Below are 72,089 nucleotides of genomic sequence, written 5' to 3' on the forward strand. Positions count from 1 at the left end.
TAATAACTATCATAGTATAATAAAAACTAAGACAATTCCTACTTTTAAATAATAAACACCGGTTTCGGTTGATTTGTTTGAGTTTTATTTACTAAATAAACACTTAAGAGATTGTCTTGAATAAATTAAGGAAATAACTTATGAGTTATGACACGTTCATAACATAATTCCATTTTATTTCTATAAGATCTTCAATATAACTTATAAAATAGTTTATAGTTACGTAAAACAATTCGACTTTATTTGTTCTTTTTTTATTACATGAATAGCTTATACACAAGCACTCCAATGATAAATGTTTATGTTATAAGCGCTTAATTTAGTTTTTATTCAAACCTGAAGTATCTTCATCATGACAGCGTCTTCAGAAACCGGATCCGTTTTCTCAAGCCTACAACTAGTAATCCCCGCTACAATCGATTCCATAGCTTCTTTTGCACCCGGAGTCTTTTCATCAAACACTTGAAACTTAAGAATCTTGAGTATCGATGAAAGTGCAACGCCTGTAGCGGACGCTGGAACATCATCGCTTTGAATAACATCAAGGAAAGGAGAAAGGTAAATGGAAGGATCGATAGTACGCCATTCTTGTTGTGGATTGAATATGAGAGATCTAAGGGACCTTAATGAACTAATAATGGAAGAATCATAGGTTTCTTCAGGTGAAGATATGTTGTAGAGAGGACCGAATTCGGGATAACGACGAATCACTGCTAGAACTGCACCAACTTCAGTGTTTAACATGCATGAGAGTCCTAATTGTCTTCTTTTTGATTTTGATGTGGTTTTTTTCTTATGGTTATGATGATCATCTTCTAGTTCTTCGTTTGTGAAATCATCTATGCTATCCATTGCATGAATGAAGATGTAAAATATTGTTAATTAATTTCCCTTTGAAAAATATGGTTAATTAATCAACCATGCAGATACGTGTGTCTAAAGGTTTTAAATTGTAGTTGCAGTAACAATCGTGATTTTTTTACTATGGCAAAATGTGACTAATATGATCGAACTCAATTACAAACATGTTGTGATCGCGTAGACATTGAAAATATAATGTTGTGTCATGTTTTTTGGTTTATGATTTTCATATACATGCATCTTGATGTGTAACAAAAAAAAAGTGTAGTTCATAGAGTGGGAGAGGGGAGAATAGGAAGCATAAAGGAGAGGGAGTTTTGGAGAGAGTTTTGTGGAGAGTATAGAAGACCAAGTAGTTTTGGAGAGAGTTTCGTTTCTTTATGAGGACACAAAAGAATCATGGGAAAAAATGTTGCCTGATAATTTGGTAAAGAAGTGGTATTGTGGTCAATGCAATTTTTCAATGGTTTCAAATCATTAAAGCAGAATTTTGTTATGTGTCACACTAGTGTCAAAACCAAATTTATTATAATTTCCGTATAAAGTGAATTTATTTAATTCATTTATTCATTAATAATATTGAAACAAAAAAAAAATATGTATAAAGTGGATTTATTTATTTTAATTATTCACTAATAATATATAAACACAAGTAAATTATCATTCCATCCCTATTGTTATCAGGGGCGTCGCCACGTTGTAGCGAGGGGGTTCAACTGAACCCCCTGAACTTAAGAAAATTGTACGTAAATTCTATGTATTTTTGCACTTTGAACCCCTAAAATTTTACTTTTGCACCACTAAAGAGAAGAAAAGAACTCATGAGAAGGGAAATAAAGAAGATACACATTTAATAAGAAGATGTGAGGAAGAAAAAAGAAGAACCAATGTTCTGTAAAGCTGATGGAATGAAAAAGAAATGAAAACGGCGGTGATGGCAGTTAGAAGAAGAAGATGATACTATTATTTAGGGTTTTATCTGACCCATTGGGCTTCTTACTATGTGGGATGTGGGCCAATTGTTATGTTTGTGGGATGTGGGCCAATTGCAATGGAAAATAAACAAAAAATGCATCTAGTAGAAAAATTGATGGTTTCTCTCCCAACCCCCCTCAATTCTTTTCTACCCCCCAAAAATCCAAGTTTGCCCCTTGCGGTTTGAAACATTTTTGCCAAAAAACTTCGGTTCGCATTCACCGAAGCCAAATATTAGACCATTTCGGTAACTGCAAACCGAACATTAGCGTTTTCGGTACACAAAAAACGAACGTCAGCTTGTTCGGTATCTGCGAATCGAAATGTCCTAGATTTCGGTATGTTGGTCGCTGGAATTAGGCCATTTTCGGTAGAAATTTACCGAAATAATGGTTTCGGTACCTGCGAACCGAAATGTCCCAGATTTCGGTAAGTGGTTACCGAAATTTATCAGAATGTCAGCTTATTTCGGTTCGTATAAACCGCAGTACCCCCCAGGGGCAAAAACGGAAATTCAGGGGGTAGAAAAGAATTGAGGGGGGTTGGGAGAGAAAACGTCAGAAAAATTATTAGTAGTACTGTGCTAAGTAAGTATTGACGGCATATGTATATAATTTTTTTTAATATTCACATATATGGTATTTTCTAATCCAAATCAAAGAATATATCTGTACAATATGCACAAGTAAATAACTTTTACACTTATGTTAAAAAAAACTTTTACATTTTTTATATATAAAAAATTTTGTTTTATACCGTGCATAAGTTTTTATTTATTTTTATAATTGGTTCAATATGTTTCATCACGTATCATTTGATTTAATGATAAAAACGACTATACAGTTGATTAATCCCGTAAAAAAATTATAAAGTTAACCAACTGGTTTTTTCTTTTGCAAGGTACTAGCACAAACTATTAATTTTGGTAGAACATTTTTCTAGATGGATTTACCTCAAGAATTTATTTTGCGTGTAAATTTTTCCTATTTTTATTCTTTAAATTTGTGTTAAGTTTAAGTGCTTTTAAATAAAATTTGCTTGTTAAAAAAAATGCCAACTAGATAAAAGTTTTTTTAAAAGTTAAAGCAAAATATTTTTAAAGGTACAATGGTCTGCACCCCCTGCTTGAGGTTCCTAGATACGCCACTGATTGTTATAAGTTGTACTTCTATGTCCCCTGCCTAGAAATGCATGAATTTGTATGTTTATAACAAAGTTTAACTTGATTTGAAATTTGAAAAATCGAATATGTAATTTAACCTTTTGAATGGTTAAATATAACTTTCAATAACATACATAGAAAATAGAAATGAAGTTTAGTTATGCATTGTTGACATTTTTAAACATAAAAGATTAAAATCTATTTGAAATTTTAAATTAAGTTAAAAGAGCTCTAATGTTGCCTAAATAGTATCATGATCTTACTTGATCCTATTGTAGTATAACCACAATTTAATATTGTTCAACTTTCTTCCAAACAAAAGAATAAACAAGAAACTGCTACCCAAAATGAAAGCAAGTGTTGTTTAATCACTAAGGAAATAACTATAAATTTACAAGAAGTGTTGTAAAAGTAAGATAAGTAGCACTACCTGCTTCACTCTACATCTCTATTTGCCCGATTTAAACGAAGTTTTCAGTTCATACTGCAAACAGACTAATGTATCCATAACATCATCATCGAGAGATTCACAATCCTCGATTTGTGCCATAGACATCAATGTCTTCAACCATTCTTCATGAAGAGTTGAAAACTCTGATCTCTGTTCACTTGACCTGAAGTTTTTTCCAATTGATTTTTTCATTTGTTGGCTTGCCTTTGAAGCAATGTTTACAGTTTTTTCTGGGATTCCAGCCATGAGCGCAACCTGTAATCCGTAGCTTTCGGGACATGCTCCAGAGGCAAGACGATATAGGAAGACTAGCTCCTGATCTTGTTTGGAAAAGGTATCAGATTTTGACTTGAAAGCACAGGCCATGTGTTGCATTGTAACACGCGGATGAGAGGCAAATTCTTTTGTTAGCGGATGGTAATGTGTTGCGAATAGCAAGCGACAGTTAACCTTTTCAATCAGATGCCGGAATACCTGTGCACATCCATAGAATTATTAAGATCCTAACTAACATTGCTTTACCATGAATGGGGAAAAGTTACAGGATAACGAACAATACTAAATATAATCCTATGATGCAAGAGTGCTTAAATTGAGTATGTCCACCTCATAGTAAGCATAGAACCATTGTACTCAAGAATAGAACAAAAAATATCGTTTAAGAGAAAGACAAAGAAGAATAGTAAAGAGTAGAGTCTCACAGCATATGCAATGGCATAGCCATCAAAAGTGCTTGTTCCCCGACCCAATTCATCAAGGATAACAAGAGAATCTTGAGTAGCATTCTGAAGCACCGATGCAGTTTCTGTACACTCAATAAAGAAGGTACCTAAAAACAAACCAAAGTTTGTTGGAATTAGTAATCCATAAATTCATGACATAAACTGCATTAGTATACGTGGATATTTTTTAGGACAACAATCCTGAATTTCCAAGAGCTTAAAACTCTATTGGAAGCATAGTCGGTAGGTAACACCCCTCTAATGTACATACATGCCATGCAACCATAAAGCACATTTGCTGTTGTTAGAGTACTTACTCTCGCCTGCCATGATTCTATCTGTGGCTCCAAGCCGTGTGAAGATGATATCCACAACTGAGAGAACACAATTTTCGCACGGCACATAGCAGCCTAACTGCAATTACATCACAGGCATTATATCAAGGCATCAGAACAATCTAAGAAAGATGTGTTGAAGCTTTTTTTTCATTGTATCCAAAGCTTGGATTAATTGACATCATATAGTTTAAGAAAATTAGCTGCTCATCGGAGATATCAAAGTTAAAATATCTGGTAGAATGAAGAAGAATGAGAACCTGGGCCATGATAACAGCTAGACAGGTAGCACGTAAAAGTGTTGATTTTCCACCCATGTTTGGGCCTGTCAGAAGCAAAGTACGAGGATGGTTCCCGTCTTCATTCTCACCAAGGATCATATCATTTGGAACGGGCTCACGGCCAGTCTCTCCAAGGGCAAATGGATGCCATAGCCCCTTCATTTTGAGCACAGGCACTCCACTATCTTTATTGGTACTTTGTGATGTTGGCACTATGACAGGCCTAGACATAGTTCCACTTGAAAAGCTAGAAGTAACAGCAAAAGATCTTAGTACGTCAATGCAATTGATGGCATGAACAACTTCAAACCATTGAGCAGCTTTCTCCAAAAATAATTCAGCAAGTATTGTGAGTGTTTCAGCATCTGTATCTGTAACATCATGATTCTGGCACCAAATATAAGGTCAGTCAGACATATACACAAGTGAAACATTATATTCTATCTGTCACCCTTATAACAAAACAATTCTAAAAGAGAATACATTTGACAAACTAGAAATACATCTTTAACTAGAAGTGACTGTTGTGACGAATAAAATACTTCAGTGTTAGGTATTTATTAAACTGTTAAATAAATTGTTAAGAATTCCAATTTCCAGATATGACAGTAAGCTGTGACCAACATCTAATGGTTTATATCCTAATTTACAAATGGCATAAGAGCACATCCAGTGATATAAATTCCACATTCACAATTTTAATAAAATGAAATATAGAGGCATAAACAAGGAAGAAAAATACTAATAAAATGAAATATGCGGAAGTAGTTTCAGTTCTGATGATTTGAAATTGTAACAAGGAAGAAAAATACTTGGTAATTTGGGAAGTCACTATCTACAGCTGCTTCAAACTGAGTAAGAAATTGATCGAGCCCTTCGCTGCCATTCAGAACTGGAAGTTTAAAAACTTTGGTCAAGGATGATATTAGAGGCTGCTCTTTCTGTAGTAGAAGCAACAAACTCAAAGTAGTCCGAAGGCCTTTCACAAGTGACCCAAAAACTTTCACCTGTATGTATTTACATTCAAAATTATTTATATGCACCAAATAACAAAAAAGCCATTCAATGATCATTCTACAGCCTTCAGAACATTTTTCCTAAACATATTGATAGATTACTCAACCTGGAAAACTAAGTTTGCACAATCAATAAGAACAGATTATTTTAAATTATAGCTTAGGTAAATTTCTCCAGTACCAATTTCAGTGTTAATATAGATTGCCATATGAATTTCCTTCATAACACTACAGTCTCCAAATTTCATTCTCCATAACATGAAATATGCAACTAAACCATGTAATGACATGCATTACAGTCAATATGTTTTCTTTGCCATTCAAATAAGTTGATTTCATTCAAAACAAGAATGTGAGATATTGTTCAGAAATTATAGAAAGAACAAATTAGCAATCCTCTACAATTTTCGCATAAGAAATAGTAGAACCCACCCTCTGTTTCAATATTTTCTTCACCAACAAGGGCAGTAAGACAGGGCTTGATACTTTTAGGCTGGACTTTGTTCGGCCAATTAATAGTTCCAAATCTGGAAGCTTGCGAAGATGTTGTGCAATATGAGACACAATTTCAGGGGAAGCTATTAGATGATCTACCACATCAAGCCTATTATTAATTCCTTCAGCATCTTTCAGTGGACAGCAGATCCAGTTCCTAAGAAGCCTCTTTCCAGATGAAGTAACGCAGTTATCAAGATACTTGTACAAGGTACCTGAAACTCAAGCAGAACAGACTTTTTCATACTGAAACTTGCAATGAAAATAAGATAGAAGGTTAAGACTGCTCAAATAGAACAAGCACTTGCCTGATTTTCCACCATCGTCGCTATTGCCAAAGATTTCTAGATTTATATAAGTTGGACCATCCATTTTGAGGCAACCCTTATAAACCTGGTACGGATATATGTCCCCATTCTGTAGGATCTCATCTAGCTGTATGAAAAGTAGAACAGATTATTCATCATAAAAAACATAGTTGCACGCTGCTCAAGAAGGGCACCATACTAAACACAAAATTATACCATCAATCTATTTAGATGACCTATTAGTCCACCAAGAGCAGACAAAGTGATTTCACGATGAATCACTTTGGTCAGCACATGATCCAGTGAATTAGCTGAACCCTTGAAGTATCCCTTTGAGTGAATTAAATCACTAATTTCCGAGTTCACCAAGTCGGTGATCGACCGCATAGGAGTCAATTGTAGTGTTGTGGAGCCTGCAAGTGGAGCAGAAACCAACAGTGAGGTCAAAGTATGTTTTTTTTATAAAAAAAAAACTTTTAAAATGACACGCTACAATAACTTGGTATTAAGTAAAAATATGATTGCAACATAGTGGAAAAATTTGGCAACTCTTCTAAATCATTCCCCATGCAACTTGTTTTAAACTATTCACATGATTAATGCAAAAGACATGCACAATCTATTTAATCTGTTTTCACTAGAAGAACGTATCATCAGTAATTCAACAGATAAAACAGAATATGAAAAATGTGCAGATGTTTACAGTTAGCAGGTTCATTACAAAAAGGAATATAATACCATATCAACTTAATTTCAAAAGGGAACAGGTAGCCTGAATTCCTATTAAAGTAAGAAACCACTTTGTTGTATAGGTATTTCCAGATATCATAGAGATGCAGGACAGGTATTAGTTGACTAGGTCCTTCATAGAGCACATTCTGTATTTTAAGTCAAAGCAGAACTAAAAGCACCAATGAAAAGCATACAATAACTGGGCAGCCCAAAATGTGTTCTTAATTGTTATACAAAACTGTGCAAAACTATTACTTTCCTAACCTTGATATTTGCATACCACTTCCAAAACAAAGCATAATAAAGTAGAAACACATTTAAAATTCTATAATACTTTCAAAACCATGCTAGTGTATTCCTAAACTGCAAGGAAGCATAACAACTCACCATTTAAAGAGAATTTTCTAAATGCTTTCTGAGCTTCTTTGGACACCCCTGTAAAAATTGTTATTACTATTAAGAAATAATCCTATACAATATACAGAATTGAAGTGTATTAAAGCAATAAGATTGTTCACCTCTGCTTTCATATATAATTTCCTTCGGTGACACCTAAAAATTGCATCCACACAAGCAAATTAGCTAACATTTTGACAAATTAAATGATTAACCATAGAAACTAAATACAAAAACAGGAACCAGTAAAGGAATGCTATTTTGAGCATACTTGCATCAATAAAGCCCCCAAAGCAGAACAGGACGCATCATCATCAATAGAACCAACCCATAACCTAAGACGGGCACAATCAACAAAAGCAAATCCATATGATACTGAACCATTATCCGAGCCATTGTTTTCCTGAAGGAAATATACAGTTCATTGTCACCTTAACAATCCAAAATATTAACATTTATAATCATTATACATTGCAAATACTTACAATAGCACATGAAAAATAAACAATTCAATAACAGTCAGAAGTGAGAACCTCTTTTATTGCAAGAAGATGGTTTGCATCAGGGCCAATATTACCATCCACATTGGTAGATGGGGTGACTACCTGAACTAATTTTCTTAGAATAACCTGCGATCAAGCAGCAAGAGTCAGACCGTGCAAAAAATGCATCAGATAAAAAGAATTAAGGACACCAGCTAAAATAGTATACTGATTGGAACCATCTAGTATAGAAGAAGAAAGAAGCAAGTATGAATGATGCACTCTGACTGAGGCTATTCGAGAGAACTTGATCTCTCCCTTGTCCCAATCTGATTCACCAATTGAATTCCCTTCTCCTATTGGCAACATGCCTTGTTTATTTCTTCTAACTAACACAACCTGAGCAACTAACTAATCTTCATAAGTAACAGTAACATAACAGACCTAACATTTACAGGGAGTTGTAATAATTTAGCCAACCAGAAAAGGCCCAATTTCAAATGACAACTCCATGTCCTATCATGTTCACTGTTTGCAAGATCAATTAGAATCTTCCTAAAAAGCTGTCTATCATATACGGTTAAAAGAATTATAACCAAAAATGAAAGACAACTTCGGAAAGTTAACTGATGAAATAGAGACCTGGAATAATCTCTCCCATAAAAATATAGGAAGATGAAAACTCGCCAAGCACAGTCAAATAAGACCGTAAAAGCAGAAAACTTACAGAATTAGCTCCTCTTGCTTTTGCTTCTTCAGATGTCTCCAATTGCTCCACTCGCCCAACCTTATATCTTCACAGTTAAAAAATTCATACTGAGTATCCAACAATTTACTAGGAAACCACGAACACTGCGTAAATTTATAAGTGAGATTCAAAGTATACACAAAATCATCTAAATTTATTAGTGCGATAATCAATTATTAGCAAAGATCATTTATATGATACACGAAATCTGCACTTAGTATAAAAAAGTAATTCTATCAACTACAAAACTAAATCCATTCTATCCTTACCCACGAGCAACCAGATTTTTAACAGCATCATCAATCCCGCTTTCAGATATACCAACCTGAGCCAACAAATACAAACAATTCACATTAAGAAACAAACACAAAAAATGGGTCAAGAACCACAAAAGTATAAATTTGAATAACCACAACTATAAATAAGAAATCACCTGCCGACATTTTCCCACACCACTCATTGTTATTTTCCAATCAAGCTCCTTATGGCCAATTTCAGCATCCATTTCATAAAGCTCATAAAATTTTCCCTGTGTTGAGGATTTTTATTTTAGGCACATTAACTAAAGGTTATGTATAAAAAATACTAGTAATAAATAAATATACACAGGTATGTAAAGGAATAAAATATCAATGTTCAAAGTGCTTGATTCACTAACCACTTTAAAGAATAACACAACATCCATATATTTGCATTTAACACTCCAATACTGTTTCTGTGATGCTGTCATTTTCTTCATAACCTCTGGAGGTATATAAAGTGTTGTCCTGTCATATAAAGAATCATTGGGCCTTCTTCCATTTGCATCCCTTATTCGAGAAGGATCAAGCCACTCAAACTTGCTAGCAACTTCTAACTCCTTCTTAGTCATGTCTAGTGTCAATGAATCATCAAGAAATCTGACTCGTTTGCCAGAATCCCGCAAGGAAGAAAGTTTGGTCCCATCCTCTCGACTTCGCTTTACATTAGAAGTAAGAGGCTGCACCCCTGGGGTTTCTGGTCCAGTAATATCATCGTCATTTTCAACCAGGAACATATTTTCACGGTTAACCTTTTCCTTAAAATTTACAGCATTGTCTTTCGCTTTCACCACAGGTTTATAAGCTGCTGCTTCTTCTTTCTGCAGTCTTTTCAGGTTAGTATCAGTAAATATAGTTGATGATGGAGATGGTTTGGAGAAGCTATCATGATTTGATGACTGGCTCCTGCAAAAAATTGCACGTAAGAACATTCTAGCATCTAATAAATACCACATTTCATTATGATTCAGTGACAGTGGCAGCTTCAGTTTCAACTCTGCATTTGAACTATATCATTTTAATCAGAACTTCCTATCTTTCTAAACAATCATTCTGATAAGATAATTTGAAATTTCAAAATGTCTAGGCCTGTTTGGATTGACTTATTTGAGTTTAGCTACTGGCATAAGTACCTATGAGATTGTTTGGACGAGCTTAAGGATGAGATGTCCTTAAACTGTTTTCAGCTTATTTTCATAAGCTCTTCAAGATAACTTGTATAAAAACAATTTGACTTTATTTTATCTTTTGTAATAAAAATACCTTATACAAAAGAACTTATATGATAAATGTTTACGCTGTAAGCTTTTAATCAAGTTGTTTATCCAAACAGGTAGCTAATTGTGCTTCTATACTGTTTCAAATCGACCTAGAACGTTGTAACAATTTCATTGAACTCTCAACTCTGTATAGTTTCTAATCAAAGATCATTTAAACATCAAGCTTAGTGAAATTTTCTTGGCATTATTTTCAAATAAATCATCAAAACAAATTGCATTGGTGCTTATTCTTCGGCATGAATGAAACCGAAAGCAATAACAGAAAATATTGAAATCTCATGAACTAAGAATTCCATTTTTCAACCAACTTGGGTTGGTGCATCGGTATTGGCTTGGGACCTGGGAGTGTGCTCCTCTTGAGGTTTGAGGTTCGATTCTCTCTTGTGCCAATTTGGGTGGGTTAAATTAGCTTCTTCAAAAAAAAAAAGAATTCCATTTTTCCGCATTTCATGAACATAAACCCTAGCATACTGATTCGCATAATAAGAGAAAACAAATAAAAATTAGAAAGAACAAACTAAAACGATGTGAACCTCTGGTTAACATTGTCTTTCGCTTTCACCACAGGTTTAAAAGCTGCTGCTTCTTCTTTCTGCAGTCCTTTCCGGGTAGTATCAGTAAATATAGCTGATGATGGAGATGGTTTGGAGAAGCTATCATGATTTGATGACTGGCTCCTGCAAAAATTTGCACGTGAGAACATTCTACTAGCATCTAATAAACAGCACATTTCATTATGATTCAGTGGCAGCTTCAGTTTCAACTCAACATTTCAACTATATCATTTTAATCAAGAACTTCCTAACTTGCTAAACAATCATATTCTGATACGATAATTTCAAATTTCAAAATGTCTATGCCTGTTTGGGTTTAGTTACTACTGGCATAAGTACCTATGAAATTTATTGGGCGAGCTTAAGGAAACAACTTATGACATGTCCTTAAACTGTTTTCAGCTTATTTTCATAAGCTCTTCGCGATAACTTATGATAAAAGCTTATAGCTTATATAAAAACAATTTGACTTCATTTTATCTTTTGTAATGAAATTAGCTTATACATAAGCACTTATATGATAAACTTTTAGGCTTATAAGCATTTAATCAAGTTGCTTATCCAAACAGATACATAATTGTCATATAGTTTCAAATCAACCTAGAACGTTGTAACAATTTCACCGAACTCTAAACTCTGTATAGTTTCTAATCAAAGATCATTTTAAACATCAAGCTTCAGTGAAATTTTCTTCACATTATTTTCCAATAAATCATCTAAACAAATTTCATCGGTGCTTATTCTTAGGCATAAATGAAAACAAAATCAATAACAGAAAAAATTGAAATCTCAAGACCTAAGAAGTAATCACATTCCGTTCTTCCACATTTCATGAACAAAAACCCTAGCATATGGATTCGCATAATAAGAGAAATCAAAACAAAAATTACAAAATTAGAACGATACGAACCTCTGGTTAACTTTATCGCCATCATCGACCTTGATAAATTTATGCATGATACTCTCAAACAAACCGCCGGTGTTCGTGTTTGACGCGAAGTTCGCCGGTAAAACCTTACGAGGCACTTTCTCCGGCGGTGTGTCTGTTCCTCTGACGTCATCTGCCGGCGGTGGTGGATTGACGACTGTCTTGATATTACAGTCGGTTTGCTGAAACGACGGAACGGAGGATTGTGCGCCGCCGGAAGTGCGATTTTCCGGCGAGGTTTTGTGGAAGAATGAGAGAATCGATTTTTGGCGATTCATGTTTACTTGGTGTTCGGAAAAGAGAGAGAAAGAGAAAGGGATTTTGTGATGTAATAAACGGCTACGATTTCAGAATACGAGTTTCGAAGCGATGAGGAAGTTTTTAGCGCCAAGAACCAAAAATATTTTAGCGCTGAAAAAAGCTATTGAATTGAATTGAAGATTGAGAATAGTAGCCAATGTGTTTTGAAAGTTGGACATGCAATTTGCAACATCTCTCGTCTTGGCTTATTAATTGGTTCGATAATTTTTTATTTTTTAGCAAAATTGGTTCAATAGGTCAGGTTTAATCTAGATTAAATCACAATTAAATTTGATGACAGATAGAAAAGGTAAATAGATATTAATAAAAAATGGTCATGCTAACTAGTGTCTCGGAGCACTAGTTAAGGAACTAAAAAGGGAAAGAAAAAAAAATCGCATTGAAAAAATAAAAATGTAAATTTTTAAGATGTTAACTTCACAAATTTCAAGATAATAGTTACCTTAACCAATGTCCCGGGAACATCGGTTAGCATTTTCCATAAAAAAATTGAAGAAAATTATCAAATAATTAAACCTGGTTCATTTCAATATTACAATTTTTATCTCTATATGTATTTCAATTTTGCAATTTAGAATATCAATATAACATTTACTTATTTATTTATTCATTTATTCATTGATGATAATGAAGGTCAGAGCCTAAAAATTTTAAAATTTTAAATATAAATCATTCTAGAGGTAATTATCCCCAATTTGTTGGCTAACAATAATTTTTTTTTTTTCAAGTAGCCTAATGGCTAGAAAAATCACCTTAAAGGTGAATAAGTGTGGAGTGCTCCAGATTCGAACCCGAGCTCTTGCACATATAGTGCGATATCCCTACCAACTGAGTTAAGCTCACAGGACGGCTAACAATAAATCTTTAATGGCTTAATTAGTCTATTGGTCCCTTAAAACATTTTAGGTTTTACAATGGTCCCTTAAAGAAAAAAAGGTCCGGATTGGTCCCTTAAAGAAAAAAAAGCCCGGATTGGTCCCTTAAAGACATATATTTTTGTCATAATGGTCCTTTCCGTTAAATTTTAACTCCAAATATAACAAAAAATTCCAATGGTTAAAATTACACTTAATGACATCCACAATCCAGTCTACTAAAATTAACGTTTTTTGTAAAAAATTGACGGAAAAGACCAATTGAGAAACAAATGTGTCTTTAAGGGACCAATCCTGACATTTTTTTCTTTAAGGGACCATTGTGAAACCTAAAATATCTTTGAGGGACCAAAAGACTAATTAAGCCATCTATAATCTAAAAGACTAAGATGAGATTGACAATGTAATTATAAAAGTAAATTCATGATATACATATACAGTGCACTCAATACTCACCAAGGCATCTGCACACCTTGTGGAGTCTCTATAATAAGCATGAATCTCTTAATTACCTCCAATCTCCACATCCAGCTGTATTGTGATCCTTACAAGTTACAACCACCCTTCGTATTGAGTTTCACAAATCTACCACCCAGTGAATACCATCCTATATATGTAAGAACACACTTCGAATTTCTCATCATCCCATTCGCTCGCCTAGCTTGGTAATAATTCTCCACTCTTATTGCACATGTTGCACCGGATGTAAAGGTCGCATAAAACTACTCTCATGCATTTTTTTAATGTGATTAAGTGAAGAATCTCAAGTTTGAACCCACCTACTACATATTACAATGTTCTTACCAACTGAATTATGCTTATGAGGACAAATTTATTTTATTTTTTTTCTTACTAATATACATTTATTTATTGACCTTCAGCCCACTTAACTAATTCATTAACCGCAATTAATAAGTTTTAGTAAATGATATTAATTTTATCATCAAAATTAACCTAACTAATCATTTTTTTACGAACTGCGCACAATCCCCAAAGAAGACGTTTTTTATGAGTAAAGATCCTCGCCATTTTTTATAATTTCCATTTCCTCCATTACCATTTTCTTTTTAATATTTTGGGGTATAAAAGATGCTCTCTATTTTATATAATTTTCATTTCCTCCATTACAAAAGTTTTTTAACATTCTACTCTTCTGTTATAGTCTCATAGTTGTAAAACTTTAAGGAAAAAAAAACTCTTTTGTTATAGTCTCATAGTAAAACTTTGAAGAAAAAAAAAAGGAAATAAGAAATATGTTTGTATTTTGGATCGTTTCAACAATGCCGTGAATGAGTAGCACAAATGGTGATGAGACAGGAACCAAATGGGCTTTCTTAATTGCTGCTTCGAGATGATTTTCAAATTATAGGCATCAAGCTTATGTATGCCATTTTTATCATGTGTTAAAAGATGATAGTCTAAGTAGGAGGGTTTCACAGGTATTCGAGAGTAGCGATTGCATAGGACACCACAATTTTAGGGGCAACAATTTTTTTCACTTCGTGTGTGTTTATGTGCGTGCGTGCAATCGCGTTTGCGTGCGTCGGTGTGTTTAATATAAATTAAAAAAAAAAAGAAAGTAAAAAAAAAAAAAAGAACAAAAAAAAAAAAAATTAAATTTTAAAATAAACTTAGACTCTTATGATCTTGATATATAATGAAATCTATTTGAAAAATTAAAAGTTATCAGAGGGATTTTAACAACTGAAAGTATAACCTTTAACTTTTCTTTCACGTTATATATTTTTATATGACTTATAAAATAAATGGGGCACCAAAATTATAACTTTCATAAGGCACCTAAAATTTCAGGGACATGCACAGCTCTAGGTCTAAGGGGTGAGAACATAATTGTGATGATGTATGATGGTATCGCCTTCAACGATAAAAAACTCATTTCATGGCTATATATATAATAGACCATATGACCCAGATGTTTATGCAAGCGTTCCTAAGGTATATTTATTTTATATGGTTTTCACAAGGTATATATATATATATATATACTTATATATTTATTTTATATGATTCATATTCGTGATTCAATAAATCAGAAAATTATTATTTTTAATTATTATTTTATATGGCTTTCCTAAGGTATATAATCTTTTATATTTATTTATATGGTTTAGGATTACACCGGGAATGATGCAAATGTTCAAATTATTTTCTCAATAATTAGAGGAGATGAAACTTATTTATCTAGAGGGAGTAGCAAAGTACTGAAAACGGGACCAAAAGATACAATTTTCATTTATATATCCGGACATGGTGGCCATCACAAAATAGGTTAGTAACATTTTTCCTATCATTATTTTTAATTTAAATATATTTTTCCTAAAAACGGGACCCAGAGATACAATTTTTATTTATATTTTTTATTTTTATATTTATTTACTTAGTGTGTGTTTATGTGCATGCGTGCAATCGCGTGTGCGTGCGTCCGTGTGTTTAAAATAAATAAATAAATAAAATAATTATTAAATTAAATTTTAAAATAAACTTAGACTCTTATGATCTTGATAGTGAAATCTATTTGAAGAAGGTATATATCCTTATATCTTTTATATGATTCATATTCGTGATTCAAATAAATCAAAAAATTATCTTTTATATTTAATATGTTTTCCCCAATGCGAAAATATTGAAGAGTATATACATAACAAAAATATTGAAGTGTAGTTATAAAAAAAATAAAAAAATATTGAAGAGTAAAAGAGATAAAATTAAATTGTTGAAAATAAAGAGCATTTAATCTTTATTTATGTCACCTTTTTTAGGGATAAAATTATAGCCTTTAGATTAAATGCAATCAATGGTTAAGATTTGGCAATTGACCCTAACCCTAGAAAAAATAGGAGTGAAATATATTCATACTCAACACCTATTTATGTTATAAACGTCTGTAGTAGTTCTATAAATAAAATAATAATAATAATAAACGTGTGTAATTAATCTCTATAGTAGTTCTATAAATAAAATAATAAATATACCTTAGACCTATTTATGTTATAAACGTCTGTAGTAGTTCTATAAATAAAATAATAATAATAATAATAATAATAATAATAATAATAATAAACGTGTGCAATCGCGCGTGCGTGCGTCCGTGTGTTTAATACATCGTGCGTGCGTCCGTGTGTTTAATATAAATTAAATAATTATTAAATTAAATTTTAAAATAAACTTAGACTCTTATGATCTTGATATATAATGAAATCTATTTGAAAAATTAAAAGTTATCAGAGGGATTTTAACAACTGAAAGTATAACCTTTAACTTTTCTTTCACGTTATATATTTTTATATGACTTATAAAATAAATGGGGCACCAAAATTATAACTTGCATAGGCACCTAAAATTTCAGGGACAGCTCTAGGTCTAAGGGGTGAGAACATAATTGTGATGATGTATGATGATATCGCCTTCCACGATAAAAAACTCATTTCATGGCTATATATATAATAGACCATATGACCCAGATGTTTATGCAAGCGTTCCTAAGGTATATTTATTTTATATGATTTTCACAAGGTATATATATATATACTTATATATTTATTTTATATGATTCATATTCGTGATTCAATAAATCAGAAAATTATTATTTTTAATTATTATTTTATATGGCTTTTCCTAAGGTATATAATCTTTTATATTTATTTATATGGTTTAGGATTACACCGGGAATGATGCAAATGTTCAAATTATTTTCTCAATACTTAGAGGAGATGAAACTTATTTATCTAGAGGGAGTAGCAAAGTACTGAAAACGGGACCAAAATATACAATTTTCATTTATATATCCGGACATGGTGGCCATCACAAAATAGGTTAGTAACATTTTTCCTATCATTATTTTTAATTTAAATATATTTTTCCTAAAAACGGGACCCAGAGATACAATTTTTATTTATATTTTTTATATTTATTTACTTAGTGTGTATTTATGTGCATGCGTGCAATCGCGTGTGCGTGCGTCCGTGTGTTTAATATGTTTTCCCCAATGTATATAATCTTTTATATTTATTTTATATGGTTTAGGATTACACCGCGAAGTATGCAAATGTTCAAAATATTTTCTCAATACTAAGAGGAGATGGAACTTATTTATCTAGAGGGAGTGACAAATTGCTGAAAACGGGACCCGAAGATACAATTTTCATTTATATATATCCAGCCATGATAGCGATCGCTATCATTAATTTTTATTGAAATATATTTTTGTCACAGACAATTAGTTTCATTCCACAGAAGGTTGATGAACAGAAGCCAACATATTAGAAGAACTAGTTTCTTTTCCAAACAAATGTAATTCTCATGTGGAAACATTTGTTTGGAAAATAAATTAGTTCTTCTAATACGTTGGCTTCTATTCGTTAGCCTGCTGAGGATGAAACTAATTGTCTATAACCAAAATATATTTCAATAAAAAATAATGATAGGAAAATATGTTACTAACCTATATTGTGATAGCTACCATGACCATATATAAATGAAAATTGTATAATCGGGTCCCATTTTTAGCACTTTGCCACTCCCTCCAGATAAATAAATTCCATCTCCTTTAAGTATTGAGAAAATATTTTGAACATCTACATCCTTCCCGGTGTAATCCTAAACCATATACAATAAATATAAAAGATTATACATTGGGAAAACCATATAAAATAAATATAAAAGATAATTTTCTGATTTATTGAATCACGAATATGAATCATATAAAATAAATATCAAATATTTTTTTTTTTACTCAACATATCAAAGATATTGTGAAAACTATGTAAAATAAATATACCTTAGACCATCAGGGCCATTTGGTCTATTATATGTATAATCATGAGATGGATTTTCTTCATCGTTGAATGCGATATCATTATATATCATCACAATTATGCTCTCATCTCTTAGACCATCATCTGAATTTCTCATCATCCCATTCTCTCATCATCCTATTCACTCGCCTAGCTTGGTAATGATTCCCTACTCTTTTGTGCACATGTTACACCAGATGTAAAGTCGCACAAAACTACTCTCATGCATTTCTTTAATGTGATTAAGTGAAGAATCTCAAATTTAAAGTGCTACCCAGGCACCACTGAGGGCGTTTAGGGATGAGATGCGTACCTTTACCCAACTGTTTTTTCTTCTTGTCCTTTACAACATCCAGCCAAACACACACACCTCTGATGCTACCACTAATGTTATGGGCCTCATTCACTATATACATCAAGGCTTAGAGATTGATGTGGCTGGAATTATCTCCAGTTGGATGAAAGAGATTGTTCTAAGTGGACACCCAGACAAGCTCTTAAAGTCTGCTAAAGTCAGAGCCAAAAGTCCCTTGGGTTACCCTTGTCTGATTATGGGTCTTTGCACTACAAACAAACTGACCATTCCTCAGATTGGAAGTGAGGAAATTTCGATAATTAATGATGACTACGTGGATAGGCATTGCAAGCCTAAGAAGAAGAAGAGAGCGGCACCACCACCACAACCACCAACCCAATCTTCCACATCTGCTGCTACTGATCAAAATTTCTATAATTTTTGTACTTATATGTAAGATCAAAATGATGCTGGTTATAGGGCTATGACTGCTGTTCATGAGTCCATTTACAGGTCGCACACAGGACAGTCAGTGATGACACCTCAGGAGTTTCAAAATATGTTCAATGGCCTGAGGTCAGGCCTACTTTTTCCAGAGGGGGTGGTGCAGTAGATAATGAAGATGCTGCGGATGATGTTGAGGGTTCAGCTGCTTCAATGGCGGAAGGAGATGGAGATGATAATGATTCTGCGTCTGACTGAGCAGACGAAGAGATGGCTGAAAAGCTCACCAATCTGAGTGAAAATTTAAAAGCTTTCAGTCATTTATTTCTTTATGTTTAATTAGTTTAAATGCTTTTGTGAACAATATTGAATCTGTGTTTCCTTTTGATGTTGTGGTATTTTGAAAAGTTGTACTTTGAACATATAGTACTTGGTTGATGTTTTCATGTCAAATGTGATGTTTCTTCGGTAGTAATATATTATATTAGTAAGTAGTTAGTATTATGAATGCTGTGAATACTTTTTGAAAACAAGTTCACCTGCTTTTGAAAGTCCGAAAGACAGGTTTGTGGTAAATCAATGATCAAGCATGATAACTTTGATTTGTAGAGCTTTATATCAACTTTTGATTAGTGTTTGAAATATGCTCTTGAATTGTGTTGTTTGTCCTAAGATGATTCTCATCATTTTTGTTGAATATGATTGAAACTTGTGTTATCCAATCTAGCCGGGTGAGAATGTGTGAACTTTCCATTGTTTACATAAATATTTGAGTGCCGGCAAGTGTGTATGCTCATTTGATTTTAGCTTAATCTTGCTATCACTGATGTGTTTGATGTTGTGGATATGATCAAGGTCATGTTTCTCTTTGAATGTAACTACTTGGCCAAATTTAACCTACCTTGTGAGATAGTGATCTTTTGTGTCCCCCTTTTGAGCCTTAAATTTTGAAATTTTTTTGTTTAATAAACCCTGAAACCGAAAGAAAAGAAAAACAATTACTCTACTCTTGTCTTAGGATAGGAGAGCAATTGTATTTCAATAAGGGTTATGTCAAGATTTAAGTTGGGGAGAAGTAGGCTGAAAGATAAATAAATTGGTTTGAAAATGTAGTGTTGTGGTGATTGAAAAAGAAAAGAAAAGATGTGAAAAAATAAAAGAGTTGCATGACACAAGTGAAATTCAAAAGAAATGAGAAAAGAAAACAAGTTTTGTGATAAAAGTGTCGGAACAAAAGAATCATCACAAAAGAAAGAAAAAGGGAGTGAATGAATCATGAGATGAAATTATGCAGGTTTTGTGCTCTATTATCCTTAGGCTTTTTGAATCCATAGAAAAATAATGAATTTTTGTAGCCTAGCCCCGTTACAAGCTTTATAAAGACCTTAGTGATCCACGACTAATAGCACGTTTTGTGATATTGCTTGGATGAATGTTTGAATTGAATTGTTGCATGCACATTGCTTGAATTGAGTGAAACACTTTCCCTTGAGTGATATATTTGTGATAACACTTGAATCTTAATTGTTTGATAAGAATGTTGAGAATTTTGCTTAGGCATAGCAATCATTTCATGAACATGCTTTGTTCTTTTGAATATTTTGAGGATTAGTTTTTAGTTGCCATTGCTTTACTCATGCTAAAAGAAAGGATTTTCAAACTTTTGATTGATTACAAACCCACTCTTGAGATTGAAAATTTTGAGCTTGTCCATATTATGATATTACCTTTTGTTTGAGGACAAACAAAGTCCTAAGTTGGGGAGAGTTGATAAGTGCCAAATATTAATGAAAATACATATTGAATATAGGCACTTATTAACTTGTTTTGAAATAAATCTTAAGTAAATTCTCCCCCTTTGTGTAAATATTGTTCTTGATCAAAATATATCAAATGCATTCAAACGCCAATTATTTTGATAGGTTTTGTTGAACAAAAGAAATATTTTTGAAAGAGTTTTGAAGGTGGATCCATCCAAACTTGAGAAATCAAGTGCTATGTTCTTTCATCTTTCATTTCTTCACTTTTGTAAGTTAACCATGACTATGTGTAGCTAAATCTTTCTTTGTTGGGATTAGATGTAGTTAATTTATGATCATGTACTCATCTTAACTTTGCTATATATGTTTTATTTATCAATCAATGTTAGTGATATCCTTGTTTACTTGTTTATTTCAAAGATTTGAATGATATAGACATATATGTTGTTTGAATCAAAGGTTTAGGGTAATCACTTATTGAACTTCAAAGTTTAGACATAGATTTTGGGTTTAATACTCACTTAAAGTATCAAAGCTTAATGCTATTATATTGATTAATGATTCGAGAAATCGAAGGTTAATAGGTACAATAAATTTCACGGCGTATTCCGGACACGGATACGTGATCGATGAGTGATACGTGATAATATTGATTGGTAAATGAAATATATATATCATTAGTTGAGTGATACATGTGAATGAGTTAATAAAGTCTAATCCCGACAATTTCTTCTCTCTGAATTTTAAGCACTTTTACATTGCACTTTTTATGTTCGAAAACAACCAAATCATTTTAAAATCCACACTTAAAAAATCATGGGTATTGTAGAATGACAATTAATATCACACTAGTCTCTATGGAGACGATATACTCAAAATACTTACTTTTGATACTTCATCAGTATACTATTTAAAATATTAGCCATATGAATAAACTATTTACAAGTAAAAACCTATGATCGCTTCAAACAATAGTAAAAATATATGAGAAAATGAACGTGTTTTCTGTGCCAATACGGGGACGGGGATAGGTGTTTATTTTGAGTTTTGAAACTCCACAAATATTATGATTACTTGGTCTCTGTATACACGAGGATGTAAGTTTAATATAAACTATATATTTGATATTTTTATTTAAGAAATCCTAATATTCTTCAGAAACATATATTTCATATTTTCAACTCATACATCAATACATGAGCCTATTTTTTTATTGTAATGTCTACGAGAACATATATTTCTTCGTATGCATTAATATGAATGACTTTTTTATTTTATTTTATAATATCTACTTTTTTCTGACGCATTATAATTTCTACTTAGATCTATATTTTTCTCATACATTACTTCGAAAACCTATTTATTTTATAATCTTTATAGGATCTATATTTTTAGTCATGTATTAATAGGGAGTTTTTTTTTTTTTGAAATTTCAACAGGAACCTATATATTTCTGCTTAAATATTAATACGGGAATCATTTTTTTTTGTTATTTATATTCTATTCTATATTTCTACTCATATATTGATACACAAACTTTTTATTTTATAATCATATATCCACCTCAAAGTCTTTTTACGAAACCTCAAAGTCTCTTCCATATATCCATAGAGAAATTATTTTCGATCAACTATATAACTCTTTTAGTGAAGAATAATATAAACAACAATATGAACTATAGGAATCTTCCTTAAGAAAGTCTATGACACTATACATAAATTTTACAATCAGTTTTTATCATAGGGTGTTATTTTTAATTATTAAATTTTAACAATTATGTAGTTGTCGTTAATTATCTTCTATTAGCAATTGAAATTTTAATTTTTCAGTTTAAAGTAAAATATATTATTTATAAGTCAATAAATCTACAAACGCGTTTTTACCCGTGCACGGGCCAGGATACTAGTTTAATCAAAAGCGTACAATCATTCACTTATAAATTATCATGTGCTCTCTCTACTTTAAAATATAATATGATTTTCTCATTGTTTTGTTGCTAAATCTCTCAGATTATCTCCCCTGATAGCTCTTTCATTAAAAACAATTCGCAGATTATAAAAAAAAAAAAATCCGCCGTTTAATCATAAACGTGGCTCTTTCTCTTATCATTGGAGCTGGAAAAACACCCTTAATATTTTTTATCGACAATTGTAATATTTTCATGCAAATTAAGTGGAAGTGATCGTCAAAAAACAAAATAAAAAGTGTTGCAAGACGCAAGTGTAATGGTATGCAACATAACAAACAAAGTGTTGCGGTAGGTTTAATGAGTTTTTTTTTTTACTTAATGCAATGGAACCTCGAATTCCAATTATTATTATTAATTGTTTTTTTTAAGATAATATCAATATATTATTGTAACAAAAAAAAATCAATATATTATCAATATATTTGTTTTGCTATTGCATTGGACGTTGGATTTTCTCACCTTCAATATATTTCTTTTTTTTCTCAAAGACTATTATTGAGAGGGAGAGAAACATTAGGGAGAGAATTGAACAAGAGGATTTGGAAACAAATTAATGCGAAAATCAGAATATATACATAACAAAAATATTGAAGAGTAGTTATAAAAAAAAAAAAAATTGAATAGTAAGAGAGATAAAATTAAATTCTTGAAAATAAAGAGCATTTATGGCTAAAAATCGTAATCTTTATTTATGTCACCTTTTTAGGGATAAAATTATAGCCTTTAGATTAAATGCAATCAATGGTTAAGATTTGGCAATTGATCCTAACCCTAGAATAGGAGTGAAATATATTCATACTCAACACCTATTTATGTTATAAACGTCTGTAGTAGTTCTATAAATAAAATAATAATAATAATAAACGTGTGTAATTAATCTCTATATATACCTCTACTCTTGATCATTGTTTAGTTGTATAAGTTGAACGGAAAAGGAAAAAAAAAAAAAACTCTTGTTAAAGTCTCATAACTTTGAAGAAAGAAAAGAAATGGTTTCAATGAGAAATATGTTTATATTTATATTTTGGACTATGGTTTCAATGGTGTTGAGTGGCATAAATGGTGAAGGAACCAAATGGGCGTTTTTAACTCGCAGAGAGGTTTATGCAGGCGTTCCTAAAGTATATAAACTTATATCTTATGTTTATTTTATATATATACTTATTTTTTTATTTTTTTGAGTAATTATATAGGTTCTAGAACTGAATTGCTCAAAAAAAAAAGGTTCTACAACTGAAGATGCCATTGATCACAAGATTCACAGCCCTCCACAATTCAATACAACACCCATAGGCTTAACTCCCGCTGAAGCTGAATTACATTATTTGAAGCAACAGGTTATTTTAATATTTATTTTTTATATTTTATTAAAAAGACTATATATATATATATATATATATATATATATATATATATATATAGGGGTTTTCTAACTTAGACCCTAGTTAGGTCTAAGTTAGCAAGGTGCACCTTTTCAATTGGACCAAAATACCATTCTTTTAATTTTTGAAAGAATAGAGCAACAGGGGCATTTCTGTAATTTTACATAAAAAAAAAATAATGACACGCGCCCCCACTTTCTTAAAAATTAATAGACGAGGATCCAGTGTCGCGCGCGTACGGAAGGACCATGGTTACAGACCGTTGATTTCCATCAGACAGCCAAGATGTGATCTCATTAAGGCTGTCTGATTGATCAGACAGCCCAGATCATCCTACCATCCTGTCTGCGCCACACTAGATTATAAGCTGGAGAGAGAAAATTTTACTTTTGAAAAAGGCAGCCACGTGTCAGCATATGACTGGGTCTGCGTGATTTTTTCCATTTTATGCTTTAAACTCGATTATTTCGTCGTAAATTAATTTTTTATTTTTTAATTTTTATACCAAAATTCATAATTTTTTTTTCTCTACAAATAGAGACTTGGTTTGTTTGATTTGGACACCGAAAAAAAAAACGCAATTTTTCACTACTTTAAACTCGATTATTTCGTCGTAAATTAATTTTTTATTTTTTATTTTTTATACCAAAATTCATAATTTTTTTTTTCCTACAAATAGATACTTGGTTCGTTTGATTTGGACACCGAAATCCTTCTGAAACCATTTATATGGTAGAATGGTTTCAGAGAGTTGTAATCTGAAACCATTTTGCTGGTAGAATGGTTTCAGTAAGTTGATTACTAGTTATTTGCTTCTGAAACCATTTAGCTTGTAGAATGGTTGCACATAGTTGTATTCTGAAACCATTTTACTGGTAGAATGGTTTCAGTGAGTAATTTATTAATTGTGTTTGCTTCTGAAACCATTTATCTGGTAGAATGGTTTCAGAGAGTTGTAATCTGAAACCATTTTGCTGGTAGAATGGTTTCAGTAAGTTGATTATTAGTTATTTGCTTCTGAAACCATTTAGCTTGTAGAATGGTTGCACATAGTTGTATTCTGAAACCATTTTACTGGTAGAATGGTTTCAGTGAGTAATTTATTAATTGTGTTTGCTTCTGAAACCATTTATCTGGTACAATGGTTTCAGAGAGTTGTAATCTGAAACCATTTTCCTGGTAAAATGGTTTCAATAAGTTGATTATTAGTTATTTGCTTCTGAAACCATTTAGCTTGTAGAATGGTTGCACATAGTTGTATTCTGAAACCATTTTACTGGTAGAATGGTTTCAGTGAGTAATTTATTAATTGTGTTTGCTTCTGAAACCATTTATCTGGTAGAATGGTTTCAGAGAGTTGTAATCTGAAACCATTTTCCTGGTAAAATGGTTTCAGTAAGTTGATTATTAGTTATTTGATGAGATTAAGGTAGTGAAAAATTGGGTTTTTTTTTCTGTGTCCAAATCAAACGAACCAAGTCTCTATTTGTAGAGAAAAAAAAATTATGAATTTTGGTATAAAAAATAAAAAATAAAAAATTAATTTACGACGAAATAATCGAGTTTAAAGTAGTGAAAAATTGCGTTTTTTTTTCGGTGTCCAAATCAAACGAACCAAGTCTCTATTTGTAGAGAAAAAAAAATTATGAATTTTGGTATAAAAAATAAAAAATAAAAAATTAATTTACTACGAAATAATCGAGTTTAAAGTATAAAATGAAAAAAAATAAACGCAGGCAATGATAGAGTGACACGTGGCCTTGCCTTTTCAAAAAGGCTTTCTCTCTCCGCGTCAGGCTTCAGCCACGCGCGCCTGTCGGCGCGTGTGATGCACGCGCGTGATTTTTCTCCAACAATCGCGTGACATGTGTCCTGGGGGGGAAAAAGAAGTGGGGGGCGCGTGTAAAATTGCAGAAAATTACAGAAATACCCCTGTTGCTCTATTCTTTCAAAAATTAAAAAAATGGGTATTTTTGTCCAACTCAAAAGGTGCACCTTGTTAACTTAGACCCAACTGGGTCTAAGTTAGCAGCCCCCATATATATATATATATATTTTAGTTGAATCAGGTTATTATAATGTTAATTAAATCAATTTTTTATGAATCTTTTTAGTTGAAAAGAGCACCATATGGAACAGAAGATCAGGTCAAAGCTCAAAAAGCTTTAGATGCTGAAATTGCTAAAAGAAAGCGAGAGGACCATAATATACTTCTCATTTGGAATCGTTTGTTTGGAAAAGACACGACTTTTGATATGTTGGCTCCTCCTGTTAGGCCACGTACTATTGATGAATATAATTGCTACTTTATGCTCGTAAGAAAAATATTCATTCACTTGCTTCTTTTTTTTTTTTGGTGTTGTAAATCCTAATTTAAAAGTGCATTTTATTTATTTTATGCAGAGAAAGAACTACAATCATCATTGTGGTGTCTTGTCAATCTATGGATCCAAGTATGGCAGAACTTTTGCCAACATATGCGGTGCTGGCTTCTCAATGGAGCATATGTTTGAGGCAATATCTCACACTTGTCCTCTAAAAAACTAAGTATTTTATATTTTCTCCACAAGAATGTAAAAAATAATTATAATAATTATTCATAAATATGTTATATCCTTCTTGTTGATGTTTTACTTTGGATTCAAAGGACATAATAATGACAAAAGGATTTATTTTATTTATTAGCATTTATCAACCATTATACTTCATTGTCTAATTTATAACTTAAAAGCTCTAATCTATGTTACATCTCTTTGTTGGATGTCTTTCTGTACATAGAGTTATTGATATCCATCGACTCAAATATCTAATACAATTTTTATAGCACAGGTCGATTAAGAAAATGAAAGAAACGAGTTTAGGGTCATGCTAACTAGTGCCTCGAGGTACTGGTTAAAAAAACCAAAAAATATTTTAATGGATATATCCAAGTGTATTTGTTATGGAAAATTCTAGCCGGAAGTCACCAAAATGACTTCTTTGGTGAAGTTGGAAAATAAGAACGAATCAAATACAACAAAATTTGTTGATGTTTGGATAACTGTCTTGCTAGACTGTTTTCAAGTTTTTGAGAATTTTAATTTTAAGTTTCTTATTTTAGACAATTTGAATCAAAATTAAAATCATAAATGTATTGTAAATCTATTTTGTGATGTTTCTGAGTAATTAATTGTTATTTTTTGAGTTAGCCTTGAAATAACACCGAAAAAAATGGTTTTGGAACAACAGGGTATCAAACCCAAGACCCAGAGGTGTTACACACTTCACTTAACAAATATGTAATTATATAGATTTAAATGAATTGCGTAATGTTTATGCATCTTAATTATTGTGAATTAAATGTCAACACGATTTATATAATTTAAATTTATATAGTTTTTAAGTCATTGACTTCAAGCGGAATATAAACCTCTGTCAAAGACTAAAATTAATAGTGCTTCTGATTCAAAAAAAAAAACTAAAAAAATTAATAATGCTTCAGTTGAATCAGAGTGTAATTCTCAGTCGATGAGTAAGGTTTAATAGTACTTCAATTGAGTCAGAGTATAATCTTAATTCATTTTATATTTTATTTAGTAAAATTGTACTTTATTTATATAATTTTTAAGTCATTAACTTCAGCCAAATTATAACACTCAGTCAAATACCTGGGTTAATAGTGTTTCAATTAAACCAGAATATGATCTTACTTTATTTTTAAATTTTACTTTATTTATATAATTTGTAATTCATTAACTTCAGTCGAAGTTTAAACACCAGTTAAAAATTAGGGTTAATAGTGATTCGATTGAACCAGAGTATAATATTCAATCAAACTCTAGAGTTAATAGTGTTTTAGTTGAACCGGAGTAAAATCATTATGTTGAATATAATAAATTACTAATAATATCACAAGCATGATTTTAAACTTTTAACATACTACATGTGTCCCTTTTAAAAAAAAAAAAAGAAACCACGTGTGTCCTTAAATATATGTTTTTCTTAAGATTTTTCTTCGTCATTTTTTATAAGACATTTTAAAAAATTTTAAGACCATTAATTTTTTTTTCCCCAAATAAACCCCTAATTATAGTTCGTCTTTTTCTATAATATGTAATAAAAACTCTAAAAATATTTGAAGGATAAAATTATAAAAATAATATTAAATGTCAAAATATTTAATATTACAATCTACTTTTTTAATCTTTGCAATTTTTTTAAATGAGTCTTATTTTTAGAGAGAGAACTACTATAATTTTATTTAATTAAAGATGCTACAACTACTTCATAATCAATTATTTTTAAATTTAAATTCATATAGACATGATTAAAATGCCAATTTAAATGTACTAATTTAACTTTAAAAAAAAAAGAAAAAGAAGACATTATTACAACACAACTAAACAGAAAAATGTATCAGCTTATCAGAAATTATTTACACCCAAACTGGTCTGGTAATTGTTGTTGATACATAATAATATTATACGTGATACGATACCGATACGATATTACACCGATACGGGGATACGGGAAAATTTTCAAAATTCTCGATACGATACGGCCGCGATACGTTACTTAAAAATTAAATTTAAAATTAAATATATATAAATGCACAATATACAAACATAATTAAAATCAATAATGATAAAAAATTAACATTCAAATTACTCAAATTGAGCAAACAAGTAACAATTACATATCTTAAGTTAAGTACTATCCAAAAAGGGGAGTGAGATGGGTAACTTAACTGGTTAATTAGTTGAACTAAGAGTTGAGGAGTTGGAGATCCAGGGTTCAAGTCTTGACATGGAAAATAACTAACATAACAATATAATATACTAATAATTTACTTATAAAAAAGAAACATAATACCCAAAGATATAGTTGGTAACATCATACTCTAACATTCAATACTTAAGAGAAAACATAAATTGTATCAGTCTCCTTTCTTACATTTTCATCATAGAACATTAATTGTCCGATACTTTTCCGATACGTGTATCAGAGAAGTATCCGACACGTATCAGTTATATTTTTTTTTAAAAAAATAATATTAATTTCCGATACGTGTATCAGAGAGTATCAGACGAGTACGTATCAGACACGATACTTCGCCATTTTTGAAATACTGGGGCTTCACGGCTTTTTTGTGCCACATTTGCCAAATTATTTTTTCGCTTTATTATTTTATCAACGCTGTTAAAAAAAAAAAAATTCACAAAACGTTGGCAACAGGAATCGAACCAACAACATGCTGGTAGAACATTAAAGCATCAACCGCTACACCATATGAACTAGTTGTGGTTATATTTGGGTCATGTAATATTTATATAATTACCGTTAACATATTAAATTAATCATCTTCAACCTTCACCCGGGTCGCTCCGACCCGGTTTCAGACCCACGGCACCAGCCTCGATTGCTCGATTGCAGTAAACGCAGAAGCTCCAAATTATAACTTCAATTAGATTTTGAATCTCTAGAATCGATTTTGGATGAAAAATCTTTTTTTGGTTACACTTGTTTTGGAATTATCCAACATCATAGGAATGGGTTTAAATCGCTTTTGAGCATCAAAGTCGTGTTTGGGGAAAAAGCGTAGATGTAGAACAGAGATAGTAATTTCCAGATTATTTTTTTTTAAGAAGAAATTTCCAGAAAATTTAATGTTAAGGTTGTTGTTCAACTAAAATGGAGGATTTGAGTAGTGAATGATGAACACATGAAGAACAGAGATAATGAGGGAATTTGGACTTTAAAAAAACAAATTAAGAGTTAGATATTAGTTATATAATTTAAATCTAAATAAAATAAGTTTTAATTATTACAATAATTTTAACTAAAAGAAAGACTGATGTACAAAAAGTAAAACTTTCATTAAAATGACTCATCATAGACCTTCATTACACTCTAATTATGATGTGGAATCAGCTAGGATTCTATTGGGCAGTTGACCCAACTTCACCAAAGAAATGAGTTTTGTGACTTCACCCTAAAAGCTCCCGTTTGTTATAGGCATTCACACATGTCAGGAAATTGGTGTAGCCACGGGTCGATTTGACTGGGGAAGGTCCCCATTGGTCACAAAAAATCAATTCAAAAGGTTTAGTGTAGAAATATTAGAAGTTGTAGATGGTGACTAGTGAACTTTTACTATACAGCACATACACCAATCTTGATCCAGAGTATTGAGAAGGCAAGGAGGGACTCATAGGTTTAGATGGATTCATGTGCACAGGATATGTTGCTATATACCCAGGTTGAGTCCACACATTGGACTGGTTTGCTCCATAACTACCATAGGTTGAAGGTGCACCACCAGTAGCTATTATTAGTTTATTACCATAGGGATCTTGTGTTATCCAATTTAGCCGGGTGAAAATGTATGAACTTTCCATTGTTTACATAAATATTTGAGTGCCAGCAAGTGTGTATGCTCATTTGATTTTAGCTTAATTTTGCTATCACTGATGTGTTTGATGTTGTGGATATGATCAAGGTCATGTTTCTTTTTGAGTTTAACTACTTGGTCAAATTTAACCTACCTTATGAGATAGTGATCTTTTGTGTCCCCCCTTTTGAGCCTTAAATTTTGAAATTTTTTTGTTTTATAAACCCTAAAACCGAAAGAAAAGAAAAACAACTACTCTCTGCCAATTATTTAAATGAAAATCACTTATTTAAATGAAAAAGTAATTAGAATAGAATAAGAGAGGTGATTTTGGATCAAAATTGATCATAAATCACCCCTCTCAGCCAATTATTTTGTCATCATCCTTGATTTGGTTCATCTACTTATATTAATTTGATGTATCTACTCTATATTAAATAATATGTTTTTATTGAAATTAGAATTTTATTTTAAGATTGTTATTCAATTTATTTCTCATCATTTTAGGGTCTAAAATTAACTTTTGGTAGAAGCTTCGTAGAGATTGATATTGAGTTGAACTTGAAGGTGGCAACATGAATTATCTTAAATGAAATGACTTCGACAATACTCGTCTCTATTTTATGATGGTTGATCAAGTCATTGACCACCTTTGTCAATTGAAGGACTATATATATTGTCCATGATTAACTAATCAATGTTTCATTTGTTCTCATCAAACCTATAGTCGGTAAATAATACTATTACCCAGACAAAAAAAAAAAGAAAAAAGATTCAACTACTAAGTCATGATCCATAATTTTCAATGATCTATGGACCATTTTCCAATGTTTCTTGATCAAATCCTTATGAGAGAGCTTGAAACAATGTGTGAGCGTCCTCATCTTGGAAAGCTTTGGTAAGATAAAACTTTAAGTAGATTACGAATATCTTCATTGATGTTAATTGTAGTAGTAAATCTTCAAAGCATGTAACAAAATTTAATGTGAGTTTTAACATAATAACGTCAAATACGTTCTTGTGTAGCTTGTGATGCAAGTTTTTTCATCATAATTCTTCAACTATGATCCTCATATTTTTTCCTTCGATCTTCAATACTCATTGTGATGGAAAGACTATTAACTATAAAACTCACTTTATTGTTTGAACCTTCCAATGAAACCTCTTATGATTCCAACAACATCATTTAAAATTTTTCATGAAGCTTGTAATGCTATTGTTGTGATTATCTAATTCTACACCAATTTTTTCATTGTTTGAGTACATAAAATGCACTTATTAATGTGAGTGGCTTCTAGCTTGTCTAATTTTGTGCAAATATCAATACATCACTGTTAATAAAACTTAACATTTATTTCATAAGTTTTGTTAAACGTACATCAAAACGGTTTTGGCCTCAACAATTATAATTGAGCAAGGGATCGAACCCAGACTTTATGCATACTATTCAAACTCACTCACCACTAGACTAAACTTAGTTGTTTTCTCTTGAACATTTTTTGTATCAACCGTGTCCATAAGCATTTATGCAAAAATAAAATAAAATCATAATGATTATAATAAACATTTCACACAAAGAAGTCATGGATGCCAAATAATAATAAAGAGAGGTGGATGACGAGACATTGTTATTCTAAGAGGTCTGAAATTAATTTTTACTAGTAAGAAATTGACATTGAGTTGGACTTAATGGCAAAAAAGCTTTATAACCTTGTTTGCTAAAAATGGAAGAGAATGATACAAAATGGAAGAGAATGATACAAAACATGAATTGGAAAATGAATGTATTTGCAATTGTTAAAAGTTATGTGGTAACAATTGAAAATTAATTATATTTTAATAATATTATAAATCACATTTTAATAGACCAATATACTTAAGACACTTAGGATGGGCTACCTGACCCAATCTTATAGAATGGTTAGCCAAGTTCCCACCTACCTTTTATTGTTCCGTCTTTCAACCGATCAAATACATATACACTATGTTTTAAAACCCGGACCGGTGATCGACCCGGTCGAGGCACTGAGTCACTGGTCTGACCAGTGGGTCACTGGTCAGACCGCACGACTATTGACCCGGCTTATATAAAAAATTTAAAATATTAACTTAAATTTCATAACAATAAAATTTAATGAAAAAAATTCCCTTCAAACTTTTTTTAATAAAATTTCATATATTTAAAAGAAAAAGCATAAAAGCGTTTCATTTTATCGTTATTTATATTTTGATTCACATGTCCAACCATATAATATTATAATTTAGTCAATAAAATTATTATTATATCATAATTTTTAATTAGAACAACATTATTTAATATATTACATTAAAATAAAATAATGAATTAAATTAAATAATAAGAAAAAAATTATTAATGTATTTATTAATATATGCCATGATGTTTTTTTTAAGGAATGTCATGGTTGTTTATAACTAGTGTAATAGTATTAAATATATTTCAGTAATAATGGATATCACATAAATGCAAGTGGCCTAGTGGTGATTGTGATGTTAAAGTATAGAAAGGACTTGTGTTCGATTCCTATATCCAACATAATAGGATTTTTTTGAAATAATTCATTTCCTCTCCAAAGCGGTCTGGTTCGCGCGCGGGTTTATCCGGTTCCTGGTTCAACCATCGACCCGGCCGGTTCACAGCGGTTTTTGTCGGTTTAAAAGCAGAACCGGTTCTGCATGCTAACCGAGCCGGCCACCCCACCGGTTCCTGGCCCGACCGGTCCGACCGGCCGGTCCGGGCCGGTTTTTTACCATCATTCTAAATTAGAATTAAAAATACAATGGAAAAAAGAACAATTATTAATATTAAATTGAAAACTTAAAAGTCCCAAATCGTATTGCAAAAACGCTCGTTGCAAATGTGAGAATTTTTATGGAATAGAGGGATTGAGTGGTTAATTAAGACCTGTTAGTGAAAAATGGATTACATTTAGTCATTAATATAGTACCAGCAATCAAATCATTGAGCTGAAGTGGTTAATGAGCTTCACAAAAAAGGACAGATTTTGGGAGAACTTGGGTTCGATTTCTGGGTAGAACAATTTTTTTGCCAGACTTTACTTACCTCGCGACCGATCTCTGTACTACGGGGGTCCCTTTTCCCTAGGAACTAAATGGTTATAAAAAAAAAAAAAAATAGTAAAATCATGCATTAAAATGATTTTCAATTATATATATAAACTCTCAATCCGACGTTGAATTTTGTAAAATTTGTATTCAATATAATAATATTTGAAACTTGTACAGGATGGAAGACCGGGTAAAATTTGCATGGTCATTTTGAACTCACCCAATCTGGTCATTGTTTTAAGGAAAATGTTATGTAAATACATTTATTTGACAAAAATACAATAAATATACTTTTTTTATTTTTTAATATTTCTTACATACCTCATTTTACGTACTTTTAAGTGGAAAGAGAATTGTGTTAATTTTATGTCTCAAGTGAATAACACTTTAACTCGGTGACTCTCTTTCTAAGTAGAAACCTAATGCAGAAGCCTCTTCAAGTCACTTTATTTCATTCAGAAAAAAAAAGAAAAAGAAAAAACTTTTCACTTCCAAAAATGGATGATGACAACAAAATCATCATAGAATCTAGACAAGAACTGATGGTTTCACCAACATCCGGTCAAAACCAAACTCTAAGAACTGCTTATTTCCTCACTCCTCCTTGCATTAAAGATTCTCATTTTCTTCCAACCCATTTCACCATTCCCTCTCAAACCACCACAAATTTACCCTTAGAAGTTAGGTACAATGGATGGAGAAATCCACATGAAGAATGGATCAAATGGGTCAAAAAATTACAACCAAAGTTTGAATCTTTATGGTTAAAAACAGGAATATACCATGCAATCAAAGCTTCTGAATATGAAATCAAAAGGGATGATGAGTTGATTCTTGAACTTGCTAATAGATGGTGTTCAAAGACCAACACATTTGTTTTCCCTTGGGGTGAAACAACATTAACATTGGAAAACACAAAGGTTTGTTTTGGTTTTTCTGTTTTAGGTTGTTCTGTTTCTACCTCTATTATGAACAGTGAACAAAAAGAAGCAGAAGAAGAGTTATTTGAAGCTAGAAGAATGTTTAACAGTTCTAGAGCTAAAAAAGTGAATCAATTTGCATGGATGAAGCATTTTATGAATAGTGAAAGCAAAGTGGAACATGAAGCTTTTTTGGTTTATTGGTTGTCAAGGTTTGTGTTTCGTGCTGATTCTTATGATACTATTTTGAAAAATGTTTTTTCATTGCAATAAATTTAGCTTATGGAACTAAAATAGCTCGTGCACCTGCAATTTTAGCTAGTGTTTATAGAGATTTAAGTTTGCTTAATAGCATTATTAAAAATAATGCTACAATAACTATGAAGAGTTTAAGAGTAACTATTTGGGCATCTTTTCAATTGGTTCAAGTTTGGGCTTTAGAGAGGTTTCTAGGATTAAGGCATGGTTTACCAAATGTGGCTAGATGGGGTGGAGAAAAAATGATGAAAAATAAAAATTTGAAAAAGGACTTGGATTGTGCAGGGTTTAGAGATGAATTTTTGTGGAAACCTTATGAGAATTCACCGTGTAAAGATATGTGGAAATGTGATAATCCTTGTTTATATGAAGAGTTATCGTCGTTTTCTCGGTGTTTGATGGTATGTGATGAGTTGGTTGGTATGGGATGTAAAGAGAAGTACTTTCCACAAAAATTCTCATAAGGTTTCCACAAAAATTCATCTCTAAACCTTGCACAATCCAAGTCCTTTTTCAAATTTTTATTTTTCATCATTTTTTCTCCACCCCATCTAGCCACATTTGGTAAACCATGCCTTAATCCTAGAAACCTCATTAAGGCCCAAACTTGAACCAATTGAAAAGGTGCCCAAATAGTTACTCTTAAACTCTTCATAGTTATTGTAGCATTATTTTTAATAATGCTATTAAGCAAACTTAAATCTCTATAAACACTAGCTAAAACTGCAGGTGCAAGAGCTATTCTAGTTCCATAAGTTAAATTTATTGCAATTGGAAAAACACTTTTCAAAATAGTATCATAAGAATCAGCAGGAAACACAAACCTTGACAACCAATAAACCAAAAAAGCTTCATGTTCCACTTTGCTTTCACTATTCATAAAATGTTTCATCCATGCAAATTGATTCACTTTTTTAGCTCTAGAACTGTTAAACATTCTTCTAACTTCAAATAACTCTTCTTCTGCTTCTTTTTGTTCACTGTTCATAATAGGGGTAGAAACAGAACATCCTAAAACAAAAAAACCAAAACAAACCTTTGTGTCTTCCAATGTTAATGTTGTTTCACCCCAAGGGAAAACAAATGTGTTGGTCTTTGAACACCATCTATTAGCAAGTTCAAGAATCAACTCATCATCCCTTTTGATTTCATATTCTGAAGCTTTGATTGCATGATATATTCCTGTTTTTAACCATAAAGATTCAAACTTTGGTTGTAATTTTTTGACCCATTTGATCCATTCTTCATGTGAATTTCTCCATCCATTGTACCTAACTTCTAAGGGTAAATTTGTGGTGGTTTGAGAGGGAATGGTGAAATGGGTTGGAAGAAAATGAGAATCTTTAATGCAAGGAGGAGTGAGGAAATAGACAGTTCTTAAAGTTTGGTTTTGACCGGATGTTGGTGAAACCATCAGTTCTTGTCTAGATTCTATGATGGTTTTGTTGTCATCATCCATTTTTGGAAGTGAAAAGTTTTTTCTTTTTCTTTTTTTTTCTGAATGAAATAAAGTGACTTGAAGAGGCTTCTGTATTAAGTTTCTACTTAGAAAGAGAGTCACCGAGTTAAAGTGTTATTCACTTGAGACATAAAATCAATACAATTCTCTTTTCACTTACAAGTACGTAAAATGAGGTATGTACGAAATATTAAAAAATAAAAAAAGTATATTTATTGTATTTTTGTCAAATAAATGTATTTACATAACATTTTCCTTAAAACAATGACCAGATTGGGTGAGTTCAAAATGACCATGCAAATTTTACCCGGTCTTCCATCCTGTACAAGTTTCAAATATTATTATATTGAATACAAATTTTACAAAATTCAACGTCGGATTGAGAGTTTATATATATAATTGAAAATCATTTTAATGCATGATTTTACTATTTTTTTTTTTTGTTTATAACCATTTAGTTCCTAGGGAAAAGGGACCCCAGTAGTACAGAAATCGGTCACGAAGTAAGTAAAGCCTGGCCAAAAAATTGTTCTACCCAGAAATCGAACCCAGGTTCTCCCAAAATCTGTCCTTTTTTGTGAAGCTCATTAACCACTTCAGCTCAATGATTTGATTGATGGTACTATATTAATGACTAAATGTAATCCATTTTTCACTAACAGGTCTTAATTAACCACTCAATCCCTCTATTCCATAAAAATTCTCACATTTGCAACAAGCGTTTTTGCAATACGATTTGGGACTTTTAAGTTTTCAATTTAATATTAATAATTGTTCTTTTTTCCATTGTATTTTTAATTCTAATTTAGAATGATGGTAAAAAACCGGCCCGGACCGGCCGGTCGGACCGGTCGGGCCGGGAACCAGTGGGGTGGCCGGCTCGGTTAGCATGCAGAACCGGTTCTGCTTTTAAACCGACAAAAACCGCTGTGAACCAGCCGGGTCGATGGTTGAACCGGGAACTGGATAAATCCACGTGCGAACCGGACCGCTTTGGAGAGGAAATGAATTATATCAAAAAAATCCTATTATGTTGGAAATAGGAATCAAACACAAGTCCTTTCTATACTTTAACATCACAATCACCACTAGACCACTTGCATTTATGTGATATCCATTATACTGAAATATATTTAATACTATTACACTAGTTATAAACATGACATTCCTTAAAAAAAACACCATGGCATATATTAATAAATACATTAATAATTTTTTTCTTATTATTTAATTTAATTCATTGTTTTATTTTAATGTAATATATTAAAAAATGTTGTTCTAATTAAAAATTATGATATAATAATAATTTTATTGACTAAATTATAATATTATATGGTTGGATATGTGAATCAAAATATAAATAACGATAAAATGAGACGCTTTATGCTTTTTCTTTTAAATATATGAAATTTTATTAAAAAAAGTTTGAAGGGAATTTTTTTTCATTAAATTTTATTGTTATGAAATTTAAGTTAATATTTTAAATTTTTTATATAAGCCGGGTCAATAGTCGTGCGGTCTGACCAGTGACCCACTGGTCAGACCAGTGAACCAGTAACCCAGTGCCTCGACCGGGTCGATCACCGGTCCAGGTTTTAAAACATAGTGTATATGTATTTGATCGGTTGAAAGACAGAACAATAAAAGATATATAGGTGGGAACTTGGCTACCCATTCTATAAGATTGGGTCGGGTAGCCCATCCTAAGTGTCTTAAGTATATTGGTCTATTAAAATGTGATTTATAATATTATTAAAATATAATTAATTTTCAATTGTTACCACATAACTTTTAACAATTGCAAATACATTTATTTTCCAATTCATGTTTTGTATCATTCTCTTCCATTTTTAGCGAACAATGCCACTTTCAATTTCCATTTCAACTTAGTGACATTGTTTGAAATTTTTTTGACAAAAAGCTTCGGTTTATATTCACCGAAGCGAAATATTAGACCATTTCGTTAACTGCGAACCGAACATTAGCATTTTCGGTACACAGAAACCGAACGTCAGCTTGTTCGGTACTTGCGAACCGAAATGTCCTAAATTTCGGTACGTTGTTATCGAAAATTTCATTGGGTCGCTGTAATTAGGCCATTTTCGGCAGAAGTTTACCGAAATAATTGTTTCGGTCCCTGCGAACCGAAATGTCCCAGATTTCGGTAAGTGGTTACCGGAGTTTATCAGCATGTCAAATTCCTTCGGTTCGTATAAATCGCAGTACCCCCAAGGACAAAAACGAAAATTCAAGAGGTAGAAAAAAAATGAGAGGGGTCGAGAGAGAAATGATCCCAAAACAATAGAAGTGTTGGCTTAGTCCCATTTCAATTCGTTTGTTTTTCTGTGGAAAGGTGTATCGTACCAGAATATTTCGTAATGTTGGCATAACTTATGTATATTCATTAATAAAATTTTCTACTGGCCTTTCAAATAAAAGTTGGACTTTGCTTACGGTAGCAACGAGAATAATCTTAAATGGCTTCAACAATACTCGTCTTGATGGCTGATCAAATCATTGACCGTCATTGACCACCTTCTTCAATCGAAGGACTAATTATGAGATGCATTTTTTAAAACTTTTTGGAGCAATCAAAAAGTTGATCGGATGTCAAGCAACAAATTGTTAATGTGAAATTTAGCCTTTTGGATGCATCTAGCTTTTAGAAATTGCATCGATAGACCATAGTGGCTTAGCCGAACGAGAATAGGCTGTTTGAAAGGTAACTTGATCTAGATGTGGAGTCTAGTTTGCACTTTATGGTAGGTACAACTTTTTACCCTTTAAATGAGAGGAGGTGGTAAAGACCTTAGGGAGCTCGACACATCTAGTTTCGGTCTTGCTTGCTAACGGGCGACAAAAGGATGTTGGCCTTCCCATTTGAAGTGGAGAAGGGGACACCACATAGATGGATCATTAATGTGACAGGTCGATGGCGTACATCAATGTCATGGTACATCAATGTCATGGTATATAAGCCGTTGGACTGATACTGAGTGTCCTTTATAGACAGGCTGAATAAATTAAATAGAAGAGGAACCAACTTCGCTTCCGGACAAATCTAGAACAATAAGCATTAAGTTTTCATGTCAATCAAATCCCAAATTGCACTCATTGTTGACATGCTATATTGCATATGATCAGGGCCGACCAAGGCCCAGCATATTGCATATGATATGATAGCTCTTCACATAAACCATTTATTTGAGACCCCGGACCAGATTAAATTAACGGTGAAGTTTTTTTTTTGAGATTTGAAGCCTAAAATGATAGCCGCAATTGCAATGCTCTTGCATTGATCACCACAAACAATGTTATAATCACAATTGCAGAAGACAATTAAAAAAATAAAAAACACATTCCAACCCTAATTAATTAGCCAACATAAAAAAAACACTAATAGATCGCAATCTCACAACATTATATACTCAATTACATTCATCATCAGAACAAACATGAAACAACACACCCACACCATAACCCCATAACATTTCAATATCGCATAAAAAAACCCTCAAAACATCATTTTCCAATTTTACCCCTAAGCTTAACCCCAAGAACTCTCTCCATTTTCCCCAAAACAACCTGATTAGGAGCAGCTTTACCATTTTCATATTCCAGAACAACCTGAACCCTTTCATTAATCAATTTGGCGCAGTAAACTACTCTCTCCATCCTAAAATATAAGGGAAAATTGGTCAACCAAAGTTGATGTATCTAGTCCAAATTTTTAACCAAATACATCAATATTCTTTGACCAATTTTCCTTTATATTTTGGGACAGAGTAGTAAGAAGGAAAATATTCTGATAATTAATAGTGTGCGACAATTTCTCTTGCAATTAATACAAGAAAGAAAAAGAAGAAAAAAAAAATGTCTAAATTAGGAATATATGAAAAGCTCATCACTCTTTCTTTCTATTTGGTTTGGAATTTCCATTTTCTGATTCTTCTCTCAGAAATAGCAGCACCGCAAGAAAAACGGTTGCTTTTGTATTATCAAGATTGGTTGATTGTTGAGAATAATATGCCTAAATATCTTCTGAAGATCTTAGATTTAAATATTATTTAGATTTATATTTAAAATATGATAATATTAGGTTTTATGATTTATATTTCTATTTAAAATATTTAAGATTTGTTTAGAATTTATTATAGGATTAGTTTTGTTTTAAAAATATATGATTTGTTTTTATGTAGCTCTATATATAGAGCCATAAGCATAATGAATAAAATAAGAACTTTAGTATTCTTCATATAACCCTATATTTGAGGAGAGTTTTCTCCCTAAATTTATATCTCACCAAATCCCGCAATACAAAAACACAAAAACCATATCATTGATAACTCTGTATTCATTTTAATACAAATTCTCTGCAACTTAGGGCAATAAATCTACCATGGATAATGATCATAATCGTGTCCACACTAGAAGCCACTGGAATACATATCTAAGGTACGTTACGTTACTATCATTCATTCTATTGTGTTTCTTTCAATGTTTTTACCTGTTTCTGATCTGTTAATTTTGAAAATTTATGATAGCTTTTGTGTTGCTGCACTAATGATGATGAGTCTCATTCTTATCGTGTCAAATGTTAACAAACAAAAATTTGAAGAAAGGAACCATGGTGTCACCCAATCAGAAGCTACATTACTTTATCTGATCCGTATGGTTAGTTTATATTTCCACTTTGGTATTTTACTAGGACCTGGATTCTCTAAATCCAATTTTATCGTGTCTAGTTGTACACAATAAAACGTGGGATGTCCTGGGTTCGAATCCGCGCCCCTATATATAATAATGTCTCTGCATAGCTAACAACTGAGATAGTCTAACCGGACATGTCCGAGTATTATAAAATTCATGATATTTAACTTTCATTTTCTAATTGATTCATTGAAATTTTAGGGGAAGTTAAAAGCTCAAAAAGCTTTAGAGGCTGAAATTGCTCACAGAAAGCGAGACGACCATAATGTACTTCTCATTTGGAATCATTTGTTTGGAAAAGAAACGAGTTTTGGTATGTTGCTTCAAAATAATTGCAAGAAAAATGCTGTTGATGAAACTAATTGCCTGAAAATGCTCGTAAGAAAAATATTCATTCAATTGCTTCTTTTTATATTATACATGATGATGATGACTTGTATAAATCCTTATTTAACACTTGCATTTTATGCAGAAAAAAACCTACGAACATCATTGTGGTGTCTTGTCAACCTATGGATTGAAGTATATCAGAACTTTTGGCAACATTTGCAGTGGTGGCTTTTCTAGGGAGCAGATGATTGAAGCAGTTTCTTACGCTTGTCCTCTTAAAAACTAAGTATTTTACATTTTCTCCACGAGAATGTAAAAAATTATTTTTCATAAATAGGATGTGTTTCTATTTTATGAATATGTTATATCCTTCTTGTTGATGTTTTACATTGGATTCAAAGGACATAATAATGGCAATAGGATTTATTTTATTTATTAGCATTTATCAACCATTATACTTCATTGTCTAATTTATAACTTAAAAGCTCTAATCTATGTTACATCTCTTTGTTGGATGTCTTTCGGTTAACTTTTAGCAACGGAGAGTCATTATTGTCAAACGACTCGAATTTCTAATACAACTTGTATAGCACAATGGTTTAAGAAAATGAAAGATTAACTACATTTGCAACTTTGATAAATCGATTGTACCTTGTACTGGTATTGATCATTCCAGTGCTGCGTCTAGCTCACTGCTTCCTCTCATTAGTTCAATGTTGTTCCTGCCAGATAACACAATTCAAGTCTCAAAGAGGAATATGGTTTTAATTGTAATAGACTCGTGATAAATGAACCGATAAATGAACCTAGACTAACTTGCAAAACAATCATATTCTGAGAAAAGCTTATAGCTTATATAAAAACAATTTGACTTTCATTTATTTTTGAAATAAAAATAGTTTATACATAAGCACTTGTATGATAAAGGTTTACAGTATAAGCTTTTATAAATCAAGTTGTTTATCCAAACAGGTACCTAATTGTGCTTTCAAATCGACCTAGAACGTTGTAAAAGTTTCACTCAACTCTATAGTTTCTAATAAAGATTATTAAACATCAAGCCTCAGTGAAATTTTCTTGACAGTATTTTCAAATAAATCATAAAAAATTGTAATTGTGCTTAACTGCTTATTCTTCAGCATGAATGAAAACGAAATCAATAACAGAAAACACTGAAATCTAATCATGTTTTCCAATCACAATCACAATCACAATCAATAACAGAAAACACTGAAAACAAAAATTACAATCACAATCACAACATTATATACTCAATTACATTCATCATCAATCTAACAACACACACACACACCATAACTTCATTTTCCAATTTTACCCCTAAGCTTAACCCCAAGAACTCTCTCCATTTTCCCCAAAACAACCTGATTAGGAACAGCTTTACCATTTTCATATTCCTGAACAACCTGAACCCTTTCATTAATCAATTTCGCCAACTCAGCTTGACTCATCTTCTTATCCAAACGCGCTTTCTGAATCGTGTGTCTCACTTCCCCACCAACTCGTTCCAACGCAGCCGGTTCAGCCGCTTCATCTAATTTTCTCGCATAAACAACCGGACCAGCGGTTTTTTTATTCGAACCGGCGTCGAATTTTTTAACGGTTAAAACTTCGACGCCGGTTCGAAGTGCTTGGTTTACTGCTTTTGGATTACGAAGGTCTTGTGCTTTGGGTTTTGATTTGTGGAGAACAACTGGTTCCCAATCTTGTGCTATGGCTCCTGTTGTTCGTGTTGGCATTGTTGTTGAAAATGAGATTGAAATGAGAAATGAAATTTGAGAATGAGATGAAATGAAAATTTGGTGAATGGTGTTGTTGTTTATATTGGGTGGTGAATGTGTCTGGAAAGTTCTATTTTGAGATAATGTTGAATTGATTCTTTTGGGTTTCGGGGTTTCTCGGGAATGTTCTAGTAAACGGTAGAAGCTATTTATTGCGTGGAGAACAAGTTGAAACAAAAAATACTACGTGGAGAACAAGCGGAAACAAAAATGTCTTTACCACATCATTTTTTAATTAATTTTTTTTTGTTTTCCTCTTATAAAAATACATGTTTTTATCTTTAAAAAAAATAACTAGTTTAAAAACTTGTGCGAAAATTAGTTTAAAGACTCGTACGAATTGTTATTGACTTTTATTTGATATATAAGTTTGTCATTATATTAAGGTAAAAAAATTATTTAGAATTAAATATTTAAAAAATTGTTATATAATATTGTTAATATATATAAGTGAAATTATTGTGTTTTTTTCTTGTAAATTTATTTATTTAATTTTTTATGTTTTTAGTGAGAAATAATGGTCCCGTGTATATTTTTAATAAAATATTATAAATTTTATTAGGAATATTTAGGATAATTTAGTAAGTTTCATACTAATTTACTTTATTATTATTACTATTTATTATTATTAGTGGTTAGTAGTAAATTTGATAGTAAGTAATATTGTTTATGTTTCTTTTTTTTTTTATGAAAAATATTGTTTATTTTTTTTATAAAGTATTCCTTTTTAATTAATTTTCTATATTCTTATTTTTATGCGATTTTTTTTTTCTATATTTTTTTTATAATTTTGTTTTTATTATTGTCTAAACTTCTATAATGTTTTTATTTTTTTTCCTATTTTTATGCGTATAATTTATTCTATTTTGTTTCTATCTATAATTTGTTTTGTATCATTTTTTTATTTTTTGTATTTATCTTATATTTTTTTGTATATAGTTTTTATATTTTTTTACATGTTTACTGCATTATTTGTATATGCTATACTTTTGTACCATCTACTAATCTATAGCTAATTGTCAAAATTTCCTTTGATGATTAATACTAAAAAAAAGAAAGAAAAAACAATAGCAAAGATATACATACAAAATTGGTTGCATGTAATATAACATAAGATCTTACAATGTTATTATTATGATGATGAATTATACATATAAAAGATCCATTATTATTCACTATTGTTCACACTCACATACACATAACCCAAATACAAACAACATTCAAAGCCAAGGAGAATTGTAAATGGGAGTCACAACAGATTTAACTTGTAAATACTTATGTAATGATTCCAATCCAAAATCTCTTCCAAAACCACTCATCTTGTACCCTCCATAAGGAATGTCACTTCCAAAGGCAAAGTAGCAATTAACCCAAATAATTCCAGCTCTAATAGACCTTGAAACAGTGTTTGCTATGTCCAAATTCTTTGTCACAATTCCTGCTGCTAAACCATATCTTGTATTGTTTGCACTTTTAATTGCTTCCTCAATTGTCCTATAGTTTATTCATGTACATGAATTCATTACTTATGCACAATCTTACTATATAAAATCTCTTTTTGTACTATTAGAATTACTTCAACAACAATAATAAGGGTTTTGGTGCGGTAAGTTGTTGCATAATTTTCGTTCTCAATCGTTTCATTTGAAACTGACGGTTGAGATCTTCTTTTTAAGACTCAATGTTCGGCCTAGGACTGACGACTAATATGAGGGACAACAATTTCACCGTCCATTAGCAGGGGTCCATTTAATACCAGAACTTTTTTAATACATGGACTGACCCAACAGAAAAAGTGACATTGGTAGGATTCGAATCTGAAACCATGAGAGGAGCACACTCCAAGATTCGAAGCCTTCATCACCAGGCCAACCCATGTGCAAGGTTGACCTATGAATAAGGCCAACAAGACAATCGTTTTAGGCCTCCAAAAATATTAAAAAATTTCTTGATAAAAAGGGCTCGCTCATATTCATCTTTCTATATATTTTGTATTTCGCGGAACTAAAAATAACAAATTTTTTTGTATTGAATAATCATAATTTTATGGAGATCAGTAACAAATTTAATCTTATAGAAAGATATAACTTACTTGAACTTCATAAGTGCCATGACAGGGCCAAATATTTCATCTTGTGCTATACGCATGTCCTCCTAATCAAATTATAATGAACAAAAAGGAAAAGACAAATAAATATGATAGTTAATCTTTTGAATATTCTGAAAAAGTACTTACAATTATAATATTTTTCTCGAGTTAAAATTCACCTTAACATTAGAGAAAATTGTAGGTTCTAAGTAGTAACCCTTGTTTCCAACTCTTTTACCACCTGTCAAAAGGGTTGCTCCATCTTTCTTTCCATGTTCAATATAGGAAAGAATTTTTTCAAATTGCTTCTTGTCAACCTATAATAGAAATGCTCATATTTGATAACTAGAAATATAATACACTATAAAAAAATGAAATACGGACAAAAATTTAGAAACGGAAAAATGTAAATTCTATATCTAATTTTGTCGCTAACTGTTACAGAGTACAGACGTCAAATTTAGTAACTAATTTTAGTTTTACCGTCTTGGTTTTTTGTTTTGTTTTGTTATTTCAACTTTTTCAAGTGTGTGTCGATAAGTTTATCCATACCTGAGGTCCTTGCTGAACTTTGGGATCAAAAGGATCACCAACAACCCAAGCTTTTGCTTTCTCCACCAACTTCTTCTCAAATTCATCATAGATTCCTTCTTGAACAAACACACGAGAACCCGCAACACAAATTTCTCCCTAAAACCACACAAGAATAAAAAATAAAAAAAAAACTTGTTAGAAGCTATACAATTGGATTGTTCGTAAAATGTAAATGTCAGTATTACAAGTTTACAACAACGACTCTTTGTCAAAAAAAAAAAAAAAAGACTCTGATTTAAAAGAAAACAGATACAAAGAACACTTGAGATTTGATTACAAAGTTTGACCAACTGTGCCTTTATCTCTGAGACTCTGACCGCAGAGCGACTGCTTTACCTTTCTGTTAAAATACTACAATCCAATTTATAAGATTACTCTTATACTATATCATAGGGGGTCTCGCCCCGCTTGAGCAACCTGCCCGCTTATCTGTTAACTATGAGCCGTGCAACAGCATGGAACGACATGAAAAGATATCTAGATAGAAGAATCTTCTGAAGGAAAAAAAATCACCTTATTAAATACGATGCCTAAGAGAGCAAGTTCAGCAGCTTTATCGACATCAGCATCATCGAATATTAAGATGGGTGATTTTCCTCCTAATTCAAGTGAAACTGGTTTCAAATTACTTCTAGCTGCAGATATCATTATTTCACGTCCTACTTCGGTCGAACCAGTAAAACTAACCTGCACAAACACAACCAATGCAATTGCATTAGTCTTATATAGCTTTAAATCATGGTACTTTTTCAAATGTTTGATAATTAAATGGTACCTTATCAATGTCCATATGTGAGCTTATTGCAGCTCCTGCAGTTTGACCAAATCCAGGTACTACATTGAGTACTCCATCTGGAATTCCAGCCTTCAAAAGATAAAAAGCAATTAAAATTAATCAAATCAAACTCAGTTTAGATTAATTCCTAGTTTGCAAGAGCTTCTCAACACGTACGACAAAATCAACTTATAAAGTATGAGATGTCTTCCACTTATAAATACTTTTTCAGATCATATCAAATGTGACAATACAAGAAAACAACTTATTACCGATGGATATTATTGAAGGCATCAATTACAAAATGATTGTCTAACCCCTTATTTATGACGATCGTATGATTGTTGATAATCCGTTGGTGAATCATCGATTATAACGGATGTTACTCATTTTTGAACCTCGATAGTCACATTTTTCTAGTAGTGTGAATGAGATTAATATCTCATGCTCAACAATGTATATTTTTGGAGTGTGACCTGAGTAGCCTAATTACGGGTGACCTAACAAATCTTAAATAGACTCTGAAATCATCTACAAATCAATTATGTTTGATAAGAAAATATTCCGACCACAATAAATCAAAATCCCCGAATATATATCACACATGATAATGTTACTAAATGAATAAATCAAAATATCCGAATATATATATCACACATGATAATGTTACTAAATGAATTAAGGATCTATGCTTGAAAACTAAATCAATCAAATTTCTTTAACCTTACCTCCTTAGCAAGATGAGCATAAAACAAAGCAGAGAGAGGTGTTTGTTCAGCCGGCTTAAGAACCATAGTACAACCAGCAGCCAAAGAAGGAGCAACCTTAGCAGCAAACATAGTACTAGGAAAATTCCAAGGAATAATGTGTCCAACAACTCCAATCGGTTCCATCAAAGTATACGCGTGCAACTCTCGAGCAGGTTTTAAAACCTCGCCGTGAATTTTATCAGCAGCACCGGCATAGTAACGTAATGTATCTGCAACTCCAGGTATGTCAACAGCTTTACAGAAACTGTACAATTTTCCGGCATCTATTGTATCCAATGCTGCTAATTCTTCGATGTTTTGTTCAATTAAATCTGCCCATTTCGTCAAGATTTTTGCTCTTGCCTGATTAATTAACAAATCATGTCAAGTTTAATATGTCTCATAAAAGGAATGGAACCAAAAAAAGCATATGTAACATATTTTAATCATGTCATCTGTCATGTTCTGTTTTACTTTGTAGTTTGTATTATGAACTATATAAATTAGGCATTATTCATGGATAGTCCCACTTAGTAAGCGCAGTTGGTGAGCTAAGAAACAGATTTGAAACAGATTAGTATGTAAGATAAGATAAGTAAACTAAATTATTTTAAGATTTGCATTTGACTACATAAATTTTTTATGGTAAAGAATTAACTCCAAAATTAAAAATCCCTGGTAAATATAAAAGAACGTGGAGTGGACCCAGTGACAGTGATCTACAAGTTATAGAAACATATTTCTAAGTAATAGCCCAAAAGTATTATTGGACTATTTTTCACCAAGGACAGAGTCACATGATAGGTTGACAAACACATTAACACGATGTTTTCTCTCCCGATCCCCGTGTTTCTATTATACCCCTGAATTTCCAATTTTACCCTTGAAAAAATTTCGGTTTGTAGAAACCGAATTTTTTTTTTTGCCTTGAAAATAAATTTCGGTTTCTAAAATCTGAAATTTACTCTGAATTTGCACTAGAAAAAATTCGGTTTCTGCGAACCGAATTTTTCTGCAAGGGTAAAATTGGAATATTGGGAGGTATAAAAGAATCAGGAGGGTCGGGAGAAAAAGCATCCATTGACACGTGGGGGAGACTCAAAGGTGGAGCTGTCTAAGTTAAGATTTTAGACTTAAAAATTTGAGATTTTCTTCTTCTGTTCTTGGAAAGTCCTCCTTCGTCCTCGAAAATTTCAAAAATACTCTTTTCGCTACTTAAGTAGTGAACTCAAGGGCGCAGAATCTGGGAACAGTTCCATCTTAAAATGCGAATCTTATAAAATAGGGGCAAAGAAAGGAAAATTTCATCATAAAAATAGTTTCCTAAATATTTTATTAATTTTTAAAATAAAATGAATAGTTTTGATGATGGCTGAAGTTGTGGATCTAAAACCTCGAGTCTGTGGGAGAAGGTACGTGTTTCACGTGGTATTATCTTTTTGCAAAGGCATATTAACAAATTATAATAGTATCCATGGAGTAAATGGTGTAAATGGTTATGTTTGCATTTTGTAGGTTTGCACTTTTTTGTCACGAGTATAAATGGAATTTGATACTCATGATTATACTCCATCTAGTTTTTTTGTCAGGTAATTTAATGACTAGAAATTTCATTTTTAAGGTGGATAATTGGGGTGTCCGATATTCAAATTTCGACCCCATTATATAAAATGTGATACTAACTTAGCCAAGCTCATGGGGACTACTCCATCTAGTATTTATTATAAGAGAAATTTGGCTTTTAAATTCAATGAAAAGTTAATGTATCTGGAGTAAGATTTAACTACACTATAAATCGTTAGTTAGTTCAGTGGTGATTGACGCTGAATTTGGTAGAAAGGACCAGTGTTTAATGTCAAAACTGATCCCCGAACCAAATTAGACGGTTCAGTAGGCCGGATACTAGTGGTGAAAAAAAAAGACTTAACTTCATTACGCATCAACCACCTATATGCCACATTTGGTTTAAATACGTTACTATGTTAAAGTATCTTAATATAAAAATTTTATATTTAATAATACAAGAAATTTAATGCTTAAAAATTTAAAATACATAATTTTTAAAAAATAATTTCTACATTTGCTACGTTTTTTTTTTGTCAAGTAACCTAATGATTATAATTTCACTTTTTAAGGTGAAGTAGTGGAAGTACGGGGTTTGAACCCTAGTCACTGTATTTTACATGCAATGTCTCAATCAACTTAGCTATACTTACGGGAACTTACATTTGCTAGATCAACACGTGTTCTTATGACATATATTAACATTTTCCTTTAAATTAAATCCATTATTTAACATTAAACGTAGGGTTATGCTATCATTTTCTAGTTTACTTTCAATTTGCTAGGTGTGAGGTCAGCTCATTAAAAATAATAAATGGGAGGTGATCCCCCACTTTTAGGGTGATTTTGGACCATTCCGTGATAATTTAATTTGGTTGAAGTTGGAACCGAAAATTTCTCATCCCACCTACTCATTTTCTTACCACATCCCTGGAAATTTCATTTTTGCCCTTGGTCAAAAAATTCGGAACGCGTTTTCCGAATTGTTTTTGCTTTTAAAAACAACTTCGGAATGTGTTTTCCGAATTTTTTCCAAATTTGAACTAAAAAAATTCGAAAAACGCGTTCCGAATTTTTTGACCAAGAGCAAAAATGAAATTTCCAGAAGTATGGTGAGAAAGTGGGTAGTGGGATGAGAAACTTTCGTTGGAACCATTCAAAACCGACCCAACATGTTTAGTGTTTTTAAAGACAAGGAAAATGCTAATTAACTATTATACTAAAGACATTAATTAATACATTAAATATGAAGAAAAAAAGTTTTAGCATTTCTGATTATTTTTTAAAATATAAAAATTATTTTTTAAATATAAAATTTACTTTTATTATTTTCTTTGGGCATCTAAGAGATCAGGAATTTTGAAATCACTACGACGAAAATCTAAGAGATCGGTTAAGATGACCTTAAAAATAAAGAGTATTGTCAAGGAGTGACGTGAAAATATTGGTCAAGAGATATTTGTAGGACTTTGGAAGTACATTATTCTTTTTATATTCTTCTCATTTGGTCAATGGTTTCTATTTTCTGATAAATCCAAAACTATTTGTGACATCCAAAGAGATAATTTCATCATAAAAATAAAAAATAAAAAAGAATGCGTGCATTCCGGGAAGAAAATTCCAAGAAACAATAGTTATATTATTTTTCGTCAAAAAAAAAAAGTTATATTATTTCTTTCATTAAGTGTCTCAATAATTATCTTATTTTAATGATAAAATGTTTTTTTTTTTCAAAAACTAAATTTCACCTAATTTTTTTTTTAAGGAAGCAAAAGTAGAAACAACATGTTGAAACTTGTGCATTTAACTTCTTAAACATTAAATTCCACTTTTTAAATTTAAGATAATTATTCCACAATAATTTAATATTCAAATCTCGTAAAAAAAAATGAATATTTAAATCTAAAGAGTGAGAGAGAATTATAACATACAACACCGGGCATACGAGGCCATGGACCATCATCAAAAGCGACACGTGCCGCTTTCACAGCAACATCAATATCTTCTTTTGTTCCTTCTGCTATTTTCGCTATCACCTCTCCACTTCTTGGATCTATTGTCTCAAACTCTTTTCCTGTTTTTCCATTTTTGTTATTAAGAAACATAATAAACAACTCAAAAATGGAAATTTTCTATTGAAAAAAAAATCAAATTTTGACTTTAAGAAAATTGAATGTATAATTTTCAAACTAATTTTCTCTAGTAAGTACCTTAATATGTGCTTTTAGGACACATGTTAAATTTTTTCTTAAGAAAAATAGTCTTTACATTAAATTTGTCAATAATATACATATTATTTTTCAAAATTACCTTTAAATTATTAAGATAAATAAATTGTGATCTTTCGTTTCTCTTCATTTAAGAAGAGTAGTTTTGTGAAAATTTAATTACCACACCTTAAATTTTGAAAAGACTCTTATAAAATGAGACAATAAAATTTTGGAAAAAATTCTTCTATATTGAAAAGGAGGTAGTGATAATTAGTTGTTTTAACTTTGTCCGAATTTTAAACACTAATCTTGAACAAGTTAATTAGATACTCTTGTCTCACATAAACACACTAATTCTACTCAAATTTCAGAGAAAAATGCTAACTAATATCTCCAGAGCACTTAGTTAAAAAAATTCAATATGGTAAAATTACATTGAAACTTGTATATTCAATGTAAAATTTACATTTTTTATATCCATAATTTGTGTGTGTCTTAGAGACACGTGTCTTGGGGAAAGAACACTAGTTACTATTTTCTTTGGTCATTATTATAAGCAAAAATATCATTTTTTAGGTTAATTGGAAAACTAATGTACGTGGTCTATTTGCATATAATAGTGGTCGGAGAGTAGAGTTGGGAATGGGCTAAGCCGAGCTAGGCTTTGCCAAGCTTGAGGTTGGCCTGTCAAAAAATCGAAGGTCTGAGCCTGACCTGTGGCCTATCGTAGACTTATTTTTTAGACCTGAGTCTGACCTTTTGAAAGTCTGATGTAGTCTGTTAGCCTATTTAAAAATATATTTCACATGAGCATGTTTAATAAATAATTATATTTATTTTTAAATATACTTATGAACTAATAAACTAATGTTGCTTTTGATATTTAACATGATATTTTCGAAAATTCGACTATATATGTTATCATATTTCAATTCTGGTTTTTAATAATACATTTATATATATATGTGAAAAACTAATGTAGACTAATAAACCTAAACTACTAAAAAAATTAATAGATTTATAATTTAATTAAAGTACAAATTTTAATATATTAAAAAATAATAGTAGGAAAAATATTATTCATATATTAACTTAACTAGGCCGGGCTAGTAGGCCTAAGAGACATTTTTAATGGCCTGCAGTCTGACCTTTTTGGCTAAATAGATTTATAATTTATTTTTTTTGGTCTGTTCTATTTAATGAAATAGACTAGCCTAACTAGAGCATATGTAGACTAGGCCATAAGCCTCTGATCTGGCCTATTTTCACCTCTACCAAAGTGAGTATGACTCATTTAAATATCCAAATATTACGATTCCTTTTATGACAACAATGGAACTCGGTTCTATTCTACCACATTTCATGAGTCCAAACAAAACTTTGTTTTAACAAATGAGTACAAACAAAACTTAAAAGTTAAAAGTCTCTGTCTCATTAATTTAGTTGTGTTTATTTAGCATACCCTAGTTGTGGACCTCATATACTAGCATGATTTAAGAATGAGTAAATTACGGTTGAGGCCAACTCTTATCTAACCTCATAAGTCCAACCATTGAATTGAAACTATGCAACATGATTTTTCATTTTTCATCTCATATTCTCATTTTCTATATGTGTAAAATTGCGTGCCGTATATTATCATTCCACTTTCATCTTTTATATTATAAGCTTGTATACACGAGCAAACTCTAAACCCTAATTTGTTTTCCTATTTTCCCTCCATTTTATCTTGCAATTTTTATTAAAAAATAATACAATTTTGTCTTGACTAGGATTCGAACCCGCAAACCTTCAATGAAAGACAATATTTCCAACCACTATGGCAAGTATACCAATTGTGATTAAAATTATGTGCAATAATTGATAAGCACCATCAATTTTAAAAGTATATCATATCAAAATTATTGTTGACTATATTATTCATCACGAAATATTTTTATGTCTTTCCTGATCAATGATTTTTTTTCTACCGGATCATAAATTTAGAGAATAATTATCATGTGAGATTTGGAAAGTTATTATCACGTGTGATTCGGAAAGTTATTATCAAACTCAATTCTGCTAAATCAATTTTTTTGCAATACAACGAAACACAACCATAGTCATGTCACTAATCACATTCATTACTTTGATTTTAACATTGCAGATTTAATATTAATCGATGATCAATTGATACAATATGCACTAGCAAACCAATTGTGATGTAAATTATGTCCACAAAGTGTTAAGCTCCATCAACTTTCATAGGAAAGATTTCATACGACAATTAAGCACCATCAATTTTCATTGCACAATTTAAACAATTAAAAACCAATAATCTCTTATATTATAAGCTTGCTAACATAAGCTAACCCTAAACCAAATTTTTTCCCCTCTCATTTTCTCTTTCTTTTTATTGCAGCTTTATATTAAAAAAAAATACAGATTTGTCATCGAACCTGCATCCCTTACTTACAATAAAATCTTTCAACCGCTAAAACATGTGCTTCAATTATGAAAGAATTTAGGAATCCTAATATGTTAACCCCGTTTTCAATAAATTTGAACGGCAGAATTAATCACAATTTTTATTTATTTATGGATGTCTACTTAAGTTTATGTTCTTGATTATGTCTTAAATTTTTTTTAACCTTTAATTATCATCAATTTTTTAACCTTTAGTTATCAGCAATTTTTTTTAATAAGTAAACAAAATGATGTGGTTCCAAATTTATTTAAAAAATATATAAAATATAAAATAAGCACATAAACAAATATAGAATAATTAGTCCATGAAATTCCCTATACTACTCTTATTGAAAATGCTCTTAGAATTTTTGTATTTTATTTTTTATTGTTACATATTACACCTAATTAGACCCATGCGGTGCATGGGTCAAAGTTCTAGTGTGATATAAACAAAAGAGGAAAAATTTAAGGGTCTTGTTAACATGTGCCCTAAGGGCACATGATAAGATATACCAAAATAGAAATTCAACATTTAATGATACAAGAAATTTAATGCTTCAAAAGTCAAAATACACAAATTAGCATTTAATAATTTCTATTTTTAGTTCTTTAACATGTGCCTTAAGGACACAAGTTAACATTCTCCAAAATTTAAAACCAATAAATTAATAATCTAGAAGGTATGATAAGCTTGAGAAGCAATGAAATTCAATCAAACTCTATACATAAAAAAAATATGGTTATTCAAATTATTGTGAATGGGAAAATACTAACTTATCATCAAGTAATTCTTAACATTTTCATATTAAAAAAATATAAGAAAAAACTTGAAATAAAATAAAGGGGTATTATTGAAGAAGAAAAAGAATGATCTATAGAAAGAAAAAAAAGAAGAGAAGATGTAAAATTAGTGAAGAACCTGAAATCGAATCAACAAATTTTCCATTGATGAAGAGCTTAGTGAACTTGATGGTGGGAATCTCAAGGGAGAAATTGGTTTTGCCATTGGAAGAAAGAGTCATTTTTTTGTGTTTCCCAAAGAAACTAGAGAGTATATAGAAAAGGCTACTTGTTCAAGTTGGGGCCTTTAATTTCGAAGAAAATAGGAAGAGGGTACTTAATATTTTATAGACCCATCCATGATAGTGACAAACAAGAATGTGTTGGCAGAAGGGTAAAAATGTGACACGATTTGTCATATGTGACACATGATCATGGGACATAGGCCACATATTTTGAGATGAGCTATTTTTACTTTGAAAATATTGGTCAAAGTAAGCAAAGCATGATCTTGGTTTTTATAATAATTTACAGTAAAACAAAAAGCCAGTTTACCGGCGGTTCACTTTGTACATTTGTTGAGGCAGATGAATCGGGCATTTTCGAAGAGGGAAGGAAACTTTGATTAAAAGTAAATATTTGTTTACAATCAAAGCGGGAGAGAATAATATATTCATATACATATTATGGTAGAAATAAGTTTTACATCAAATAGTATATAGATATATGTAAATCTTTTCTAACTTAATCAAAGTCTTTAGTTTCATCCCTAATTTAGGCATAGACTCGAAAGATTAATCTCTTTAGTTGCACTGCATGCCGATAATATAAAACCTTTTACACTTCAAAACATCTTAAATAGTTTAAAGTCTTTATTTTAAGGATCATGCTATTTCCAGGACAATTAATGGTTAAAGAAATAAAAATATATTGTGGGCGTGTGAGGAGGAGTTGCTGGGTGGGAGAGTGTCAGTCTTTACTTTTTACCCTTTCTTTGCAGGATCATGTTTCAGATAGGTGGCAGTGACAGTCTGACTTGGACGATGTGTATACTGTCCGTGGTGCATATCAGTTATTGACGTCTCAGGATGCGGTTACCTTGGATGCTGCGTCAAACCTCATTTGGCACCGCCGGGTTCCTTTGAAGGTTTCCATCTGTGCCTGGCGACTCTTGCGGGACAAGTTACCTACTAAAGCAAACCTGGTTACTCGAGGGATTTTATCTGAGGCGGACCATCATTGTGTTTATGGTTACGGAGAGATTGAGACAACTCAGCATTTGTTCCTTTCATGCAGTACTTTTGGTGCCCTTTGACCCCTTGTTAGTTCCTGGATTGGCTCTTCTCTGGTGACTGCTCAGACTCCTTCAGATCATTTTGTCCAGTTTTCAGATTCAGCAGGTGGTCTCCGAGCACGACGTTCTTTCTTGCAGCTCATTTGGCTTGCTGTTGTGTGGGTTGTGTGGACCGAGAGAAACCATAGATTGTTCAGAGGTTCAGCAAATTCAGTGCATCATATGTTGGACAAGATCAAGACTTTTTCCTACCGGTGGTTGAAAGCGACGAGTGTTAATCTTGCTTTGAACTGTCATAGCTGGTGCTCTAGTCCTATGTTTTGCTTGGGCCTTGTTTAGTCTCTTTTGGTTCTTGTATCTTGACTCTTTGTAACCTTACTTAGTCTTTCCTGACACGTCTTGTGCTGGGTAGATTATTGGTCTTTTATATATATATATATATATATATATATATATATATATATATATATATATATATATATATATCATCTTGGCTGTTTCAAAAAAAATAAAAGAAATAAAAATAGAAATAAAGACAAAAATTTTAAGTAGAAAATATTCTTTTTTAAAATTTCAAGATATGAATACACTATTCTTAAAATTATATTACTATTTTTATTTTCTTAACCATTGTCGTAGAAGCAATGTTTAACATTGACTTATTTTAATATTAAAAATTAGAGCACTTAAACACCAAAAAGTCGAACTATTTCATTTCCGTAGTATATTATAAATATCATCTCAATATTTAATAATAAAATATGAAAAGGCCAAATACATTCAGAGGTCTTTAAGTTTTGCGTTTATAACACTTAGGTCCTTTAAGTTTTACGTTTACAAAAATACTGATGTAACTGTTAATTTTGATGTTAACCATGATGAACTTGAAGTCCAATATGATGTGAATCTCGAGGTCCAGACAATTGAGGCCTAACTGAAAAGGAAGATAACTGGAAGAATGATAGCGGTCCAACAAATTAAAATTTAAAGAACAAATTTATTAGCCAAAAAATTTTAAAACCTATTTATTATCTAAAAAATTTAGAAAATCTAACAATTATAAATACAAAACTCAAAAAGATTCATGAATATATTTGGCCTAATGGAAATTTATGAGTTTGGCTCAAAATTTAGAAACCCAGCTGTATGCATTTAAAGAGTTATACCTAAACCTAATATACCTAATTATCATGCAATTTTGTGTAAATTGGGGAAACTAAGTTTTCTAACTAATCTTGAGGTTAAGAGAACCTAAAGAACCCACCTGAATTGATAGCAATTGGAAAATAGCCCTTACATGATGAAATGACTAGTATCGGTGGAATTTGATGTTAGAATATTTTCTAATATTCTGTGGGCTGTAATCAATTGTGGGTTTTGGTTTTAATAAAAACGGGTTGATGTTGTTGTGATCCATTTGATGATGCTTAAGCCCGGTAATTGTGATCAGTAATAATGAGCTTGAACACTAATTCTGATTTGTGTAGAAACAAAGTGTAGGCCCAACTCTAGAGTCCATGATGGGTGGTACTAGGGTTGTTATCTTATAAATAGATAGGCTAAGTCCCCTTTGCCGTCACGTCGTCAAGCTAGCAATAAGCTGAACGCTCATTTGTTGTCTTCCCCATCAAAGACCTCAAAGACTGGAGCATGTGATTAGGCAGAGGAAGACCTTGTCTAGTATATCGATGTTTTCGATATTGGTGCGCTTCCGATAACGATGGTTTGTGATTATGATTATCAAGTAAGTGTGTTCTAATTTTATATAATATATCGATCTCTAAATTGTTAATTATTACATTTGAGATATTTAATGTGTATGTTTGGTGAACTATGTAAAGATGCTGTGAAAATTATGCAGGTCGCGTGTTTGAGCGGGTTCAAACATTTCTTGAATCGGTGCAGTTTCCTGAAAACTTAAAAATTGTACATTCTGAGAATATGGACCGGTGCATGAGAGTCATGAGCCGATGCATAAATTCTACAGAGTGTTTTTATAAAACTGGAAACGAATGCATCGATGCAATCCATGGATGAATCAACTCAAACAGGGCTTGGACAGGTTTTGACCCGGTATGAAGGAACCTTGTGTCGATGCATATAACTCAGGACTTGTTTTCTTAAAAATGGGGTTATGTGAATCGATGCATATTTCTCTGAACCGGTGCAAAACTGACATTTTGGTAAAAATCCTTGGTTTACATACATTTCAGCAAAAGAAATCAATTAAAGATTAGCTTAGAATATAGAGATTAGTACATATTTCGGGAAGGTTTTCTTTCTTTTGGGTAGGATAACCATTCAGGATTAGGAATTATGTTTCCGAATTTATCGAGATGTTTGGTCATTAGAACCAATATCAGGAAGCGTGATCATTAGTACCATGTCAGGGGATTCATATCCAAAATCATGTAATAAGAACTGTAAGCTCATGTTGTATTCCGACGTACATTATTACCGGTAATACCAGGCCAGACACTCCGGGACCGGCTTACCTCGGAGTGATCCTGTGAGGATAAAACGAACAAGATAATTAATCCGTGTTACACCATTTATTTATTATGCTTTATGTTATGTTATAAAATTATGAAATTATGTTATGGACTGATTATGACTCAGGATTAGATTAGAATGAGAGAACTATTAGTTCAGTTGCCTCAGTGTAGTCACCAGTAGTTGGGTAGTAGGACTCACTGAGACTTAGTAGTCTCATCTCACGCCTTTCAATTTTTTTTAGGTAGACAGGTTAACCTGAACAAGGACCAGACATGAACTGATGATCGAGGCGGAGCTTGGATTATCGGATTTAGAAGACTCCAGTCTTCTTTGTTTTGTGTTATTCTGTATATATGGAATTCATTTTTTCCATCCGCTGTGATATACTGGATATTATCACATTATTCTTGTGAAGTCTTGTAATTTCAATCAATTATTCTGTAATTTTAATGTATTCAGATTCAATTATTAATATCTCGACCGAATATTCTAGACAATTTAGTTGGGGTGTTACAATTGCGCAGGGACGAAACTAGGTAGAAAGAAAATGGGCGGTCGCCACCCCTATAACCAAGGAATCATGGTGTATATATCTAATATATACAAGCTTGCCCCTGTTAAATAAACTGCTAACCCACATGATTTATCATAAAAATGGATTTAAATGGACATAGTAGTATTAAAGTATTTCATTAGTGCATGTTATAAGTGAATGAATTTTAATTCCTATTTTCAATGAATAATCAATGGTAGTCTTAACCATTATGTTTTTTTTTTAAGTAGTCTAATGACTAGAAATTTCACCTTAAAGATGAATAAGTGAAATGTCAGGAATTCGAACCCTGACTCCTGCATATATAATGCAATATCCATACTAACGGAGCTAAGCACACAGAGACAACCATTATGATTATTTTACTTGTGTTTGAAAGAAAAGAAAAATTGCGCAAAAAGTTTAATATATTTGTTAATAATAAATGCTAGTCGTTCTTTATTTTCTTTAGGATTAAATTTGTATATAAGTCTCTGTTAGCATAACTCACTTAATAAGAGTATTATAATATGTAAAGGTCAAAATTCGAACTAGAAATTCTCCATTTATTTATTTAAAGGGTAAAATTTTGTCCACTGGACTCTTAGACAAAAAAAATTGTATATACAAATCACACCAAATAAATAATGGTAAAATAAATATTTGTAAAGATTTAAAAACTAACATATAAAAGTGGCATGATGATGTGATTTATTTTATTGAAATATGTAAATTAGAAAAAACTTACATCGTTAATACTCTCATTTTAACATAGTATGTACATTTTCGCCACCCTTAATATTTTTTTCTGGTTCCGTCATGTGAGTCTGGTTGCGCAGGCTGTATGGGCCTGCCTTTGTTTTCAATCAATAGTACATGAAAATTTAATTCCTTAGTTTTTATGATACATTCACAAATTTTTTAAAAATATTTTAAAAGTAAAAATTGGTAAAGCCAATAATTATCTGCAGGGATGTAAATGGTAAATTTACACAAAAAAATACACTTTTAAACTCAATATTCTATGCACAAGGAATTCTACCTTGCTTCCAGTCTTATATAAGTCAACAATTCATTTCATTTTTTAAATTCATAAAAAAATATACATTAATTGTTAATTATTTAATATAATTAAAAAATAAATTGTTGTTTGTATATGAGATAAGAGTAAGTAATATATAAGTCAACAACAAAAGTTTGTAACATATCATGGCATTCTAAAATAAATTGTTCCTCTGTATCAAAATAAATTAATAAAATAAATTGTTCCAGTTATAAAAAAAGAAAAAAAAGAAAATTGGTTCAGACAAAACAGTGTGAGAATTAATTAAGTATTGTGATTGTGAAATTTTACTTTCAATAATGTCGTGGGTGTGTACAAGGAAAAATGGAATAACTAAATTGCACAATTTAAAAGATAAAATAATGTTCCGTAAAAAAAAAATGTTGTGGGGACAAAAATATAACACATACTAATAACTTCAAACACGTTCCCGTGAGCTTAGCACAGTTGGTAGAAACATCACACTATATGTGTATAAGGCCGGATTCGAACCTGGACACTCCAATTAAAAAAAAACTTCAAACACCCTAAAGTATCGTTTGTTTATTGCATAATATAATATAATATAATAGAGCACCAAGATAGAATAATAGAGCACCAAGATAGAATAATACATCGAATCTAATATAAAATTACGTGATTATATATAGTTATAATTTATTTAAAATAAAATATTACACGGCTCATTACATGTTCATAGAGTAGGTTCAGTACTATTTTTTATGTGGAGATAAATACAATTTATTTTATTTTATTTTATTTTTGGGTCATGTTAAACTAAACAGTGCTCCCGGGACACTAGTTAAACATACTAAAAAGTCGAACTATTTAAGGTATTGAATACACAATTTACAAGATAAAATTTTCATTTTGATATCCTTAACTAGTATTTCGGAAACACTATTTAATATTTTTCTTTATGTTCTATATCAAAAAGGTTAAGCATGTTAGGCTTTGAGGATTTGTAAGAGTCATAGAAAGCCTGATGATTTAAAAATTGCTAACAAATACACTTACATATTATTCACTAACGAAGTTATCACCACGTTAATAACGAAATTCAAATTTAATTTTTTTATTTGAATTTAATCTTTACCAACTGAACCAACATACGTTAACAACGATACAGTCCATTTCTATTTTCTAAGCGATGTCTCCGGACATTAAGGGAACTCTCCATTGTAAAAGAGAAAAAATATTTGAAACTGAAACTGCATAATTGAAAAGAGGAGGACTTAGGTCACACAATTATGGTATTTTGAGACTACTTCATCGGTAATACTTTATAAGCAAAAATTAATTTTTTGGGGTCATTGTATTTTTAATGTATATATTAAATATACAATGAACCTAAAAACTGCATTTTTGCTTAACACCGGGAGTATTTATCTATACATGAAGTTTTAGTATTGTAAAAAAAATAAAAAATGAAGTTGTGGTAGATGATCTTGAAGACAATATGCAGGACAATGTAGTAGTTATTGCAATCAGTGTTACTTGTCGTGTGTGTTGGGTCTTGGTTTGTGTCCAATTTATGCTAAAATAAGTTTGTTTTTTTTTACCGTAATGCTAAAATAAGTTATTATGGGTGAAATATTGATTCCAATAATCTTCCTCCTCACAATTTTGTAATTATGGTTATTGATGAATGATGATATATATATTTTGCGTGACAATTATATCATGGCTTTTATGTCAAAATTAATAATGTTAGCAACACTTAATCTAACATATTTTTTTGTGTTCATGAGCTCAACTTAGTTGGTAGTAGGGACATCAGGTTATATACATAGAAGTCGAAGTTCGAACTCCGAACACTCCACTTATCCGTCTTTAAGTGAAATTTTTAGTCACTATGCTACTTGATAAAAAAAATATATCTAACATGTGTTTTTAAAATTAAACTTTTTATTGGTTGAAATTCATGTAAATTCCAATTATTATTTTTGGGTCAGGTAGCCTAGTGGCTTAAAATTTCACCTTTAAAGATGGATAAGTGGAGTGTCCGGGGTTCAACCCCGGCTCCTGCATATAAAATGGTGATGTCTCTACCAATTGAGCTAAACTCTTATCCGTGAACGTATTGAGCAATATAATACCGAAGTAAAAATTGTAAATATAGGTACGGTACTTCAAGTAGATGACGACATTGCTCGTATTTATGGTCTTAATGAAGTAATGGCAGGTGAATTAGTAGAATTTCAAGATGGTACTGTAAACATTGCTTTGAATTTGGAATCATGAGGACCATGTAAATTCCATTTTATTATAGAAATAAAGATCCATCCAAAACCAATTAGAAAACTCCTAACCTTCCTAACTAAATGTTAGAAAACTCATAACCTTCCTAACTAAATGTTGATATGACATAATGATGTTTTCTCTTTAGGCCTCTCATGGTTCTTTTCCACCCTCTGGATTTTACCTTTTTGCCCTTCAATAAAAACTTCAGTTTCTACGAACCGAATTTTTTTTGTCTTGAAAAAAAAATCGGTTTCTGTTAACTGAAATTTTCCTGAATTTGAACTATAAAAAACTTCAGTTTCTGCGAACCGAAGTTTTTATCAAAAGCAAAATTGGAATATTTAGAGGTATAAAAGATACAACAGAGACCCGAAGAGAACACATCTAACATAATAGCTGACCACTTTAAATTAGTGTAGACATTATATGGGATTAGGTCCATTAAAAGCAACAGCAACAAAAATGAAATGGCCCATATTTAATCTCTTATTTTATATTAATATTTTTGCAGTATTAAATATTAATTATAAAGATGATTATATATATAACAAATCAGTAATTGAAATTAGTTAAAGAATATCTATGACCAGGGCTGTCCCTGCAACTATTTGGAGGACCTGCTCGAATATTAAAAACGGCTTCTAATAAAAAAATAAAATCTCTAATTAAATTGTAAATCACAAAAAATATTCTCTTTTGTTTTACAAAATGAAAAACATCACATGTTGAGTTAGGATCAACATGTTGAATATATAGGTCGGCCAATAGAGTTTTTTGATAGCCTAAATATGTTAGGTTATAAACTCTTATAGGCTGACCTAACTTATTTCTACCATTATCTCTTACATACAAAAATTGTTTATTAGCGGTTGACAATATCAAACTTTCACTAAGATAGAAAATTTAAAACTACATTAATTGACATTTGGCAAGAATTTTTTTTTGGTACAACATTTGGCAAGAAATTCCGACCCCGCAAGCAAGTGAATCTCTAACTCGAGCAAGATTTCCATGATCACGTGACCATATAATCACACTACATGATTTTTTATTATTTATGAAATAATTAGAAGAATAAAATAAAAAAATTCAAATTTAATATGAGTGCAAAAAAATTATATTTGATCACATGACCCCAAAAAAAAAATTCTCTCTAACTCTTGCACCCAATAACAGTAGCGAAACTTAATAATTTTCTCGGTAGGTCAAACAAATTAGAAATATGCATGAATATAATAAGAGTTTAATTTTTGTGCACTGTCGGTGTAAAGATTTTTTACACATACATCCAATAATGTGTTGCCACATCATTTAATGAATGTGACACATCATATGTTTTTAATTACCATACATGTTGAGCTATATATATCAATAACATCATCAATCGTTCAAACAAGTAACCAAATTACATCATCAGTTGTTTTGGTAAAATATTTTTTATCTTATGTGATAAGAAGTGTCATATTTATATATTTATTAATGTTGACTAATTGATTAATTTTCTAAATAGGCTAAAGTAATTCAAGTATTTTATGTTGACTAATTGATTAATTTTCTAAATAGGCTAAAGTAATTCAAGTATTTTATGTTGACTAATTGATTAATTTTCAAAAGTAGGCTAAAGTAATTCAAATATTTTTAGTAATTCAATTGCCATTTTTATTTTCTACTGAAATGATTTTGTCACTATTCTATGATATCCCTTTTATCTATCTTTCTTGCTTTCATATAATAAGATATAATAGGATAGGTAATATTCAGATTGTGCCAGATTTTTGCTCCTCATTCATTTTCTAACATGTATAATATTGTAAGTCGTGTACTGATATACATAATTAGTTGAAAGATCGTATAGTATTTGGTAGAAGATATCTTAATAGTAATTTAAAAGAAAAGATATCTTAATATAGTATAATTTTATATCCCCAAAAAAATAAAGATATATATATATATATATATATATATATATATATATATATATATATATATATATAGGGGTTTTCTAACTTAGACCCTAGTTAGGTCTAAGTTAGCAAGGTGCACCTTTTGAGTTGGACAAAAATACCCATTTTTTTTTTTTGAAACAATAGAGCAACTGGGGCATGTATGTAATTTGCATCATAAAAATACCCTTTTTTTTTTTTTTTGAAACAATAGAACAACTATTACATTTTTTAAATTTCTTCCAAATTTCGACCTCATTTTACGTGCGAATCGAACGCCGATTTCAAAAAATAATACCGGAAACCTTTGTAAAATTGAAAAACGATCAAAATCCATATAAGGAACGTCGAGTTTCGTTGAGTATTGAGGGAGATCGAACCGGGTCAAAAACCGGGTCGCACGACCCGTTTCTGCATAAAACGGGTGGGAGGGACGATGAACAGTGCGCGTCGCCCACGCCCACTCTCACCGGAGGCGCGTGGGGGCGCGTGCGGCCTCAGGGAGGCTCTATTTTTTTTTTATTTTTTCATAATAAAATAGTAGATAATATTATGGAAATTTTGGTATATTGTATGAAATTTTTGGAGACCCGAAACTATTTTTAGTTAATTAAATGAGTAAAAAGGTAATTAAAAATATTATAATTCCATAAAAAATTTCCAAAATTTTATGTAAAGTACTATGAATTATTTAGAACCCTCTTGTGTACCTCACTCTCCCTAGTTCAAGTCATGAAAGTATTTTCACAAATTCCGCTGATTATTTAAAACCATTTAACAAATAATAATAATAATTTCATAGATTTGTACTCTGAAACCAATTGTGTTTTTATTTGTTTCTAATAAAATATTAGATAATATTCTGGAACTTTTGGTATATTTTATGAAATTTTTTGAGACCTGAAACTATTTTTCGTTAATTAAATGAGATAAAACGGTAATTAAAAACTATTGTTTGCTTCTGAAACCATTTAGCTGGAAGAATGGTTTCAGAGAGTTATACTGTGAAACCATTCTAGCAGTAAAATGGTTTCAGAAGCAAACAATTAAAAATCAACTCCCCTGAAACCATTCTATCAGTGAAATGGTTTCAAAGTACAACGCTCTGAAATCATTGTACCAGCTAAATGGTTTCAGAATGGTTTCAGAAGCAAACAATTAAGAAATTACTCACTGAAACCATTCTACCAGTAAAATGGTTTCAGAGAGTTATACTGTGAAACCATTCTACCAGCTAAATGGTTTCACAGTATTATATAAAGATAATTAAAGGTAGTGAAAAATTGAGTTTTTTTTTTTGAGTCCAAATCAAACGAACCAAGTCTCTACTTGTAGACAAAAAAAAATTATGAATTTTGGTATAAAAATAAAAAAATAAAAAATTAATTTACAACGAAATAATTGAGTTTAAAGTATTAAATGAAAAAAAAAACACGCCAACCACCCAGCAGTTGACACGTGTCCTGCTTTTTTAAAATGAAATTTTCTCTCTCCAGGCGCAGATCTAGTGTGGTGCACGCGCTGGCTTATCATGGAGATGGATGATCTGGACTGTCTGATTGATCCGACAGCCATGATGAGATCATCTCTTGGCCGTCTGATGGAAATCAACGATCTGTAACGGTGGTCCTGTGGATCAGCACCAATATGTTTTTTTTTTTTTTTAAAAAGAAAGGGTATTTTTGTCCAACTCAAAAGGTGCACCTTGCTAATTTAGACCCAACTGGGTCTAAATTAGCAGCCCCCATATATATATATATATATATGTTTATTTATGTTTGAACTTCCAAACACATGGCAAATTTGGACCCGGGAGTTTAATAATTCTAAAATTTATTTTCAGATATCATTTATTACGTGAATCAATTTGAACCATAATAATAAGGGTAAATTACAATACCTCCCCTGAGGTCAATGTAAATACAACCAACACCCCTTATATTTTCCCAATTAAAATGTGGTCATGAATTATCCTTCTACTCCTCCCAATTTTTTCTTTGAAGAAGCCAAAATGGAATATATTAACACAAACAGTCTCCCCAGCACAAGACGTACCGAGGTAGACTACAAAAGTTTACAATAGAGTCAAAGAAATGCAATCACAATCAAATCATACAAGGCCCAAACACAACAATGACTAGACCACCAGCTATGGTAGTTTGAAGCTAACGTGATACTCGTCGTCTTCAACCACCTAAAGGAGAAAAGCTTGATCTTGTCCAACAAAAGATGAGGTGTGTCTGTTGAGCCTTTGAACAAACGATGATTTCTCTCTGTCCATATCACCCAAACACAAACTAGCCAAAGAAGCTGCAAAAAGGACCGTCACACTCGAGATACACCTGCGGAAGCTATAAACTAGACAAAATGATCACGCAAAGTAGTAAAAGCCACCGGAGAAATGCCAACCCACGCACGAACTAAGTCCCAAAGAGATCCAGCAATGCTACAAGATAAAAATAAATGATGGGTCGACTCAGCCACTCCACAACCAAAAACACAAGTATCAGCGGTAGAAGATAAAACACCACGAGTGACCAGGTTGGCTCTCGTGGGTAGCCTGTCCCGCAATAAGCGCCACGTAAAAATGGAAACCTTTAACGGAACCTGAGATACTAGTTCTTGAGAGTTCATTTGCATTTTTTTTCTAGTTTGCTCTATTCATAATACCGTTAATGGACATTCTTCTAAAGTTTACTTTCACTGTTTTAACTCAAAATTTTGTTTAATTGCAGAATTCTACTGAAATTAAAGACGAGAGGTAATAATGAATGCCAAAATTCAATGGGAAGCATTCAAAGCGCATGCATGGTTATGAAACGAAGTACGCATACATATTTATTTAATGGGTGTTGTTAACATGTGCATATAGGGCACATGTTAAAGTATCTTAATATAGAAATTTAACATTTAATGATACAAAAATTTAATGCTTAAAAAGTTAAAATTTAATGCTTCAACAATTAATACTTTCTATTTTTGTTTCCTTAACATATGTCCTTGGTGCACATCTTAACATTCTCCTTATTTAATTTGGCTTTTGCTTTTATTTTTGTTTGGTTTTTTGAAAGAGTTTACTAGTTCCTCTCGTTTTGTTAGTTGCCAAAAGAGGTTTGTCGACCATTCTCGAACTATTCTTAAGAATTTTAAGTCATTCGCTTAATCGGAATTAAATAGTTGAAGAACTCTCGCACAAAGTAGGATTGTTGAAGTTGAGGAAAAGGTAATCTAAAACGGTATGTTACCAATATGGATGATAAAAGATGAAACAAAGAGTAAACGGTCAATTACTTAGTGTATATTTTTAAATAAAAATATAATTAATATGTTTTAATTATTCAAATTTTTTATTTGGAAGATATCAAAAAGTGAATAAATATATCTTATTGATTTGTGATAAATATATGTCAATAAGAACTAATTTATTTTATTGATTTGTTGCTTAAAACTACTATTTGTGAATGTACGTGCCCATTGATCTTTTTTATATTTGAGTTTGATATTTTACTAAAATAGAAAATTTATTTAGAATCCTATACAAAGCAAATTTAGAATAAAGTATTTAGAAATTTGATATAAAATATTTTTAAAATATAAGTGAGATTATTGTGGAGTTTTATGTAAAATTTATTAAATGAATAATTTTGTTTCATTACGCAAGTAGTTTTTTTATTTATTATTATTTTGTGTGTGAGAGAAGCCGTTCGTAGGGCGACCATATACAGTGATGGCCTTGAGCATCGTTGAGATAAGCGACTATCAAAGGCTCTATATTTAGAGGGCGCCAAATCTTTTTTATAATGTCTATAAATATTTGAAATAAATAGTTAAAGAAATACTTTTTTGTTTTTGTATTAGTAAGGTACTCACACAAATGTTTTAATTTTTATAAGTGTGCAAAAAGTGAAAGAAAGAAATAAAGAAAAAAGAGAAAAATATAAAAGAATAAACAAAAAAAAGAAAAAAAGAGACCGAAGACATAATTAACATTAATGATGTTTTCTATCTAAATTAATTTTTTTTTGAACAAGTCTATCTAAATTAATTTATAGTGGTGACCGTTGAAATTTATAATTTCTCCTTCAAATATTAAAGGAATATTACAAAATTGGATTCGAGTGTTTAAAAAATGGGTAAAATATGTTTTTAGTCCATACTTTTATATTGAGTTTTGGTTTTCGTCCCTAACTTTAAAATCACTCTTTTTAATCCCCAATTAATTTTCAGTTTTGCATTTAGCCTCAAATGTTAGGTCAATTAACGGAAGTCAACGAGACACTAATACGTTGGATTCCGTTGACACGTTGCATCCTACGTGAACAGCCACATCATATCTTTTTAACAAATAATTAAAAAAAAACTTTGTCAAGACTAAAACACTTGTCTTTTATTTAAAAAAAAATGATTTAATCATTACTTTTACCGTTTACTCTTCACCCTCACCTTTTCTTTCTCGTTTTCACTCTTATCGGCGGTGGCGACTCCGGTGCTTGTCACCGCCATCACCGTTCGTTCCTCTCTCTCAGTCTTTTCTTCGCCGGGGTGATTCCTGTTGGCGCAGCAGAAGCAAAGATTGGCTTGGTTCACCTACACAAGCTGCAGGCTCAGCAGGCTTGGTATGGCAGGCACAGGCGCGCGCAAGTTACAAGCAAGCTCATAGGCACACTGTCTTGAGCTTGAGCACACACACTTTTGCAAAACTGTGTTATACAAGATGAAAAACCTTTCTTGATGAAAATTGATTGAGAACTGAATATGAAACTTAGGGAAATAGAGAATTTTATTCTTCCTTATTGGGCCACAAAAAAGTTGATTACAAATGAATGCACTAATTGCATTTATAGGGTAGCTTGTATAACAAGCAAGCTTATCCCTAGGCCTAACCAATTCCCTAACTAACCTAGTTAGTTACTAACAAACTTTTAACTAACAAGTTGGTTGTAACTAACTCTTATTCAAACATCTAACAAACTAAATTCAAGATGAATTATCAATTCTTAACACTCCTCCTTAATTCATGCTTGAATTGCAAACAACCAGACCTAAGCTCCTCCTTAAAAACTCAAACCTGTCAAGTTTCACAGCTTTTGTAAAACCATCTGCAAGTTGTACCTCAGTTGGACAGTACTGCACTTCAATCATTCCATTTGTCACTTGTTCTCTAATGAAATGAAATCTGGTAGCAATGTGCTTGCTCCTGCCATGTGAGATTGGATTTTTAGCAAGGCTTATAGCAGACTTGTTATCAATCCTTAGGATTAGAGGCTTCACTGGTTCACACTTGATTTCTATCATCACTGAATTCAACCAAATTGCTTGACATGCTGCAAATGTGCCTGCTATATACTCAGCTTCACAAGATGAGAGAGCAGTCACAGCTTGTTTCTTTGTACACCAAGATATTGCAGCATTATTAAACTTGAAAACATACCCTGATGTACTCCTCCTATCAGTTATGTCTCCACACCGATCACTATCAGAATACCCTATCAAAGTACTCCCTGCACTGTTTGTACCAATAGGGAATAGCAAACCAACTTCCATAGTACCTTTAAGATATCTGAGGATTCTCTTAGCAGCTATCATGTGAGACTTCCTTGGATCATGCATAAACCTGCTGATAACACTTATAGCATAGCATATATAACGCCTACTGTTGCATACATACCTCAATGAGCCAACTATTTGCCTAAACACAGTTGGATCAACCTTCTCTTCATTTGAGCACTCATCAATTTTTGTGTTTGTCTCTGATGGATTTGACAATGGATTGCAGCTTTCCATTTCAAATTTTTCAAGTAATTCACCAATGTACTTTTGCTAGTGCATTACTATACCATCTTCTCTTCTCATAAATTTCATTCCTAGAAAGAATGAAAGTTCACCAAGATCAGACATTTCAAATTCACGTTTGAGCTTATCTTTCACTTTTGCAATTTCTGCAATTCTACTTCCAGTTATGAGCAAATCATCAACATACAAGCAGATTATGACAATATCTTCATCTTTAGGGCAATGTACATATACACCAAACTCAGCAGCACATTTTTTAAACCCTATCTGAATCAGAAAGTCATCAATCCTTTTGTTCCATGCTCTAGGAGCCTGTTTCAAGCCATATAGTGCCTTATACAGCTTATACACCATTGATTCCTTGCCTTTTATTTCAAAACCTGGAGGCTGTGACACATACACCTCCTCATCAAGTGGACCATTCAGAAATGCTGATTTCACATCCAGATGGTACAGGCTCTATTTGTTCTTACAGGCCAATGCTACAATCAACCTCACAGTTTCAATTCTAGCAACTGGTGCAAACACTTCATTGTAGTCACTTCCATGTTTCTGTAAGAATCCTCTAGCAACTAACCTTGCTTTATGCTTTGAAATTGTGCCATCAGGGTTCAATTTCACTTTGAACACCCACTTTACATCAATTTTCTTTTTCTTGTATAGCAAGTTAACTAGCTTCCAAGTCTGATTTTTCTCAATTGACTTAAGCTCTTCTTCTATTGCCTTCTTCCACACATTACTTTTCAAAGCATCTCTATAGTTCAATGGTTCAGAATCAGCTAGTAATGCAAAGAGAATGAGATCACCCTCATCATTCACTGCATTGTCTTGAGTAACTTCACAATCATTCAATCTAGCTGGTATTCGTTTGGTTCTCTGAGTTCTTGCAATCATATGAATTCTATCATCATCATCACTTGATAAATTCATATTACCATCACTTTCTGTACCTTGATTCTGAATATTTTCAGCAGCTGGCTCACCTTCATCACCTCCATCAGATTCATCACTTGAACTTGGATAGATGAAGGTTGACTGCAATTCACTGCTGTACACTGGTTCTTTCTCCCATTTCCATTTCTCTTCTTCATTCACAATTACATCTCTGCTAATGTGAACCTTCTGAGTAACTGGATTGTATAGCTTGTAGGCACCAGTTGGATGATATCCTATGAGTATCATTATTTCACTTTTATCTTCATGTTTGGTTCTTCTAGCATCTGGTACATGCTTATAGCATAATGAACCAAAAATCTTGAGGTGCTTCACACTTGGCTTCCTCCCACACCAAGCTTCCTCTGGCACAACTTTCAGTTTCTTTGTAGGACATTTGTTCAGAATGTAGGCTGCAGTAAGTACTGCTTCACCCAGAACTTGTGTGGCAAATTCTTCTGCTTAATCATGCTTCTTGCCATATCTAACAATGTTCTGTTTCTTCTTTCAGCTAGTCCATTGTGCTGTGGTGTGTATGGAGCAGTAACTTCATGTGTAATGCCTTGATTAGTACAGAAGTTCTCAAATTCTCTTGAGGTATACTCTCCACCACCATCTGTTCTTAAGATCTTAATTGATTTCTCACTTTCTTTTTCAATTAAGACTTTAAACTTCTTGAACACTTCTAAAGCTTCACTCTTTAACTTCAAAGTGTATAACCAGATAATTCTGCTATATTCATCAACAAATGTAATGAAATACTTGCTTCCCCCTAATGAAGCAACTTCAAATGGACCACAGATGTCACTATGAATAACTTGCAATACAACACTAGCTCTCTTAGGCATTTCAGCTACAAAGGGCTTTCTACTATGCTTACTCTTCACACATATTTCACATATGGACTTCTTTGTCTTGAACTTAGGCAAACCATACACCAATTCCTTAGAATTTAAATCACTGAGACTTCTATAGTTCAAGTGTCCATACCTCTTGTGCCAAAGTGCTTCAATCTCATCAATCACTATGGTAGACATGCACATCATATCTACACTTGAGATTTTACACCTGTAGGTTCTATTGTTTGACAAGCTGCACATCAAAACCAAGTTCTTCATTTTGTCAAACAACTTCAGTGCATTGTCCTCCATGCTCACAGAGAACCCTCTTTGCACCAATTGACCTAAATTGAGTAGATTGCAATTCATACCAGGGACATATAACACTTCAGAGATGATCACTTTGCCTCCCTTCTTGCTTTTGATCACTATGTTACCAATACCTTCAGCAGCAAATTTTCTACCATCTGCTAGCTTTATACTAGATCTTTTGCTTGCATCAAAATTGGTTAACCATTCTCTATGTGGTGTCATATGATTTGAACACCCTGAATCAAGAAACCATTCTTCATTCTTCTCCTATAGTAGCCATCGTCAAGACTGACTTGACATCACTTTCTTCTGCTACATTAGCCTCTTGTTGATCTTTCTTGTACCAACACTCATCTGCAAAGTGGCCAAGCTTCTCACAATTGTAGCATTTCACCTTGCTTTTATCAAAGTTCTTCTTTTTGTTTTTACATTTGGCAAAACCTCCTCCTTTAGAAGATTCAGCTTTGTCATTAGTTTTTGAACTCTGATCTTTAAGCCACTTTGGTTTATCTTTGCCTTTCTTTTTGTAATTCTTGCCATTATCTTCTTTCTTGTTGGTTTGAGCTTGCAAGGCTTGTTGATCTTTCTTTTCTGAACCTCTACTGAGTACTTTA

General features: G+C 31.6%; 4 protein-coding genes and 1 pseudogene across 5 annotated transcripts; 1 reads left to right on the plus strand and 4 right to left on the minus strand.

Annotated features, from left to right (window-relative positions):
• Positions 1–3,187: 3,187 nt before the first annotated feature.
• Positions 3,188–12,506, minus strand: LOC123885368 (DNA mismatch repair protein MSH7). 2 transcript variants are annotated; one of them, XM_045934642.1, is made up of 18 exons: positions 12,008–12,506; positions 11,077–11,220; positions 9,623–10,169; positions 9,398–9,493; positions 9,234–9,289; positions 8,944–9,010; positions 8,268–8,363; positions 8,006–8,137; positions 7,857–7,890; positions 7,726–7,773; positions 6,823–7,019; positions 6,607–6,733; positions 6,236–6,513; positions 5,600–5,794; positions 4,767–5,174; positions 4,489–4,585; positions 4,151–4,278; positions 3,188–3,923 (listed from the first exon to the last, which is right to left on the minus strand). In XM_045934642.1, exons 1-18 carry the CDS (start codon positions 12,301–12,303, stop codon positions 3,447–3,449), a joined length of 3,423 nt encoding a protein of 1,140 aa, XP_045790598.1. In that variant the 5' UTR covers positions 12,304–12,506; the 3' UTR covers positions 3,188–3,446. The 2 variants fall into 2 exon arrangements, with proteins under 2 accessions (XP_045790598.1, XP_045790599.1); XM_045934643.1 differs by lacking the exon at positions 11,077–11,220 and having other exon boundaries at positions 12,008–12,462.
• Positions 12,507–33,319: 20,813 nt separating this feature from the next.
• Positions 33,320–35,026, plus strand: LOC123884293 (annotated as a pseudogene).
• A 45-nt stretch (positions 35,027–35,071) lies between these two features.
• Positions 35,072–35,979, minus strand: LOC123884295. The gene is made up of 2 exons (XM_045933369.1): positions 35,217–35,979; positions 35,072–35,169 (listed from the first exon to the last, which is right to left on the minus strand). The coding sequence occupies exons 1-2, from the start codon at positions 35,977–35,979 to the stop codon at positions 35,072–35,074; spliced, it is 861 nt and encodes a 286-aa protein (XP_045789325.1).
• A 3,295-nt stretch (positions 35,980–39,274) lies between these two features.
• LOC123885369 (multiprotein-bridging factor 1c) lies at positions 39,275–42,842 on the minus strand. The gene is made up of 2 exons (XM_045934644.1): positions 42,410–42,842; positions 39,275–39,572 (listed from the first exon to the last, which is right to left on the minus strand). Exons 1-2 carry the CDS (start codon positions 42,774–42,776, stop codon positions 39,502–39,504), a joined length of 438 nt encoding a protein of 145 aa, XP_045790600.1. The 5' UTR covers positions 42,777–42,842; the 3' UTR covers positions 39,275–39,501.
• Positions 42,843–43,897: 1,055 nt separating this feature from the next.
• LOC123885370 (aldehyde dehydrogenase family 2 member C4-like) lies at positions 43,898–54,368 on the minus strand. The gene is made up of 9 exons (XM_045934645.1): positions 54,166–54,368; positions 50,520–50,662; positions 47,005–47,388; positions 46,277–46,366; positions 46,015–46,188; positions 45,460–45,597; positions 45,087–45,224; positions 44,911–44,972; positions 43,898–44,312 (listed from the first exon to the last, which is right to left on the minus strand). The coding sequence occupies exons 1-9, from the start codon at positions 54,266–54,268 to the stop codon at positions 44,039–44,041; spliced, it is 1,506 nt and encodes a 501-aa protein (XP_045790601.1). The 5' UTR covers positions 54,269–54,368; the 3' UTR covers positions 43,898–44,038.
• Between the last annotated feature and the right edge of the window lie 17,721 nt (positions 54,369–72,089).

The sequence above is a fragment of the Trifolium pratense genome, linkage group LG5, assembly GCF_020283565.1.
Source record: "Trifolium pratense cultivar HEN17-A07 linkage group LG5, ARS_RC_1.1, whole genome shotgun sequence".
NCBI classification, from domain to species: domain Eukaryota; kingdom Viridiplantae; phylum Streptophyta; class Magnoliopsida; order Fabales; family Fabaceae; genus Trifolium; species Trifolium pratense.

Excerpts from the sequence above, each read along its gene's own strand:
- LOC123885368 (XM_045934642.1), bottom strand. The coding sequence starts at position 12,303 with ATGAATCGCCAAAAATCGATTCTCTCATTCTTCCACAAAACCTCGCCG. Across the intron at positions 9,011-9,233 it reads AAAAATCTGGTTGCTCGTGG|ATATAAGGTTGGGCGAGTGG; the intron begins GTAAGGATAGAA and ends TTAACTGTGAAG. Across the intron at positions 6,514-6,606 it reads CGACGATGGTGGAAAATCAG|GTACCTTGTACAAGTATCTT; the intron begins GCAAGTGCTTGT and ends CTTGAGTTTCAG.
- LOC123884295 (XM_045933369.1), bottom strand. The coding sequence starts at position 35,979 with ATGGATGATGACAACAAAACCATCATAGAATCTAGACAAGAACTGATG. Across the intron at positions 35,170-35,216 it reads TAGTGTTTATAGAGATTTAA|AGTTTAAGAGTAACTATTTG; the intron begins GTTTGCTTAATA and ends ATAACTATGAAG.
- LOC123885369 (XM_045934644.1), bottom strand. The coding sequence starts at position 42,776 with ATGCCAACACGAACAACAGGAGCCATAGCACAAGATTGGGAACCAGTT. Across the intron at positions 39,573-42,409 it reads TGAAAATGGTAAAGCTGTTC|CTAATCAGGTTGTTTTGGGG; the intron begins CTAATCAGGTTG and ends GTAAAGCTGCTC.
- LOC123885370 (XM_045934645.1), bottom strand. The coding sequence starts at position 54,268 with ATGACTCTTTCTTCCAATGGCAAAACCAATTTCTCCCTTGAGATTCCC. Across the intron at positions 47,389-50,519 it reads GGCCTCGTATGCCCGGTGTT|GCAAGAGCAAAAATCTTGAC; the intron begins GTATGTTATAAT and ends TTAATTAATCAG. Across the intron at positions 45,598-46,014 it reads TAGGCATCGTATTTAATAAG|GGAGAAATTTGTGTTGCGGG; the intron begins GTGATTTTTTTT and ends GTGTGGTTTTAG.